We start from the raw sequence: 72,089 nt of genomic DNA, 5'->3' as shown, positions 1-72,089 counted from the left end.
TTCTTAATTGGAATCATTTAGTCAAATAAAATGATTTTCATGAAAATAAAAGGGAGTACAAATAATACTGATAAACACAAATGAAAATGAAACTGAAAGTGAAAACGTGTAAAAGAATACAAGTCAAACTATTAGAGATAGATATATTGTACAGTTAGTCTATTGTAGCTTAGTATGCATACTCTTGTATAGAATATATAAACTCTCATGTAACCTATTTTTGCTTAATCAATGAAACAGTGATTCATTCCTTCTCTCTCTCTCTCTCTCTCTCTATCTTCTTCTTGATTGTAACAAACTTTTTCACCTTTCATGGTGAGTTCTTGCATCTTTGACATGGTATCAGAGCTATCTCAGCTCTGATAGCCATTGTTGTTTCGTTGCTCTCCTTTTTCCTCTTCTCCCCATAGCTTTTTTCTTCTCTGCTCGATCTCTCTGCAACAATGGCTGCTCAGAGCTTCCTCGATTTCGCTACCAACTCCGCTAATCCTTACTACCTAAATCCAAACGAGAATCCAGCTCTCGTTCTGGTTACTCCACCGCTCGATGCCAAAAATTACCACACGTGGTCTCGCTCAATGCAAATCGCACTGATTTCCAAGAACAAAGATAAGTTCATCGACGGTTCTCTTCCCAAACCTGCTGTTTCCGATATCCTCTTTGCGCCTTGGATTCGTTGCAACACAATGGTTCTTGCGTGGATTCAACGCTCAATTTCTGCATCAATTGCACGTTCGGTTCTCTGGATTGACACAGCTGCAGGTGTATGGAAGAATTTGCAGGTTAGGTTTTCACATAGCGACATTTTCCGCATATCTGACATTCAAGAAGATCTCTACAAGTTTCGCCAAGGTACTTTAGATGTGTCCAATTACTTTACTCAATTGAAGGTTCTGTGGGATGAATTGGAAACCTATCGTCCAATTCCATCATGTACTTGTGCTATCCCTTGCTCTTGTGGCGCTTCTGCTTCGATTCGTAGTTATAGGGATCAAGACTATGTGATTCGATTCCTCAAGGGTTTGAATGAGAAGTTCACTCATTCCAAAAGCCAAATCATGATGATGAATCCCTTACCTGACATCGATAAGGCTTTCTCATTGGTGATTCAGCAAGAACGAGAGATGAATTATGCTATATCTGTTGTTGCACCTGTTGCTGGCAATGCTGATGAGAGCATAGCTCTCAATGTCTCTCAGGATGCTCAGTCAAACAAGACTTATCCTCACAAAGGAAAATATCAAGGTGCAGCTGGTGCAAGAGGCTCAAATCGTATCTGTACTCATTGTGGAAGAACTAACCATACCGTTGATACTTGTTTTCTCAAGCATGGGTACCCTCCTGGCTTCAAGAACAAGCCTAAAGGCAATGGTTCTAGCTCTAATTCTCAGCCTCATACAGCAGCCAACAATGCTTCAGAGACACCTACATCAGGTTCTAGCTCTACTAATCCCTCTTATGGTCTGACTCAAGAGCAATACAACAACATTTTGGCACTGCTTCAACATTCAAAACCTGCTGTCACCACTAATTCAGTGTCTACATCTCCTCTTACACTTAACACTCTATCCTCCACCACCAATGGTAAGTATCCCTCCCTGTGGATCCTTGACACAGGGGCCACAGATCATATCTCTTTCAATCTTTCAGCTTTTTCTAACTATCATCGAATTGTTCCAATCTCTGTCACTCTACCTAATGGATCTCACTTATCTGCTTCTATTTCTGGTTCTATCCAACTTACATCTTCCTTAACATTGCACAATGTCCTTTATATACCTTCCTTCAATGTTAATTTGATCTCTGTTGCAAAATTGTCTAAATTCAACAACTGTTTTCTTCAGTTTAATGCTGACTCTTGTTCCATTGTGCAGAATCCTTCCATGGAAACGATTGGTATAGCTGATCTGCAACATGGACTCTATGTTCTCCATTCAAATAGTTTTCCTTCTACTTGTAATAATTCTTGTAACTCTGTAATGCCTAATGATACTACTATATGGCACATGAGGCTAGGTCACCCTTCCCAAAAGGGTTTAGAAAACATAGCTCAAGTTTTTCCATTTGTTTCTTGTAAAGATATTGTTACTCCTTGTGATTCATGCCATATGGCCAAACAAAAGAAATTTCCCTTTCCTGACAGTGTTACATGCTCTTCTGATATTTTTGATCTCATTCATGCTGACCTATGGGGTCCTTTTTCCACTATCTCTTTGTTAGGACACAAATACTTTCTTACTCTAGTTGATGACCACTCTAGGTTCACATGGGTGATCTTTCTGAAAACTAAAGATCAGACTAGAGTTAGTTTCATCAATTTTGTAGCTTATGTTGAGAAACAGTTTAATAAGCACATAAAATGCATAAGATCTGATAATGGTACAGAGTTTCTAACTCTTCACAACTTTCTTTCCTCTAAGGGCATTTTGCATCAAAAGTCTTGTGTTGAAACCCCTCAACAAAATGGAATTGTTGAGAGGAAACATCAACACATACTTAATGTAGCTAGGGCTCTACACTTTCAATCCAATGTCCCTTTGACCATGTGGAATTTCTGCATCCAGCAAGCTATTCATGTCATCAATCGCCTCCCTACCCCTTTACTCAAAATGAAATGTCCTTATGAAATTCTGTACAAAGAGCCTCCCTCCCTCATTCACCTTAAGGTTTTTGGTTGTTTAACCTATGCCACTTCCCTCATGGCTCATAGGACTAAATTCGACCCTAGGGCTCGCAAGGCAGTTTTTATAGGCTATACAGAAGGCACTAAGGGATATGTTCTTTATGACTTGACACATCACAATATCTTTGTGTCAAGAAATGTTATATTTTATGAAAATCTGTTTCCTTTTAAAACCTCACCTTGTCCACGGGATAACAATTCTGTCCCTCCCTGCCCTGTATGTACTAATTCTGGCCCTACTCTATCTGATGAGATAACTCCCATTGTACCCTTGGACAATGTTGTGCCCTCTAATGAACCACTAGATAATAACTTGCCTGCTGCCTCTGACCCTACTAATTCAGATTATAGTCCCCTTCCTACTCATGACTCTAGTCCATCCCCTACTCATGTTTCTTCTTTACCTGATAGTCCTTCACAGCTTAGTCCTTTACCTAACAGTTCTCCCATCACTCCCAATAATCCTTCTAGCAGCAATTCCTCCCCTAATAATCAGCTTCTTCCAAGGCATTCTACTAGAACTACTCATCCTCCTTCATATCTTGCTGATTATCATTGTTACTCCTCCTCTGCCACTCCTACAGCCTCTAAAGTTCTTTATCCCTTGTCCTCAGTCTTGTCCTATAAAAATTGCTCTCCAGATTTTCATCATTTCTGCTCCACCATTACATCTATTTCTGAACCATCTAGTTTCCTACAAGCTAACCAATTTGAATGTTGGAAGCATGCTATGAATGTTGAATTGCAGGCTCTTGCTGCTAATCATACCTGGACATTAGTGGATCTTTCACCTGGTAAAGTGCCTATTGGATGCAGATGGGTCTATAAAGTGAAATACAGAGCAGATGGATCCATAGAGAGATACAAAGCCAGACTTGTGGCTAAAGGCTATACACAGATGGAAGGAGTGGACTACTTTGATACTTTTTCTCCTGTGGCTAAGATTACCACAGTTAGAGTTCTTTTGTCCATAGCCTCAATCAAAGGTTGGCATCTAGAGCAATTAGATGTCAACAATGCCTTTTTGCATGGAGATTTAAATGAGGAAGTTTATATGACTTTACCTCCTGGCTTAGTGACTTCTAATCCTTCACAAGTTTGCAGACTCCAAAAATCCTTGTATGGCTTGAAGCAAGCTAGTAGGCAATGGTATGCTAAGCTTTCTTCTTTTTTGATATCTATTGGTTATGCATAATCTCAGGCTGACTGTTCTTTATATGTAAAATCCTCCCCCACTAGCTTTACAGCCTTACTGGTTTATGTGGATGACATAGTTTTAACTGGTGATTCTATTGATGAGATTCACCATGTTAAACGCCTCCTTGACCAACAGTTCAGCATTAAGGATTTGGGAAAACTGAGATACTTTTTAGGGTTTGAGATTGCCAGGTCCACTAAAGGTATATTCATGAACCAAAGGAAGTACACTCTTCAATTGCTTGAAGACACAGGTTTCTTGGCAGCCAAGCCTTCAACTATACCTTTTGATCCTAATCTAAAGCTCTCCACTTCAGATGGCATTCCTCTTAATGACCCTTCTTCTTATAGGAGACTAATTGGTCGTCTCATTTATCTTACCAACACTAGACTAGATATATCCTATGCTGTCCAACATTTGAGTCAGCATGTCTCCAAGCCCCTTGTTCCTCATTATCAAGCGGCTACTCGAATCCTCATATACCTTAAGTCTGCACCTGCTAAGGGTATTTTATTTTCTGCTACTAGCTCTCTCAAACTGTTTGGTTTTGCAGATTCTGACTGGGCAAGATGCCCGGAAACTCGCAAATCAGTTACAGGATTTTGTGTTATCCTTGGCTCATCTCTTATTTGCTGGAAATCAAAGAAGCAAAACACAGTTTCTCGTTCTTCCACTGAGGCTGAATACCGAGCTTTGGCGTCCTTATCATGTGAGCTACAATGGCTCCAATTTCTCTTTAGAGACTTCCTCATCGTTTTCTCTCAGCCTGCCTCTGTGTTTTGTGATAGCAAGTTAGCTGTTTATCTTGCGCATAATCCCACTTTTCATGAGAGGAGCAAGCATATTGAGCTTGATTGTCATGTTATTAGAGAGAAGATAGTGTCCAAACTTCTTCACTTGTTACCTATCTCTACTAAAGAACAGCTAGCTGATGTATTCACCAAGCCATTGCATTCTCCTATTTTCAATTCTCTTTTGTCCAAGCTTGGCCTTTGTAGCATCCAAAGTCCAGCTTGAGGGGGGATATTAGAGATAGATATATTGTACAGTTAGTCTATTGTAGCTTAGTATGCATACTCTTGTATAGAATATATAAACTCTCATGTAACCTATTTTTGCTTAATCAATGAAACAGTGATTCATTCCTTCTCTCTCTCTCTCTATCTTCTTCTTGATTGTAACAAACTTTTTCCCCTTTCATGGTGAGTTCTTGCATCTTTGACACAAACATAAATAAAACTTAGGGAACACAATTTTAATTTAGTAAAATCCCCAAAATGTCCTTTTTCTTATCTCCTCATTTTGTCATCTACTCATTTATCATGTGAAATTAATAAAAAGCCTTACTTTTTCAAATAAAAACATATTTCATTCAATAAAAAGGGGGAAAAAATAAAAGAAAGAGATAGAAAACTGAGGAATATATGCAAAGGTTATATATTATAAACAACTCTTACACAAGTCACAGCACACAATCCAGAGAGAAAAAGTGTATGTGATGATCATGGAGAATTCTTCAGCATCAGCATTTTCTGATGATGAGATTCAAAACAACATGAACATGGGAAGTTGCATAACTGATTTCCATTTCTCACCTGCTTTACCATCATGCAGCGTCTTTAACATGCCACCACCACCATCACCACTGTCTGATCCTAATCTAAGTGATGCTTCTTTTTCTAGTTACATGGATGATTTCAACGCTTTTTATTGGTTCTCAGACTTCAACTTTGAAACCGGCACGTCAGAATCACTACCTGCTGCAACCCAAACTGACCTGCAGCAGCCTGTCTCGGACTCGTCTTCGATTCCTTCGTCCTACAATGAGGCTGGTGCAGTTGCTGTCAAACCGGTTGGTGCAGTTGCTGTCAAACCGGTTGTTGCCGCAGCTGAAAATGAAGATAGACTGCAACTTGTTGAAGGAAAAGGAGCTGAGGATCACGGTGGAGATCATCGAATCGAAGCGGTGGAGAATCCAAATGATCAAAATCAGGCGAAGAAAACGTGAGTTGATTAAAATATTTTTATTTTATTTTATTTTTTCAAAAATAAATACTATTATTCATATAAAAAATAAAAAATAAAAAGAAAAGGAATCAGGAGTTACAGTCAAAGAGAAGATTGAGGAAGATGATGAAATATGCTTTATTTATTTTATTTTGAATTCTATGTGTGTGGTAGCGTGAAACCAAAGAAGAAGGACAAGCAAAAGCAAAGACCTTATTGAAGTTGCTACAAATTTCTAGAGTATTCTTAAATATAATATGTATGAAAATATAGAACATCCTAGAACTATAAGTTGTATGAATATGGTAGAACAATCTAGATATATAAGTGTATGGCAAATATAGAAGAATCTAGATTTATCATGATAATAACATATCATGAAAACTCTAGAAAGAACTAATGTAATGTAGAAACATTCACCACCATTGAGAGGTTGGTGACTTGTAGCCTATAAATAGGCAATTGCTACATTGTAAACAATCATCCAAGAAATCAATGAAATAGCCTTCTTTCTAAACAACTCTCTAAAACTATCTTTTATCAACTATCAACTAATCAACTACTAACAGACCTACAAAAGTTAATGTCAAAACAGAAACTGAAGTTGATCACTTGGATGATGGTTTCCAATGGCGCAAGTATGGCCAGAAACGTGTCAAGAAAAGCCCTTTTTCTAGGTATCGTGAAATCTATCGATGTAATTTCGTAGATCTGGGTGCAAGTTTTTGCATTCGCTAATTAGTTTTGCAGAAACTTGCACCCAGATCAAAAACTCGTTTAAAATAAAATTATGTATTTGATTTTCTTTAGATTATATGTAATGTAATAACTATAGCAGTGATTACACATATTCTTGATTGAATTGAACTTACATTTTTTTTCTAGAGTATCCTGACCACCACGTGATCACTCTAGTTACCACTGCTTAGACACAAGCTAAGACTTCCTAGAGTATCCTGATCACACTTGATCACTCTAGTTACTTACAAATTAATGTAATCAATTCTAAGAGTATTAAAATGCTTCTGAAAAGCTATAATCACAACAATGATATTTCTCTTAAAGTTTAAGCTTAATCTCACTAATATATTACAACAGCAATGTAGTGAGCTTTGATGAAGATGAAGTTTATGAGCTTTGATTTGAACAGCGTTTCAGCAAGTTAGTATTCACAGAATTCGTCAGAATCGGTAACCTTGCTTCTCATCAGAACTTCATATTTATAGGCACTTGAGAAGATGACCGTTGGGAGCATTTAATGCTTTGCGTATTCCGTACAGCATTGCATTTAATGTTTCACTCTTTTGTCAACTACCTCGAGCCTTGTTTACGATGTGTCTACTGACGTTGCCTTTAATAGCTTTTAACGTTCCTTTTGTCAGTCAGCGTAGCCTGCCATCTTGTACTTGCTTCTGATCTGATGTTTGTGTATACAACGTTTGAATATCATCAGAGTCAAACAGCTTGGTGCAGAGCATCTTCTTGTCTTCTGACCTTGAAGTGCTTCTGAGCGTGATACCATGAGAACTTCAGTGCTTCTGCTTCTGAACTCAAGTTCTTCTGATGCTTCCATAGACCCATGTTCTGATTCTGCTTTGACCATCTTCTGATGTCTTGCCAGACCATGTTCTGATGTTGCATGCTGAACCTTCTGAGTCAAAGCTTCTGAGCGCTGATTTGTGCATATTCTTTATATATTTTTCCTGAAAGGGAAATTGCAATGTATTAGAGTACCACATTATCTCATCCAAAATTCATATCCTTGTTATCATCAAAACTAAGAATATTGATCAGAACAAATCTTGTTCTAACAAATAACTGCTACAATAGCCCTATCTTGTATCATGATTATAGTTCTTTTTCATCTAACAAATATTAATTTCGTATTTAAAATAATTTAAAATATTGAATAGAGAAAGACGCCGAATGAAAAAATATAACACTTGATATCTAAGTCAATTGAAAAGATAAACAAAAAAAATACAATAAATAGGTTTCGAAGTTAGGTTCCTCAGAGATCTATTCTCTCAGTGTTTAATAAAAAATCGATGGAATACATTGAATTTTATAAAAAAAAACAATTAAATATGATGCACCCTAAATATATATCTCGATTATTTGTAGAACGAGATAAAAATTTTATCATAAAAGAAATTATTTATAGTAGTAATGATCATATACATTCAAAATTTGAAACAAGTTTATCAATTAACACAAATTTAATCAAAATAACATCAAATATTAAGCAATGTCGATTTCTAAAAAAAATTGGTAGACAATGGAAAGTGAGATGAATCTCATTAACTAGCTTACAATGATTAATGAATGATTAGCAATTTCATGACATAAATAAAATAATACTTCAACAAAGCAGTCAATTCAGATTTATACTTATAACCACAAGATTAACTTTAGAATAAAGCTTTTGAAAAATAATTAAAACAAGTTGTTTGATTAAAATCGAAATCATCGGATCATGCATAAATAGGTAATCTCAACTAGTTGATATATAGTTCATCTTCAAATTTAATTCAATATAAAACCAGACTTAACATGGCTAAAATCATGGAATAAAACTACAAGGCATTAAACATAAGATGTCCAAACCCAAATAAAATTTAGATAATACAAATTTCACAAACAAAATAATTATACTTTTATATATTTTCTTAATTGGAATCATTTAGTCAAATAAAATGATTTTCATGAAAATAAAAGGGAGTAAAAATAATACTGATAAATACAAATGAAAATGAAACTGAAAGTGAAAACGTGTAAAAGGATCCAAGTCAAACATTTATAAAACTTAGGGAACACAATTTTAATTTAGTAAAATCCCCAAAATGTCCTTTTTCTTATCTCCTCATTTTGTCATCTACTCATTTATCTTGTGAAATTAATTAAAAAGCCTTACTTTTTCAAATAAAAACATATTTCATTAAATTAAAAATAAAAAAAAAGAAACAGATAGAACACTGAGGAATATATGCAAAAGGTTATATATACACCCTTATAAACATAGTTATAAACAACTCTTACACAAGTCACAGCACACAATCCAGAGAGAAAAAGTGTATGTGATGATCATGGAGAATTCTTCAGCATCAGCATTTTCTGATGATGAGATTCAAAACAACATGAATGATGGAAGTTGCATAACTGATTTCCATTTCTCACCTGCTTTACCATCATGCAGCGTCTTTAACATGCCACCACCACCATCACCACTGTCTGATCCTAATCTAAGTGATGCTTCTTTTTCTAGTTACATGGATGATTTCAACGCTTTTTATTGGTTCTCAGACTTCAACTTTGAAACCGGCACGTCAGAATCACTACCTGCTGCAACCCAAACTGACCTGCAGCAGCCTGTCTCGGACTCGTCTTCGATTCCTTCGTCCTACAATGAGGCTGGTGCAGTTGCTGTCAAACCGGTTGGTGCAGTTGCTGTCAAACCGGTTGTTGCCGCAGCTGAACCTGAAGATAGACTGCAACTTGTTGAAGGAAAGGAAGCTGAGGATCACGGTGGAGATCATGGAATCGAAGCGGTGGAGAATCCAAATGATCAAAATCAGGCGAAGAAAACGTGAGTTGATTAAAATATTTTTATTTTATTTTATTTTTTCAAAAATAAATACTATTATTCATATAAAAAATAAAAAATAAAAAGAAAAGGAATCAGGAGTTACAGTCAAAGAGAAGATTGAGGAAGATGATGAAAACGTGAAACCAAAGAAGAAGGACAAGCAAAAGCAAAGACCTACAAAAGTTAATGTCAAAACAGAAACTGAAGTTGATCACTTGGATGATGGTTTCCAATGGCTCAAGTATGGCCAGAAACGTGTCAAGAAAAGCCCTTTTTCTAGGTATCGTGAAATCTAATGATGTAATTTCGTAGATCTGGGTGCAAGTTTTTGCATTCGCTAATTAGTTTTGCAGAAACTTGCACCCAGATCAAAGACTCCTTTAAAATCATATTATGTATTTGATTTTCCTTAGATTATATGTAATGTAATAACTATAGCAGTGATCACACATATTCTTGATTGAGTTGAACTTGCATTTTTTTTCTTGTTTGGTGATATGTAAAACAGGAGCTATTACCGTTGCACCGCTCCCGGTTGTGACGTAAAGAAGCGCATAGAGCGTTATGCGCCTGAGCCTTCCATGCTGCTAACCAGTTATGAAGGCAACCACACCCACCTAGCTCCGAAGGTGACTCGTCCTGCAGATCTCGAAATCATGTATGATGCTAATGATGCTATTGCTGCTGGTGTCCAGAAAATCCACGATAACCTGATCAAAACTAATTGTATTGGTGTTGCTGGAAATCAATTTGAAATGTCTCAGTCCCAACCACAACAAATTCAGAACCAGAATCAGAATGTGATTCTTCAGCAACCTGCATTGCCAACTTTGTCATACAATAATGATTATAATAACTCCTTCAACATTGCTCCAATAATGATTATAATAAGAGTTTTTTTTGTTTCTCTATTAGAATGATAGTGAGACTTTTATTTGATTTGGCATTTAAGGGAGTGTTGGTGGCCAGCCACCCTCCTTTTGTTTTTTTTGAGGTGGTTGAGTTTTCTTTCCTTCAGCTTCAGTCTCTCTGAAGTTTTATTTTGCTTGATTTTTTTAGGATAAATTAGATTATCGATTTTGTGACTTGTTCTATTTCCTTTAGTTTAGTTGTTTAGTTTTTTTTTTAGTTTTAACTTTGGTTATGAATTTTAGCTTTCTTTTTGTTTTTGCACACTACTAATTCTCTTTTTCCTTTTATTTGTTTGTATTTTTTATTTATTATTTATATAGAATTTCTGCTTTACTATTAAAAAAATTTAAATTATTAAATAAAATAATATACTATTTACAAGATAAATATTATATATATATATATATATATATTTTTTAATTTTTAATTTTTAATATTATTTTTAAAATATTTGAGACAATACGTTACTTGTAGATCTTGAAAATTTTGTATTCAACAATTTAAAACTTTAAAAATTGTCTTTTCAAATAAAATTTTATCATATTTTTTTTAACGTGTACTCTTAGAATATATCTTTCTTATATTGATAAATCTTTTATATTAATTTCTTAACATGTACTCGTAATATATATATATATATATATATATATATATATATATATATATATATATATATATATATATATATATATATATATATATATATATATATATATATATATATATATAGGGCATATCATATGAGAATGCCTTTTTTATATGAGAATGTAAGAATGAATCTGAACCGTTGGATTTTAAAATAAATGGTGGAGATTATATATGAATCTTTTTTTCTCTCTCCTACATTATTAAAATAAATGATGTAGGAGAGAGAAAAAAAGATACACACATAATCTCCACCATTTATTTTAAAATCCAATTGTTCAGATTCATTCTCACATTCTCATATAAAGATGGCATTCTCATATGATATGCCCTCATATATATATATATATATATATATATATATATATATATATATGTATATATATATATATATATGTATATATATATATATATATGTATATATATATATATATATATGTATATATATATATATATATATATATATATATATATATATATATATATATATATATATATATATATATATATATATAGGGGACGACTCAAGTGAGAACAGTTGGTTGTTATGAGAAATGAGAACAATGAATCACGACCATTAAATTTTGATTTTGGTGATTTTAATGAACTGGATTGATTTCTCTTTCTATGTTGATTTAAAATAAATATTAAGCATCCTAGAAAGAGAAACCAATCCAGTCCATTAAAATCAACAAAATCAAAATTTAATGGTCGTGATTCATTGTTCTCATTTTTCATAATAACCAAGTGTTCTCACTTGAGTCGTCCCCATATATATATATATATATATATATATATATATATATATATATATATATATAAACATTTTTTATTTTTAATATTACTTAAAAATATTTGAGAAAATACTTTACTTGTAGATCTTGAAATTTTTGTATTCAAAACTTTAAAACCTTAAAAATTGTTTTTTCACATAAAACTTATCATTTTTTTGAATTTTTTATTCTATATTTAATAACACGGTAGGCCACTACAATCGTATTATAAGTTTTTTTTTCTATAATTTTGAGAATTCGTATTTGTAATTTTGTCTCACCGTAATATTTATGTTTCTAAAAGATACACTTAACAAATGCCTTAATATAAACTTGTTACTGTTAATTTCTTTTTTATCTTTCTTTTTGTTTATATACCCATTTTCAATAAATTATTGTGCAAGATTTAAGTAGAAAATATTAGTTTTTTCATAAAAATGTTATGTGCATTTTTTTTAATATGCAACTATTATAATAAACGAGAGCATAAGGGATACTCTACTCATTACAACCGAACTATAAACCCTTAAACAGGACATCATTTTGCAGTAACCAAATGCTCCAGGATAAAATATGCATGATGTGTTAATTATAAGGAGTATGTTAAGAGTAGGATAGGGTAGGTTTAAGAGTAAAAATTTGAGTGTTCGCGGGTTGGTTTGGCTGGTTTTTGAAAGGGTCTGATGTCCAAATCAATCAAAAATATAGGGAAATTCTTATTCCATCTCATGCTCAAAAGAAATACCATTTGCAATTCCTAAAGTTCCCCTCTAAAATCGGAAGTATATTTCCAATGCGCACCATTTATTTTTAAAATTGATTGAAAGCCAGAGGTATATTTGCGGTTTCAACCGGTAATATATTTCTGATTTCTGCTGTTACCAGTATCAGAACTATTTTAATATATTTACGGTTGATTCGCACATAATACAAATACATGTAGAATTGGAAAAAAAACCATAAATTACTGAATAACAAAAAGCTATTGAACTCAAACTACTGAATATATGTATAGTGCTATAGTAGTACGATATACAAAAATGTTATCCAAACTGAATAACAAAGAAGTACTGCTAAATAACAAAAAATATCAATTAAAAATATTGGGTATTGCGGGTATAGCGGATGATTAGTAGGCTTGTCACCCTCGAGGCCTCCCTCCGCTGCCTCCTGTAAAGCATGACCGCCTGAGCCTCCTCCATGATGGCATTCGGAACACGTCTTGCATCAGATCCATCAAGAAACGAACATATGTCAAGACCATCTCGTGCAAGCTCAATGACACGACGACACTTGGGCAACACGTAAGTGGCATGATCGGCCCTAGCCTAATGAACTAGCCTCGGTGGGTCCCCTTGAGTATCATGTATCATGTATGGATGAGACACCTAGAGAAATCATAACATGTAACCGTACTCATAGCTCCAGTCGGATGTAGATACGACTCACCCATATCCCTTCGTCACACGGTGGTCAACGTATAAACAGAAGTGTACGTCCTCATGTGTCAGTCGGTTAATGTACAACCTGAATGGCTCTACCGTTTGGTTCCCTCGGAGGGGGTCGTATGCACATGCACGCGGCTTATCTTCAGTATAACCCTCCGTAAGTGACCAACCTGAGATACGGGGGAAGTGCTATAGTATCCTTCCCTGAAATTAAAAAATTAAATAGTTAGTTTCGCAAACAATATAATTAACAAAGGCAACAAAGAAAAAGAAGTTATACCGTCATGAGTGACATGTTGTCGGGTGTCCACAAAGATCTATGTGCCAACAAGATACGAAAGGGGTGCTCTCATAGCATACCTCATGTGCATGGTAACTTGCTCGGAATTACCATCGGCCTCTCGCACATGTTGTACCTCCTCCTCGAACACCTGAGCCAAATAATTGTACCTGACGTGATTACCTCGGGTTTTATCAATCTCTTCCAGGAAACTCTCAGGGGTAACTCCCAACATTTCAACCAACAAATCCAACGCATCCTCCTTACTAATTCTCTAATTATCCAAGAATCTCCCTCTGATCGGAAGATGCAGCAGACACGCGAAGTCGTGGAGTGTGATCCTCATCTCACCATGTGGTATGGTGCCACCTCTCGATGAAAACGTTAATCATACCCCTGGAGAAATCTTTCCGCATCTTCTACTTTTGGAATTTCTACCTTTTACTCATTTTTCTCTTCCACTATCCGAATGAGTGTAGAATTTCCTGGGTGTGTTTCTTCTTGTTGAAATTTTAATGTGTGGGGCGTCAAAGATTATGATTCCAATAAAGGTTCCTTTTCTTCAAAAGATATAGGAAGAAGGTCTTTATAATCTGGCTTAAAATGCCAAAGCAACGCAACCGAAAAACATTTTTTATTTTTCTTGTAAATGGTGTCGACTCCACAACTGCCATCATTTTAGAGCATGATTTCTGAAGGCTATCACTGCCTCAGGAAACTTCCTAGTTTTTGGTGTTCCCACAACATCAAAATGCTTCTCAATACAAATCAACCACCAATAGGCATCTTCAATGTCGTCAAATTGTGGCATGTCCATTTTCCTCTATTAGGATTTTCTTGCTTCGGATCGGAACTGCTCTGATCTAGTTGATAGAAATTGATATTCAGTTTGATTATTTAGGATAATGTAATACCCCGACTCTCCGAACCCGATAATTATCATTAATTGGTTAATTGATAATTAGAATGCATTGACCTTATTCCATATCAATCTAATGATGATTGTATTGTATTAGAAGTCTTAAGAGAAAGTAAGGGAATTAGTTGGGAATGAACCAAATGGCAAAATTGTAGATTTGGCTTAGTTGAAGGACAACATAAACATTAACCTCTATTACATGGGCTAAGACCTATTAGGTAAGAGCACTATATTCCAACTCAGATTTTTATGAAAGTGAAAGAGTTAGAAGCATAAAGAGAAAGAACAATCAAGCCCAACAAGTGCATTTTCGCAACTCTTGGTACAGCTCCTCTAAAACGGTAATATCTCTCTGCTCATAACTCCGATTGTAACGATTCTGGTCTCGTTGGAAAGCTGACAAAATTCTCTTCGATTTGGATATATGGTTCGCATTTGTAGGTGTTGTATTGATAGAGATAAATAGGTTTGAAGTTAAGGAATCCATGCTGAATGTGTGTTAAGGTATGGCTGCGGATTTGATGATGAAGAAGATGAATTTTTTGGCAAGAGGAGAGTACCATGGCAGCATGAATATTGTGTTAACCTCCATTTGATCCAAGGTGAGTCCTTTAGATAGAAACTTGGGAAATTGCATGCAAGGGTTGTATTTGGGGTTTTGGGATTTTGAGAGATAATTAATGAACCTTGATGCTAGTATGCTTTTGATGAGTGATTCTAATTGCATGTTGATAATTGATGTTTCTTTACTTGCTAAATTCTGATATGTGTAGGTAGAAATATGATTTAGAATGTTATAGCATGTTGGATTGGTTTAAATTAAAGTTGGAAAGGATTTAGAAGCTTTAAAATGCAGAAAAACATATTCTGATGCAGAGTAACCGGTTACGGGTATGTGGGTAACAGATTACGCTGTTAAAAATACAATTCTGGGTTGTTTTTAGTGCCAGTAATCGGTTACTGACTTTGAGTATTCGGATACCCTGGGCGAAATGGAAAAAAAAGGAAACTTCGGAAGTTCGTAACTTTTGCGTCGTAAGTCCGCTTCGCGCAAACTTTATATCGTTGGAAAGCTAGTGACGTGTACTTTCTAATAAAACTGGTCTCCAAACCAGAATGTTTGATTTAATTATATTTGAACCCCACTTAGTGTGTCTTGTCGAGTGAAATTGTATGTTACTATTTCCCCCGAGAACAGTTTCGTTCCGTATAGGGAACCGAGTGTCTCCTTAGTCATGTTAGACTTGTTTATTTAGTTTTCAAATATGCTAATGTTGTATATGATCATGGATATGTTAATTTTAATATGTGAAATATGCATGATTAGAATGAATTAATCTCATTGCACTTAATTGCTATATTATGTTTAAATATGAATGTTATATTGTGATGAGATGTGAATATCTTGTTAATGCCTGTTGTTTCGGTTAAACAATTGGGATTGTGTGCTTGTGTGATTTGGCGCTTGATATGTGTGTATGCTTGAATCGAAACGGCCGGGGGCTAGGTTGCGTTATGTCCCGGGCTTTGTGATCAATGGGACAGCCTCGATCGTGTGATCTTGGGCTCACACCTGAGCTATCGTTGTAGTGTTCTCGTGAGTGCCGTACAGGGCTTTTTACTCACTTGGCGTTAACACACTTGCGTGCTCGGTATGGTGGCGTTATGCGGCTAAGTAGGCTTACGCATAACAGGTAAACCATCCCTAGTGGTGTCATGTAGGCTACATCACTAGGCTTTCGCCCGATGGACCCAGTGTGTCAAGATGGCGTATTGTACTCAGCGTTAACACATGTGCGTGAAGATGGTTAATGGGACAATGAAGCCAGTTAGGCTAAGGTCATCTCGCGGTCATTTAGGCTTGTCGAACCCATCTAATCATCTTGTGGTGTGCTTGTACATGTCTCTTGACAATAGGCATGGGCGTGATTCATCGAGGGCGTGTTTTATAACCTAGTCGAGGCATTAACGCGTTTCTGGATTCCCCGTACATGGGTATGGGTCTTCATACGTGTTTGTTGTACTATTTGTGTACTTGTGATGCAATGACTCCTATGGTGGACGATTCATGTGTTTGCTCCATACTTGTAACGGATGTGAGGATAAACCCCGGATCAATGGTGGATTCAGTTTTGTTGATACATGTACCCTGTAGAACCGAGTGGACCCATAGGATAGGAGGACTCACTGAGATTTATTAATCTCACCCCAATCAACTTATATTTTTTTCAGGTGCAGTTTAGTAGTGTTTGGTCAGTAGCAGGTTTGGACTGAAGACTTGAAAGTGGTGTTGGCTCGAAGACCTCGTTGATTTTGACATTCCGCTGTGCAAGATCTATTGAAGACTCATGTATTATTCTTCTTAGTAATTTTTCCATGTTGTATTCAATGTAGATCTTCTTATACATTTAGCATTTGTATGTACTCAATATCAGTTTTAACGTTTCATGCATAATATACTAGTCAATTATGTGTGAGGTGTTACAGGTAATATATTAGAGAACCGGTACAGAGGTAGGTCTGATGAATACTCTCTAACACGTTCATCGATGCCCCCGATTAGACAACAAGAAATTCCAAATGATGCATTTTTTCGTTAATTTTAACCAAATAAGACCTCTGTCGTACTCAATCTTATGGATGTTTGAGACGTTTCAAGGTCTAGGTCAAGGTAAACGTCTTTCTTCAGGCTTGATTTCGATCTAACATTCGGTGGTTTTGGACTATTTAAAATATTTAATATAGTAATTTTTGTCAAGAAAGTTGATTGGTTAATCACTAGATATTTACGATTATTAATTTGGTGTAGAAGTGGGTTCATGCCCATGCTCAAGAGTTTTTTCGTTTCTCTATTAGAATGAGAGTGAGACTTTTATTTGATTAGGCATTTAAGGGAGTGTTGGTGGACAGCCACCCTCCTTTTGTTTTTTTTCAGGTGGTTGAGTTTTCTTTCCTTCAGCTTGTGTCTCTCTGAAGTTTTATTTTGCTTGATTTTTTAAGGATAGATTAGATTATTGATTTTTAGCTTTGTTTTTGTTTTTGCACACTATTAATTCTCTTTTTTCCTTTTATTTGTTTGTATTTTGGGGACAACTTCTCTACCCATCACAAGAAGTTGGGTAATGTACCTCCAACCAATCACATGATTCCATCTCATTTAATACATTTAATTATTTATTAAAATACTACAAATGTTTGTTGTTTTCAAAGCATTTTACAAAGGAGATAACTTTACCCAACTTTTTAAGTTGGGAAGATAAGAAATCACCTTGTATTTTTTATTTATATTTATTATTAATATATAATTTCTACTTTACTATTAAAAATAATTAAACTATTAAAAAATAATGTACTATTTATAAGATAAATCTTTTATATTAATTTCTTAACGTGTACTCTTAGTGTGTGTGTGTTTATATATATATATATATATATATATATATATATATATATATATATATATATATATATATATATATATATATTACCATTTTAGTTTTTAATATTACTTTTAAAATATTTGAGACAATGCGTTACTTGTAGATTTGAAAATTTTGTATTCAACATTTTAAAACTTTAAAATTGTCTTTTCACATAAAATTTATTATGTTTTTTTGACGTGTACTCTTAAAATATATCTTTCTTATATTGATAAATCTTTTATATTGATTGCTTAACATCTACTCGTAAATGAGAAAATACTTACTTGTAGATCTTGAAATTTTTGTATTCAAAACTTTAAAACCATTAAAATTGCTTTTTCACATAAAACTTATCCTTTTTTTTAATTTTTTATTTTATATTTAATAACTCAATAGGCCACTGCAATTGTATTATAAGTTTTTTTTCTATAATTTTGAGAAGTTTGTATTTGTAACTTTGTCCCGCCGTAATATTTATGTTTCTAAAAGATACACTTAACAAATGTTTTGAAATATACTTGTTACTGTCAATTTCTTTTTTATCTTTCTTATTTAAATAAATTATTGCGCAAGATTTAAGTAGAAAATATTAGTTTTTTTTTATAAAAATGTTATGTGCATTTTTTTTATACGCAACTATTATAGTAAACGAGAGGATAAGGGATATTCCGCTCATTACAACCGAAATATAAACTTTTAAACAGGACATTATTTTGCAGTAACCAAATGCTCCAGGGTAAAATATATATGATGTGTTAATTATAAGGAGTATGTTAATAGTAGGTTAGGGTAGGTTCAAGAGTAAAAATTAGGGTGTTCCCGGGTCGGTTTGGTTGGATTTTGAGATGGTACGATGCCCAAATCAATCAAAAATATAGGGAAATTCTTATTCTTCCACATGCCAAAAAAAGACCCTTTGCAATTCCTAAAATGACCCTTTAAAATCAAAATTATATTTTCCATGCGCACCATTTATTTTAAAAATTGATTGAAAACCGGAGGTTTTTTTGCGCTTTCAAACCGGTAATATATTTCCGGTTTCTGCTGTTACCAGTATCATAACCAATTTAATATATTTATGTTTGATTCGCACATAATACAAATACATGTACAATTGGAAAAAAGATATAAATTACTGAATAACAAAAAGCTATTGAACCCGAACCACTGAATATACATATAGTGTTATAGTAGTACGAGATACAAAAATGTTTTCCAAACTGAATAACAAAAAAGTACAACCAAATAACAGAAAAATCATAAAAAAAAACTACTGGGTATTGAGGGTATGGCGGATGATGAGTAGGCCTGTCACCCTCGAGGCGTCCCTGCCCTCCCTCCTGTAAAGCATGGCCGCCTGAGCCTCTGCCATGATGGCATTCGGAACACGTCTTGCATCGGATCCATCAAGAAACAAACCTATGTCAAGACCATCCCTTGCAAGCTCCATGATACAAAGACACTTCGGCAACACGTAAGTGGCATGATCGGCCCTAGCCTGCTTTTCATCTAGGATATCCTAATGAACTAGCCTCGGTGGGTCCCCTAGAGTATCATGTATCATGTATGGATGGGACACCCAGAGAAACCATAACATGTAACTGTACTCGTAGCTCCAGTCGGATGTAGATTCGACTCATCCATATCCCTTCGTCTCACCGTCAGAGGAGCAGACACAGCAGGATCCTAGGGAATAGTAAGGGTAAACCCAAACTGACGCATCACTCGCTCTAGCATATAAGCAGTCGTCTTGTGAATCCCGCAAGCCAACCAACCTGTAAACAACGACACATTGTAAAATGGTATCGTCTCACGTGGTCAATGTATAAACAGAAGTGTACGTCCTCATGTGTCAGCCGGTCAATGTGCAACCAGAATGGCACTATCGTCTGGTTCCCTCGGAGGGGTCGTATGCGCATACACGCGGCTTATCTTCAGTATAACCCTTCGTAAGTGATCAACCTGAGATACAGGGGAAGTGTTATAGGATCCATCCCTAAAATAAAAAAAAAATTAAATAGTTAGTTTCGCAAATCAAAATAATTAACAAAGGCCATAAAGAAAAAGAAGTTATACCGTCATGAGTGACATGTTGTCAGTTAACTGCTTCGTATTCCACTTAATCCCTTCATCCAGCTTCGTGTACAAGTATACTAGGCAAGCAACCCCCAAGTTCCACTGGAGGACCGTCTCAATATCAACAAAAAACAGAGGTACATGATATTAGTGTAAGTGGCACTGGTGTCCACAAAAGTCTATTTGCCAACAAGATATGAAAGGTATGCGATCATAGCATACCTCATGTGCATGGTAACTTGCTCAGAATCACCATCGGCCTTTTGTGCACGTTGTACGTCCTCCTCGAACACCCGAGTCAAATAATTGTACCTGACGTGATTACCTCGGTTTAATCAATCTCTTCCAGACCACTCTCAGGGGTAACTCCCAACATTTCAACCAACAGATCCAACGCCTCCTCCTTACTAATTCTCTAATTATCCAAGAATCTCCCTCTGATCGGAAGATGCAGCAGACACGCGACGTCGTTGAGTGTGATCGTCATCTCACCATGTGGTATGGTGCCACCTCTCGATGAAAGCGTTAATCATACCTCAGGAGCAATCTTTCCGCATCTTCTACTTTTGGAATTTCTACCTTTTACTAATTTTTCTCTTCCACTATCTGAATGAGTGTAGAATTTCCTATGTCTTTTTCTTCTTCTTGAAATTTTAATGTGTGGGGCGTCGAAGATTATGATTCCAATACAGGTTCCTCTTCTTCATGAGATATAGGAAGAAGGTCATTATAATCTGGCTTAAAATGCCAAAGCAACACAACCGAAAAACATTTTTTATTTTGCTTGTAGATGGTGTCGACTCCGCCACTGCCATCATTTTAGATCATGGTTTCTGAAGGCTATCACTGCATCACGAAACTTCCTAGTTTTTGGTGTTCCCACAACATTAAAATGATTCTCAATACAAATCAACCACCAATAGGCATCTCCAATGTCGTCAAATTGTGGCATGTCCATTTTCCTCTATTCAGATTTTCTTGCTTGAGATCGGAACTGCTCTGATACTAGTTGATAGAAATTGATATTCATTTTGATTATTTAGGGTAATATATTAGAGAACCGGTACAGAGGTAGGTCTGATGAATACTCTCTAACACGTTCATCTATGCCCCCAATTAGACAACAAGAAATTCTAAATGATGCATTTTTCGTTAATCTTAACCATATTAGACCTCTGTCGTATTAAATCTTATGGGTGTTTGAGACGTTTCAAGGTCTAGGTCAAGGTAAACGTCTTTCTTTAGGCTTGATTTCGATCTGATTTTCGATGGTTTTGGACTATTTGAAATATTTAATATAGTAATTTTTGTCAAGAAAGTTGATTGGTTAATCATTAGATATTTACGATTATTAATTTGGTGTAGAAGTGGGCTCATGCCCATGCTCAAGAGTTTTTTCGTTTCTATATTAGAATGAGAGTGAGACTTTTATTTGATTAGGCATTTAAGGGAGTGTTGGTGGACAACCACCCTCCTTTTGTTTTTTTTCAGGTGGTTGAGTTTTCTTTCCTTCAGCTAGTGTCTCTCTGAAGTTTTATTTTGCTTGATTTTTTTAGGATAATTTAGATTATTGATTTTGTGGATTGTTCTATTTCCTTTAGTTTGGCTGTTTAGATTTTTTTTTTTTTAAGTTTTAGCTTTGGTTATGATTTTTAGCTTTGTTTTTGTCTTTGCACACTATTAATTCTCTTTTTCCTTTTATTTGTTGGTATTTTTTTATTTATATTTATTATTAATATATAATTTCTGCTTTACTATTAACAAAATTATATTATTAAAAAAAAATATACTATTTATAAGATAAATGTTTTATATTAATTTCTTAACGTATACTCTTAGTGTGTGTGTGTGTGTGTGTGTGTGTATATATATATATATATATATATATATATATATATATATATATATATATATATATATATATATATATATATATATATATATATATATATATATATATATATATATATATATATATATATATATATATATATATATTACCATTTTAATTTTTAATATTATTTTTAAAATATTTGAAACAATACGTTACTTATAGATCTTGAAAATTTTGTAATCAACATTTTGAAATTTTAAAATTGTCTTTTCACATAAAATTTATCATGTTTTTTTGACGTGTACTTTTAAAATATATCTTTCTTATATTGATAAATCTTTTACATTGATTTCTTAACATGTACTCGTAATATATATATATATATATATATATATATATATATATATATATATATATATATATATATATATATATATATATATATATTAATATTTTTTATATTTTAAAAATAATTGAGAAAATACTTGTAGATCTTGAAATTTTTGTATTCAAAACTTTAAAACCATAAAAATTGTTTTTTCACATAAAACTTATCTTTTTTTTTTTGAATTTTTTATTTTATATTTAATAACTCAATAGGCCACTGCAATTGTATTATAAGTTTTTTTTCTATAATTTTGAGAAGTTTGTATTTGTAACTTTGTCCCGCCGTAATATTTATGTTTCTAAAAGATACACTTAACAAATGTTTTGAAATATACTTGTTACTGTCAATTTCTTTTTTATCTTTCTTATTTGTCTATATACCCATTTTAAACAAATTATTGCGCAAGATTTAAGTAGAAAATATTAGTTTTTTTATAAAAATGTTATGTGCATTTTTTTTACACGCAACTATTATAATAAACGAGAGGATAAGGGATATTCTGCTCATTACAACCGAAATATAAACTTTTAAACAGGACATTATTTTGCAGTAACCAAATGCTCCAGGGTAAAATATGCATATGTGTTAATTGTAAGGAGTATGTTAATAGTAGGTTAGGGTAGGTTCAAGAGTAAAAATTAGGGTGTTTCCAGGTCGGTTTGGTTGGATTTTGAGATGGTACGATGCCCAAATCAATAAAAAATATAGGGAAATTCTTATTCTTCCCCATGCTTAAAAAAAGACCCTTTGCAATTCCTAACATGCCCCTCTAAAATCGAAAGTATATTTGCGATGCGCGCCATTTATTTTAAAAATTGATTGAAAACCGGAGGTATTTTTGAGGTTTCAAACCAGTAATATATTTCTGATTTCTGTTGTTACTAGTATCAGAACCATTTTAATATATTTACGGTATATTCGCACATAATACAAAGACATGTACAATTGGAAAAAAGATATAAATTACTGAATAACAAAAAGCTATTGAACCCGAACCACTGAATATACATATAGTGCTATAGTAGTACGATACAAAAATATTTTCCAAACTGAATAACAAAAAAATACAACCAAATAACAGAAAAATCAACAAAAACTACTGGGTATGGAGGGTATGGAGGATGATGAGTAGGCCTGTCACCCTCGAGGCGTCCCTCCCCTGCCTCCAGTAAAGCATGGCCGCCTGAGCCTCCACCATGATGGCATTCGGGACACGTCTTGCATCGGATCCATCAAGATACGAACCTATGTTAAGACCATCCCGTGCAAGCTCAATGATACGAAGACACTTGGGCAACACGTAAGTGGCATGATCGGCCCTAGCCTGCTTCTCATCTAGGATCTCCTAATGAACTAGCCTCGGTGGGTCCTCTGGAGTATTATGTATGGATGGAACACCCGGAGAAACCATAACATGTAATCATACTCATAGCTCCAGTCGGATGTAAACACTACTCATCCATATCCCTTCGTCTCGCCGTTGGAGGAGCAGCGACAGCAGGATCTCAGGGAATAGTCTGGGTAAACCCGAACTGACGCATCACCCGCTCAAGCATATAAGCATCCGTCTTACGAATCCCGCAAGCCAACCAACCCGTAAATAACGACACATCGTCAAATGGTATCATCTCACGGTGGTCAACGTATAGACAGAAGTGTAGATCCTCATGTGTCAGTCGGTCAATGTACAACCCGAATGGCTCTACCGTCTGGTTCCCTCGGAGGGGGTCGTATGCGCATGCACGCGGCTTATCTTCAGTATAACCATCTGTAAGTGACCAACCTGAGATACGGGGGAAGTGCTGTAGTATCCTTCCCTGAAAATGAAAAATTAAATAGTTAGTTTCGCAAATCAAAATTTTTAACAAAGGCCACAAAGAAAAAGAAGTTATACCATCATGAGTGACATGTTGCCGATTATCTTCATCCAGCTTTATATACAACTATACCAGTCAAGCAACCCCCAGTTTCACTGGTGGACCGTCTCAATATCAACAAAAAACAGAGGTACATGATATTCATGTAAGTGGCATCAGGTGTCCACAAAAATCTATGTGCCAACAAGATACGAAAGGTATGCTCTCATAGCATACCTCCTGTGCATGGTAACTTGCTCGGAATCACCATCGGCCTCTCGCGCACGTTGTACCTCCTCCTCCAACACCCGAGCCAAATAATTGTATCTGACGTGATTACCTCGGGTTTTATCAATTTCTTCCAGACCACTCTCAAGGGTAACTCCCAACATTTCAACCAACATATCCAACGCCTCCTCCTTACTAATTCTCTAATTATCCAAGAATCTCCCTCTGATCGGAAGATGCAGCAGACACGCGACGTCGTTGAGTGTGATCGTCATCTCACCATGTGGTATGGTGCCACCTCTCGGTGAAAGCGTTAATCATACCCCATGAGCAATCTTTCCACATCTTTACTTTTGGAATTTCTACCTTTTGCTCATTTCTCTCTTCTATTATCCGAATGGGTGTAGAATTTCCTAGGTCTGTTTCTTCTTGTTGAAATTTTAATGTGTGAGGCGCCGAAGACTATGATTCAATACAGGATCCTCTTCTTCATAAGATATAGGAAGAAGGTATCTTTACTCTGGTTTAAAATGCCAAAGCAACGCAACCGAAAACATTTTCTATTATGCTTGTAAATGAGTTTGATGTACACTTCAAACACTTTGAAAATGTTTGTGTTGATATTCCTTTATTTGTTAAGTATGTAAATGAAACATGGTTGACACCTTATAAAGAGAGATTTGTATCTGCATGGACTAACAGAGTCACTCATTTAGGAAACACAACAACAAACAAGTACACGGATCATGACAATTTGATGTTATTATTATTTATGTTTATGTTTCGAAAACATATTGAAATATGTTTTTCAATTTATGGATCTTAGTGTGGAGTATGCTCATTGAAGACTAAAAAAACATGTTGACTACAAGTCGGGGTGATTTATGTGAAGTTGGGATGTTGTGAATACCATGTTTAAATGGCAGCTTGGTTCCATCATAGTGTCGTTTCAAAAAAGCATTGTCAATATTGAGCATCGGTAGAACACTTCATTCTATGCTAGGTTGCACGATTTTGTCTCAAGATAATGTATTACAGCTCATTGGAAAGGAACTAGAAAAGGGTCAAATTTGTTGGTTCAAGCAAAGAGAGATTGGTTTACTTCATTAGAACAACACATGGATTATCGTGTGCGTGTCAGCTAGCAGGTTTCCAAATTCTAGGCAACCATGTTCCTTTAGACTCAATTCATGTATTCTTGACGAAATTGCACATTGCAGATCATGAGTTCGGTCATGTAAGAGTAGTAGAAAGTGGAATTTGGAAGAAGCGTGTGAAGAGTTAAATAGATAATTTAGTGCTTTAGGTATTGTAGGTCAAAGGGTTTTGAAGAAAAAAAGATTGTGATCTAACATATTCATCCACAACTTCAATGTGTCCACCACTAGTGAAGTACAAGTCAAAGAGGGGAGTTAAGGAGAGTAGAAAGGGTCAAGAGAGTAATGTTGTTCAGGCTTCCCACGGGAGTCAGACTACGAAGAGATCATGCATAAAACCAACAGCAAGTCAACAGCCTATTGGTAGCCAAACATCCACCAACTCTTTGAGACATCTTTACTTGTCATAGTTCCCTGTTTTCTTACATCCATACATCGATGACATTATTAATGTTGGTAAACATGCAAATTGTGGTTTTCGTGCTATTGCAGCTTTACTTGGATGGAACGAAGAGTCCTGATCTTTAGTACGAACACATCTAGATACTCAAGTTCATCAACACTCTGAATTGTTTTTCAAATTGTTCTATGACAATGTCTCTACAGTTAGAAATGTGCTACGAGTAGAACACTTGAGTATGCAGGATAGGAAAAAATGGATGACGATTCCTGATATGGGTTACCTTATTGCTTCTAAATACAATGTCGTATTTGTTTCCCTTTCCATGAGACTTAACATCACATTTTTCCCATTATCTTAGCTCCACCTATGTACGCACACGGTCATTGATGTTGGTTTTGTCAACGAAAATCATTGGATTCAGGTATTAAAACCTGATTGTCCATTGACTCCCATCATTAACCGTTGGAAACAGAATTGTACTGATGATGCAAAAGCATGGGAATCAACATATGCGTAAAATCACCCAAAAAAAAGGGTGTCAGGTATAAGTGTAAGGGTAGCAGGTTAATTTCTCAAAACGATGGATAGCCCAAATTATCGATATATGGAACTTAATTTTTCCAACACACCCCTTACGATAACCAACAACATTGAATTTGGTGCACATATATAAATGGTGAGTGTCTAAATCAATAGATGATATGTGAAACTTAATTTTCCCAATACTCCCTTTTACGACCAGCAACATTAATTTTGGTGCACATATATAAATGGTGAGTGTCCAAACCAATAAACGTGCACTTATATAAATGGTGAGTGTCCAAACCAATAAACTCGTAATATCACATTAACTATTCATCCTTACAAAATTAGGCTTAAGTTTGTAAAGTAAGGGTGTCACTATATAAACTCTGTAAATTCTATTTTTTTAAACAATGTGAGGCTTGAGTTGTTTTTCTCAATACAAGATATGCAATACTATGAGAATTGATGTTTGGCTTTAAAAAAGCCAACAAAAATAAACACTGATGCAAGGATAAAAATATTAATACAGATGAGTGGTCACACAATAATATTGGAACAACTCCTATTGTAGAAGCTACTAAATCATATCGATGTAAAATAAAATTAAAACTAAATTTTGAAATGGGCAAAACCTCTTGCAATTTAATTTGAACAGTAGAGAATATGGATCTTCCAATCACCATGCCATAACATTGGCATTAAAGAGTAGGACGGTTAGATGTCTTTAAGATAATCACTTTAATCAAGTAGTAAAAGGCAATCCCAACATCTCATTGTTCCTAAATAGGAAAAATATAGATAGATATCCAAGAATGAAAATATGGAAATCAAATAAATATCTAATCAATGATAATAACAAGTTGGCACATGGCAAAGTGCATCAAAAATAGGCAGTTAATTACTCAATGTAAATTCTGCAAATATGAACCATGAAAAACTGCCAAATCTGCTGGTAAGATTATATAAGGGCTAAGATAATGTTTTCTGTTTCCTTTTAGTCTTTCGCTTTCTCTCTGAACTCCAATCCTTGATGTTTGTCTACCTTATTGATCCACGGCTTATTGATGAAACCTTGCAAACCCCAGCTGAGGTGGTAAGTGGGATATTTTTGTAGCATGCCACTAGCTCCTCATTACTGTGGAGATCGACTTGCAACGTCTCCCAAACTTTCTTCTTCGGGTTTAAGAGTTCATCGGGGTTACCTTCATGTCCGGGGAATGTAATTCTTTCTCCAACACGAGCAGAACTGGGTGGTTCAACCAATTCAACCTAGAGGGTTCACAGCAATAAGAATTTTAGTATATCTATTACTCTCGCATTACAAACGACAGAAGCACAACAACAAAAAAACCAGAAAAAAGATATTTCCAAACAAAATCAAACTACATCTTTAAAATCGTAAACACCCAACACGTGTGATCGAAATACATTTTTATAATCAATAACATTAGCTGCACTACTACCAGAGTCATTGTGTAATTTAAAGTGCTCACTAGAATGGATCAACCGCCCCCTATTGTACAGGAAAAAGCATTGTGTGTTTTTCCTTACCTTGGTGTGATCATCATTGGAAGCAGCAAGAACCATTGCTTGAGATTTAATGCCCCTCATAGCTGCTGGCTTTAGGTTACAAAGTACACAGACCTTTCGGTTCTGAAGAAAGTTGTTAGAATTAGTTATTAATTAATCAGTAGATAAAACAGTACCTTCACAACTTGCATTTAAAGGGAATATAGATAACAGATCCAGACAGTAACCTGCATTTCTTCAACTGGTATATACTTGACAAGTCCGCTGACAACAGTTCTTGTCTGTTCTTCGCCAACATCAATCTCTTCCACGTACAAGGAATCTGCATCAGGATGCTTTTCAGCCTTTTTAATGAGACCAACCCGAATATCAAGCCTGGTGATGGTAATATCCTGTTCAGCAGCAGCCTTGTTTTTGGTTTCATTTGATGATTTTCCTGATGCTTTTTTCTTTCCTTTGCCATCTGTTGCAATAATCAAGTCTGAAGCTGTTAAGCTTACAACAAACATACAAAGATAACAAGGTGTGCAATAACTACAACATATTACATTAACCAAAAATAACCTTAAGTGTAGTTTAGGAAATAACAAAATAAAAGGGACATAACATCAATGCTTTCCAGGTTTTTGAGCTTTGAAAGAATGATAAATTCTGAAAGTACTAATCAATCAGCATGTAACCTAGAGCAAACATAATATATCTGTAATGATTACTATATTAATTACAATTATAGAATTCTTGAAAAAATAAAATACAAATCTGTTATTTCTACATCATTTGAGACACCTAAATTCCCCAACTTTTTACTCTAACCTACAACTGAACTTTATTTCAGTTCCAAAAATGAACCAAACTTTATTAACCACAATTTCAGGTGTCCCAACTACATGTGAGTTTGAACACCTGAAAATCCGTGATGAATGAGTTGTGGTACATATTCAACCCATGGGTGTGAACTGCATTAACTAAATTAAAAAGTTGTCAAACTTAGGTATCCAAATTAATTTTCATATAACATTATTAAATAAAATATTAAATATCTTAATATGTAAGCAATGAGGTTAAAATGTATTGAAGTTGGAATTATAAAAGGTCCAACTGTTCAAGCCATTTACTTATTGTGGAATCAGGCAGGTTGTCGCATTTTATTTGGGATTGGGAGGTTTAGAGATTTCTTTAAGGGTGTGTTTGGTTCGAGGTAGATGGAGGGGAGGGGAGGGGAGGGAATATTTATAATTAAACGTGTTTGGTTCAAATTTTATGAGGGAAGGGGAGGGGAGGGGAGGGGAGCAAAATCCCTCCAAAACACACTTTTTGCGTCCCCCCAAATCGGGGGGATTTGGAGGGGAGGGGAGGTAATCTGAACATTGATATTTTAAAATTTATTATAATTACTATAATATCCTCAGTTTTATTTTAATATTTCAAAATTATTTATTTTCTTTTATATTACTGCTCTCTTCTGTGATTTTTTCCGATTGCTTCTATCAACTTATTATAATTATTCTCCACCTTCAAATTATTTAAAAAAATTTGTTCTTAATATAAATCATAATCATTGTACTTTTTTTTATTTTTTTTATAACTCTTTTATGTTTATTTTTTTTCTAATTTTTTTATGTATCATATCATATTTTCTTTTATATCAAATTTTAAATGTTTTATTTTAATTTTTTAATTTATTTTACTAAAACATTTAAACCATTTACATTTAATAATAAATTATTTTATGTATATAATGTGTTGAATAATTCATTAAGATTTAAAAGTTGTTATAAACATATAATTTAATTTGTTTTTGAATATTTTATTCGAATTAAGTGAAATTAATTTTTTAACATTATGTAGTAAATTATAACTTTTTAGTCACTCAATATTAGAATTTTTACTAACAAAAAAATATGTATACATTTTTCACATTTAAATATCATATTGTATCACTTATATAAGATAATAAGGATAAAAATGTAAATTATTAATAAAACCCCTCCCCTCCCCTCCTGAACCAAACATATTTTTAATTAAAATCCCTCCCTTCCCCTCCCCTCCCCTCGTTTGAACCAAACACCTATCTAATTAAAAAAATCTCCTCCCCTCCCCTCCCCTTCCCTCCCCTCCATTAAAATCCCTCCCCTCCCCTCCCCTCCCCCTCATTTGAACCAAACAGACCCTAAGTATTACAGTTATAATATATCTTTTCCGCTTTTTCTTCTTCAAGTTCATGTTTTTAAGAAAATAATATGATAATACATCATCATCTGTTTATACTGTCCATCCAATATTCAACATTCTAATTAGAAATGGATGGAGTAAAACACCTGAAACTTTTGTTTTCTTCAATTGCTCAGCAACATTTTCAGCCTCTGCGCGTACAACCCTATCAGCTTGACTTCCTGCAAACTTATTCTTGTAGAATTCCAGTTCTTCATCTTTCTGATCAAGGATTTTGAATACATCAGTGACTCAAAAACGAAAGCAAATTTAAATCCATAGTAATTTCAGAGAGCAGTCCACATACCAGCTCCTTGAATAATGGCTTGGGTGTTCCAATTTTATGACCAGCACTTAGGATATCCCAAGGTCTTCTTACTCTATCAACATCTTTATCATCGGAAAGTGAAAGATGAGTCTCCACAGACAAATTGAGCTGCTTGAATACCTTCAGAGAGAGAAAACAGAGAAGTACCAACAATAACTTGGAATGAGTAACCAAAATATCAACAAATGAGGAGCACAAATGTACAGGGAAGTTATTTTCTATGAAGCACAAACTCCAACACAGACACCTGACACGACACGTGTCATATGAGTATCATATGGATGTCGGACACCGATTAAAAGAATGTCGACAAAGAAAAAAAAATCATTTTTGCAACAACTGTGTGAGTTTTTCAACATGTGCCGTACAAATGTCGGACAAGGACGTGCGTCAGACACCGCAACACGCCTAACCCAAGAGTTGTCCATGCTTCATAGGTTATTTTACCTCAAGGGTGAAAGATGGCATAAAAGGTTCCAGTAAACAAGCAAGAAGATATGCAATCCCAGCAGCAGTTTTCATGACAAGGGAGCAGAGAGGTTGGTTTTCCTTGTAAAGACGCCAAAATGCAGTTTCCTACAAAGTAAATTGCAAAAGAGCTTAAGAAGCAGTTTACCAAGCCAGTTAACATCAACATCAAAATTGTTTGAATGAATATTTGGGTTGGGATGGAAACAGAAATAGAGAATGTAGCAATTCCAAAGTTACCTGCAAATATGCATTCCCCTCACCGGATATGCTCATTGCAATTTTTAATCCTTGCTTTAGTTTAACCTTCATAGAAGAAATATCATCAGATTGTGGTAATAAGCCGATTAGAAGTAAAAAAGACTTTTAATTTGTTTTATTTTTTACATATATGATATATATAAAAAAAAGCTTATTTCAAGTGGTTTATTTTCACAAAACTTATTCTTGTTTTCTATCTATAAATAAGATCCTAGAGTTGTTTTTGTTTTTTATTTTCTTTCTTTTCCTTGGTTATTGCCACCTCCACCTGACACCATTTACCACCACCGCCATCATTGCCACCTGGTACACTCCATGGTCACTGCTGACATTTTCCACCATTGCCATCCAGCACCTACCACAGCTGCTGCCGACACCAGGCACCTTTAGTCGTCGTTAGTGCAACAGAACACCCTCTAATATTCGTATAGCCTTATATCCTACGCTACTGCAAACCACCACTCCAGCACCTACCACAGCTGCTGTCGACACCAGTCACCTTTAGTCGTTGTTAGTGCAACAGAACACTCTTTAATATTCTTATAGCCTTATATCCTACGCTACTGCAAACCACCACTGCTATACATGTTGCAGTTTGACACCCTCCATTGCCATCGTCGCCTGGAACCCTCCGTGGCCTCAGCCATCTGGCACCCTTCGCCGCCACTATCACTGCATGGTGCTCTCTCCAATTTCATAAAGTTCTCAAAATAAATTTACCAAGCAAGCAAGTTTTTTTGTTTTATCACCTTTAAAAATTAAAATTGTTTTTAAATTAACATCACCAAATAGATTTCTCTGCTTTGTTATGAAAAACATTTCAAAAATATCATGCTAATTGAAAGGGGGAATTATCAACCTTCTCCATTGCTTCTATGTATTGATCCAAATATGCAGAAACTTTATCGGCCAATTTTTTAGTTAGATCATGGGAGTCACCGCTTACATCATCAGGAACAGTGGGAATAATGGAATTATATCCTTGACCTTTACAAGACAAAATATGTAACTTAAATGAGAAGTAGCAAAAAATCAACTTCAATAAATAGTGGCAACAATGAAGAAAGGAATAGATATTAGATCTTCTGGCTTCCCAAATACTATGATAAGTACAATCATTTTCCAATAGGTCCATGAAACATACTCATAATCATAGTCTTTCACGTATGAAATTCTTAAATATCTGTAGCAACTAATCAGCAGAGATATCAAGAAAAAAATTACAAAAGAGCTTAACCAACCTTCAGGTTTGGCAATGAAACTCAAAACTCGGTTGATGAAGTTTCCTAAATTGTTCAGCAACTCACTATTTAATTTTGCTTGCAAGTCAGGCCATGTAAAGTCCGTATCTGATACCTACAAATGCATAAACACATTCAATATACTAAATGACAGGAGAGAAAAAGAATATTGTTTATCTTCAAGATCTGTATAAAATAAGATATGCTTGAAATGGATTAACCTCAGGCCTATTTGTGAGCAAGTAATATCTCCATACTTCAACTGGAATATTAGTATCTTTCGCATCGTTACCGAATACTCCGATGCCATTGCTCTTAGAAAACTTCCCTAGAAACCATAAGTAAATTGTTACTTAAAATGATCAAATCACAAACATCTAACTTATTCAATGTTGGGCATGTTTGGTTGCAGAAAATGTTTTGCTTTCATTTTTTATTAAAAAACTGCCCCTTTTACTTTCACCTTGCTTCTTTTATCCAATATTTGTATAGAAATTGGTGGGAAAAAATAACTGTTTCCACTATTTTTTGTACAAGTCTTACGAAACAGGAAACAAAGTGAAAACAAGATGATAGTTTTAATACTAAAAACAAAAATAAGTTGGTCATTTTGAAATTAATAGCGAAAATAAGAAATTAAAACATCAAATATTTTCTTAAACAAAATGAACCTTCAGCTATCTGTCAATATACATTGTTCACCGATTGCCAAACAGATTACTAACCTGATTCATACTTCAAGTATTCAGTAACACTAATAGTCTTCATTAAAGTCCAATTTTCACCGGTTCCGAGTAGGGTAGATGGAAAAATTACCTGAAGAATAAATTCCATTAACCAAATGACTATTTCCCCATTATCCATATAAGACAACCCAGTCTATCAAGCAAAGAAAAACTTGTTCAAGTCACTTTTGTTAAAAAACTTCATTGAGCAAATAGCTGCTACAGCCAAGATTCCAAACACTGAAGAGGTAAGAGCTAGTTCTAGTTGCATCTGTTTTAAAACATCATTGAGCAAATAGATGCTACACCAAGATTCCAAACAATGAAGAGATCCATTGGCAATATAAAAGGGCAAAGCAACAGGTGCCAAATTCAGTACTAAGAGGCAAGAGTTAGAGCATAGGATGGACACGCGTTGATCAGGATTTATAGCATACTTAACATATTTGGAAAAGCTTTTTTAGGGGGGAATATATTTTTCTAAGCTATCTAATGAAGCTGCACAAAAAAGCTACTTTACCACAAAAACTAATCCAAAAAGCACTCAACAATGTGGCAAGCAGAAAGAGCTTCCCAATTAAATAAACTCCAGACGTGCAAGAAAAATTATTCCAATTCTAATTTGACTCAGATGAAACATTGAATTTAATGGTGGGATGTTGAACGTTTATGAAAAGAGTCAAATAGTTGTTGGTTATCAAAATATTTGGCTGTTTTGAGCAGAAATAATGTCCACTTTGTTACCACAAACACACAACCCACAATGGTACTGACATAACAAAAACTACAGCAAAACAAGCAGAATGATATTTTCATAAGTGGCAAGAGCAATTTTCATCAAAATCCACCAAGCTATAATGCCACTATTTGACAACACTGCACATGATAACTATGAAGTTCTCAAATTGCATAAAGATGATAACTTACAGTGTGGAATGGCACATTGTCCTTTCCCATAAACTGAAACAACTCCACATTCTCTGGGTTTTTCCACCATTTCTCCCACTCAGGTGTGTAGCATGCCGTGATTGATATATATCCAATAGGTGCATCAAACCAAACATAGAAAACCTTCCCATTTAAAGAAAATAATTTATAAAATTATTGAATGAGAAAACAATTTACATTTTGAAAGACCCAATGGAAAAGCTAACCTTGTTACTGTATTTTTCATGTGGAACAGGAACCCCCCACTTCAGATCTCGGGTAATACAACGTCGCTCTAATCCATTTCTGAGCCATGCATTTGTTATTTGAATAGCATTCTGACTCCATGATCCGTCCACGGACATCTTGTTGATGTATTGTTCCAACTTATCTTTCAGCAGAGGGAGCTCAAGAAATAGGTGGTCTGTATCACGAAGGCGGGGACTACTTTTACAAACCTGTAACAGATGCCAAATGATCTCATATTAAAATCCTTGTTTAAACTCCCAAACAACTAAATAAACATGAGTACTTCAAAAACTGTGATTTAAACACAGTATCAAAAAGAAGAGCAAGAGAATGATACCCAATGAAAAGGTAAAACAAAACTGCAAGGAACATAGAGTGCAATGAAAATTAAAGCTAAAAAAAATTGCAATACCCTGAGATCATCCACGAAAAATCAAACATACAGCACAGAAATGATTCCACGAATGGAAAAGATATAATTAGTTAATTAACTAGCAAAACATTGAGTCAAAATTTAGGGAGGGGTTTACTACCTTGCACCTGGGATTCTTCAACTCTGTAGGGTTCAGAAGCTTTCCACATTTGTCACATTGGTCTCCTCGAGCAGAATCATACTCGCAGCCTGGAGTTGGGCAGGTACCTTCCACTAGCCTGTCAGCTAAGAACCTTTCGCATGTATCGCAGTAAAGCTGAAATTTGATAGGTGTTTGAGTAACGCATAATAAAGACCCTTACAAAAAACTGGACTCGGGGAACAACTTTTCAATTTTCATCTAAAAGGGAGAGAGAAATGATGCTAACAATAAATAAAACAAATAGACTTCAATCAAAGAAACAAAAAGACAACTGAACACCTGCTCCACTGTTCTTTCGGACAGCCATTTGTTATCAAATATCTTTTTGAAAATCGACTGGCAAGCTTCAGTTTGCTCAGGAGATGAGGTTCGCCCAAATTTATCAAAACTTATATTGAACCAGTCGTAGACCTCCTTATGAATAGCATGATATCTAAGCACAGAAGAGTTACCAAAGGACACATAAGTGTAAAATCCTTGGATCAAAAACACAATTAAAAGTACAGAAATATCTAATATTAATAAATCTAATCCACATCAATGTTAAAGCCACATAATGAAATATAGACTCGCAATCCCTTGAGACAATATTGCCAATGATTAGGGGCTAGTGATGTGAAGCAACAATGACTATACTCTGAGCCATTAAACACCGGAAGATAAATAAAGGTACGGTTGGATTGGATTGGATTGGTTTATTTGAGTTTAGTTACCAACATAAACATTCATTAAACTGTTTGGAAAAACATATATACAAATAACTTATGATGATATGTGATCATAACTAATTTTCAGCTTATTTCCATGAAAACTGTTTGAGATTATTTTGGCCCTGTTTGGTAAAAAAATTGATAGCAGTAGCGGATAAGCTAGTTGATTGAATTTGTATTGTTTGATGAAATCAGAGGTTGAACTGAATGATAATGTAATATAAAATGGCATAAAAAATATTTTTAATTAATGTTTAATTTTCTCCCAATTAAGATAACAAGCGTAAAATTGAGATAAAAATGATACGTTACTTGAAGAAGTAGCATATCAGAAAACGCTATAAGTTTGTTACAAAAAAATGATATCTCTCATAATTTGGGTTGGGCCTAAGTCATCCCTACAAAACCGACTTATAAGGTAAGGATTGTCCCCCACTTATAAACCCAACACATAAAGGTGTTGGAGGCTGCAATTAAGGCAAGTCAAATGCCGCAATTAGGTGACTTAGGGGCGGACCGCAATTATCAAACAAGACTATTTTGGTTATATAAGCTAGTTATCTGATATACAATAACCAAGCCTTATTCCACTATGTGGAGTCAGCTACATGGATAACTTCTGCCATAATGTTCTATTCAGAGTCATGCTTATATCCATATCATTAATTTCGAGATTTTTCTTGATAATTTCTCTTATAGTTTTTCTAGGTCTTCCTCTACTTCTAGTTGTTTGACTCATCTCCATACCACAGAATCTACCATCCTTTTCTCTACATGACCAAACCACCTAAGTCTATTTTCCACCATCTTTATTTACTAATGGTATTACCCCCAACACTCTCTATTATTGTCATTTCTAGCTATATGATATAATATAAGCTCAAACACTGGTCTTGCTAAACAAGGTCAACGGCTTATACATAAGCACTTACACACTTCCACTATAATTTCTTATTAAGTTGTTTATCCAAAGAGACCCAAATGGTGAACAAGATATAACTTGAAATTTACAATAAGCAAGGAAACATATGCAAGATAGATAAAATTATAATCGAAACAAGAAAACTCAAGAGTAAAAAAATGAAATTATACTTGTCACAAATTTCTTTGGGAGAACAATTCTCTTCCAAGGCTTTAGTTTCAGTGGCAGTCCCATACTCATCAGTACCACACATGTAAATAACATTGTAACCCCTAAGCCGGCAGTAACGAGCAAACACATCGGCACTCAACACGCCTGGTCAAAATCAAACGAGAAATGAACAAATTGTTTCAATCGGAGAAATGAACGAACGAATTTGAATCGAATTGTGATATGCAAATGAATCAATGGGAAGTTACTGACATCCAATGATGTTGCCGAGATGAGGGACGTTGTTGACGTAGGGCAAAGCGCTGGTGATGAGGATGTTGCGTTTTCCTTCTACCGGAAGTTTCGGCGATTTCCGATCTTCTGTCATTTTGGACTGTGACTGAATCTTTGTTAGCCGGCGGCGAAGATGAAGTGACAAAGGCTTCTACTTTACCTGGCACTGACTTTTGATTGGGTAAACAAGAATTACAGACTAAGTTTTAACTTATGATTTTATGTCAAGACAAGAGGAAGAAAAAAAAAATGATGCAATTAATATGAGATTATTGGTGTATAACGTTTTTATATACACCAACTAATTATAAGACTTTTGTAATTTTTTCTTTGCCTCTTAATACAATTATTCAGACCAATTATAAACTTTATGCAATAGGGAGGGGATAGAATTTTTTTTAATGAGTTTTATATATGATACAGTATTCCAGGTTCTAGAATTCTATTCTCCTTCTAAAATGATTTGAGGGAATTTAAAATGTAATATTTTAATGAGGTAATGTAATATTTTGAGGGAATTTAAAATGGATAAAACATGAAAAATTGTAATGAGGTAATGTAATATTTTGAGGGAATTTAAAACATTTTAAATTGATTTGCACAAAATTTGTGTAATGTAATATTTTGAGGGAATTTAAAATGAGGTAATTTAAAACATTTAAAACATTTTAATGAGGTAATGTAATATTTTGAGGGAATTTAAAATGATTTGCACAAAATTTGTTTGGATACAAAAATGAAAAATTGTTAAAATGATGAAAATTTATGGAGTATTTTATCTAAGTTAAATTTAATTATTTTGAAATGACACCAAAAACTAAAGAATTTGAAATTCCTCTCATACGACATATAATGTATTTGTTATTATTATTTCTTCAAATTTTGCAAATTGGTCCTCATATTTTCCAAAATTACAAATTTGACCTCAAAAATTTTCAAAAAATTGTAAATTGGTCCTTAATAATTTTAAAATTTTACTGGTCCTTCAAATTTTTAAAAATTGCACATTGGTCCCTACTTTTCAATTTTTTTATTTGGTCCAAAATATTTGAATTTTATAAAAAAATGACCCCAAAATTCTAACAATGAATTTTCTTAATACTTCATCCAAACAAAATAATTTTAAAATGAATGGTTTTCAATTGAATCATTTAAATTGCTTTGAATTTTAAATTCCTTTAAAATTTTCAATTACCTCATCCAAACACGCTCTAAGGGTGTAATTGAATTGATGAAGTGATTGGAATGGAATTGAATGAAATAGTATAAATTTATGTTTTACTTTTTGGATTGATTAAAAAATAATAGAATGAGCAGAACCGGATGGAATATATTTCTATCTCTTTTCTTCACTTTCCATCATTTTATTATACCCTTTGATTTGGGCGAAATGACAAAATATTTCTATTTCGTCATGAAATACCCAAACAATAGAATGACATATATATTCCATTTTGTTTCGCTATGTTCCGCTCTACTCCATTCTGCTCTGTTCATTTTAATATATCCAAACATAGACTAAGTTGTATGCTTTGGGATAGTTTTTGTCATACTCGGAAAGGTCTCTCCTAGTTAGGGAGCACCTTTCCCTTCATGATCGGCACCCCTACCTATTTTAATATCAGGTCACCTTCTTCCATTATTCAAGGTTTCACCTTGGAATTATATCTTCTTCACGCTCTTTGCATTGCCACAATTCCCTGAATCTGAGCCATTTCTCTGACATATTCTATCAGGTTGATGAAAACTTCTTAACTTGGCCAATTTCTTTTGTCATTAAACTTAGAGTGATCTCGTCGCCATGTGGACGTGTTAATTTCAACTGGGAGCATTGTATTTGAACCATACACCATTATGAAAAAGGTCTCGTTGGTTGATGAATGTAGGATTATGTGATATGACCATAATATTTTGTGAAGAAGCTCGACCCAGAGTTCCTTTGCATCCCCGTGCTTATTTCTCATCTCGGAGGGTATGATTTTGTTGGATGATTCCTCCTGACCATTCGTCTAAGGGTGCTAGACCAAAATAAACTTTGTCTATATTCCTAGTTGTTGACAAAAATCGACCGTAAATGAGTTGGTGAGTTGTGTCACATTGTTAGAGAGAATAGTCCTTGGTAAGTCGAACATGCAAATAGTGTTCCTCCAATAAAAACGTCGTACTCGTTCTAATGTTATTTTTTCTATTGTCTCTACCTCTACCCATTTAGGTAAGTAGTCCACCCTACTATAGAAACTTGACCTAGCTCGGGGCCAGCAAGAACGGTTCAATCTCCATTGGTAGAAGGGTCAAGATGAAGTTATTAAATGCAACATCTCGGAGGGGATATGGATGAAGTTATTGAATGCAATATCATTTGGTAGAAGACCTCATCTTCCACTAGTGGGATGAATTCTACCATGAAATCAAGTAGGGCATGGGACTTGGTGTTGCTTTGGTACAAAAGTTATGTAATATTCAAAGAGTTGGGCGGGTCATGATACCATCCTACCTGTCAGCTTCTGTTTCTTCAATATTTGACGAATGGAATGGATGGGTTATATTATGATGTGACGCCTCTAGAAGTAAGGTTATAATTTCTTATTCTTTATAATGACCGCCTAGGCGAGTCGCTCTATCTTCTGATAATGTAGCCCAACCCCCCTTAAGGACCTTGTTAATGAGGTAAATTAGCTTCTCTCATATGTTTTCCTCTTGAGCCAGGGTTGATCTTATTGTGGTATCAATGGCTAACATGTACAAATAGAAGGGAATTTCCTTCTTGGGGAAAGTCTACACATGTGAGGCCGCTAGGAAATACTTTAGCTCCTAAAACGCCTTTTCGCATTCCAGTCCATTGGAATCTCTTCAATTTTCTTACTGTTGTAAAATAAATGAATAGACTTGTCAACCGAACACGAGAAGAACCGCAATAATGTGAAGATTCACCTAGTTACTTGTTGAAACTCTTTTATGGAAGTTAGACTCCTCATATTGATGATCGCTTGGAATTTATTTGGGTTCGCCTCGATTCCCCTCCTAGTAAGCATGTTCCCTAATAACGTACCAATTTGTACTCCAAAAAGGCACTTGTTTGGGTTTAAGAGCATATTGTATCTTCTTACAAATGTGAGAATTTCTCTTAGGTCATCAGCACAATTTCCTTCAACTAGGGGTCTTTAACATCAGCGTCATCTCCATGTTGGCCAACCATGTTGAGTACCTGATCTTTTGTACAAATCATGCCTCCTTGAAGTAGTCAATCTATAGTTTTCTCCTTCTTTACACTTGTAACACCCCGTAATTTCATAAATTAATTTAATTAAGTTAAATTAATTATTTGGAAATTATTTAGTTATTTAGTAATTAAAAATTGAATTTTTGGAAGAATTATGGGAATTATTGTTATTGGGCCGTGACGTAGTTAGTAAAAGGGGAGGTGCCAATGGAGAGGCCTTACTAACTAATTATCCTATTTTTTTATAAAATAGAGAAATTGTGAAAATAAGGAAAAAAGGAGAAGCAAAAGAGGAAAAGAGAAGGAACGTGAAAGGGGAGAAGAGGAGGAAGAGAAGAATTCAAGGTTCTTGGCTAAGGTAAGGGGTGACTAATCCATTTAGCCTATATTATCAGTTTAATGATGATAGGATTGATTATGTAGGTTTTGTATCTCAATTGGATGTGTGTTAGATTTTGGGGTTTTGGAATCTATAGGGCAAATTGGATGTGTTTGTGATGACGTGAATGATGTATGATTTATGTACAATGGATAGGATTGATGTGTGTATTTAAGTAATTATATAATGCTGGTATTGAACTTGAAGAATTAGGACTTATAATGATTTTCTTGTGTGTAAAAGATGGGTTTTTGGGGGTTTGAAGGATGAATCCCGTAACAGAAGAAAAATATAGATTTTAACACTTCTTCAGTGATGTAACCGGTTACATGGTTGAGGTAACCGGTTACCTATGTGAAAAATGATGAAAAACGCAACGTTTTGGGAATTTTGGGGTGATGTAACCGGTTACATGGTTGAGGTAACCGATTACATCGAAGAAAAATGGGGTATTTTCACTACTGGAACTGATGTAACCGGTTACATGAATGATGTAACCCGTTACATCGCTGTGTTGGCATTTTTCTCAAAACTTTAAAAATTCATAACTGTTGATCCGTAAGTCCGTTTTAGGTGCCGTTCGAAGCGTTACGAAGCTAACAAAATGCTCTTTTTGATGAAAGTAAATTGATTAGCACTAGATGATTTAATTATTATGTGGTTGTGAAAATGACATGTAATTGTATATGTGTATGTCATGGAATAATGTTATTTAAGAACAATATGTATTGGTGTTGTGGACTATGTGCTAATTGTGATACATGGAATTGATGAATGGTAAATTCTATGCATTGTTGTGATTATTATGTGATAAATGCATATTGTACAAATGGTGGATAATTCAATATGTTAAATTATGGTGATGTGCGTAAATATCAGAATCGCATAGATAATTCTTAATTGCATATGTTTTTGGTAATTGTATGTATACATGAGGCTTAAGTTATAAAATGTAGATGTTGTTTTTGGTGGTTGTTGAGGATGACATTGATTGTCTTGTATGCAATATGTCATCTGTGATTGATAGAGGCTATGTGATTGCTGTGGTGATAATATGTTTCTGTGTTAAATGTATTATGTTGTGGTGAATATCCAATGATTGGGATATGAGTATGCTTTGTGTGTTATGGATGAATGATTATGAATCGTTGGTGGATGTTGATGATGTGCATGTTATGGTTGATGCATGTATTTCATAATCATGTTGTGGGCTGTATCCCTTATGGTGGTGGGACAGCGGTAGCTAATTCCCATTGTGTGGAATTAGTGAGAGAAGTAGCCGAATCTTTATGGTGGTGGATCGGTGAGATGGGTTATCCCATGTTTGGTACCACATGCATTTAGTTGCATTGCATTAGGTTGTTGTGTATAATTATAACATGAATGGAAGTTGTCCAATGTTATAATTTATATGTGTTTGATATGAATGGTTGTGTGTTTGATTAACTGTTGTGTATCTGAAATACATATGATGATCGGGTGAATAATAATTGTATGCATAAAGTCGTTGCATGTGTATTTGTGTTGTTATAACATGATTGGAAGATTTCCAGTGTTATGTTATGGTGATGTAATCGGTTGTATTTTTCGTAACTATTGATGGATAATCTAATAATAATCTAAATATGTTGCAGTTGGGCGAATAATCTGCTTATGATGTTTTGTCGTTATGAACTTATAATATAGTTTAATTGTGATATGTCTCACCCTTACTGTTGACATTTTTCAGATTAAGGAGTAGCGGCTTGTGCTTGGTGAGGATAACTCGTAGAGTTACTTCTTTTAGTCGGTTGTGTCGGGTCATGCTCTGGTCTTGTAACACTGGGGGACGTTTATTTTAGTATTGTTTGAGGGATTATTTCTTATGTTAGAATGATGTTTTGTTTGTTTTAAATCGGTAAATTCTTGATGTTGAATACCGATGTTTTATGTTATTCAGTTTTGAAGTATTTTCCGCTGTGTTAACATGATTACTGAATAATGTGTTTTGAAGTTCCTCATAAGGCATGACATGGCTTAATGTTTTAAATATTTTGAAGTTGTAATACCCTTTTCATGTTATACTCTGAATTTTATTTATTATTCTGTGGGGTTTTAGAAGGGTGTTACAATAGTGGTATCAGAGCAGGTCGGTCCGTCCGACCAATTGTCGAGTCAGTTGAGTTGCACGACAGTTGAATACTGTCGGTGTATTATCCCTTGGTACGCGACATGTGAGTGAATCACTGTCGGTACTTGGTTGTTTGTTGCGGAAGTTGGTTTGAAACAAGTGGGGGAGAAGCTTCGCTTCTCGGTTATGTTTCAGTTGTAAGACGATTGATTCAGTAGGCTGTTGTTGGCAACAGTGCGAGCGTTGTTGGAGTTGTTGTTTCCCGAATTGAAGGTGACTTGGAATTAAGACTTGGCTGGTAATTAAGTTGGAGCATCTTGAAGGAGAATGATTATATGCAATTGATGATTATTTGTAGGAGAGGAAAATTAGAAAGTTGCAATGTATCAGCTCTGCTGGTGTGCTGCGAAGTTGTCAGTTGAGTAGCCTTACGTCTCCGAAGGGGTTCAGCTGCAAGTTTGCAAAGAGGATTGATGTCGTAATGTTTCAGAAATCGCACTTCGGCGATGGGATGTGTTGCTCAAGTTATAAGAATGTTTGGAAGTGAAGAGATATGATAAGGAGCTGTTTGGAATGTGATCGAGTTGAAGAGAATGAGTTTTGGGGTGAAATTTTCGTAAGCAAAACGCAGGAAAATTGCTGAATAGCTGCAGAACTTCGAAAATTCATAACTGGAGTTTTGAACATCCGATTTGAGTTCCGTTTGAAGCGTCGGAAAGCTAACAAGATGAACTTTGTTATAAAAATAGTTGCAGCAGTTGTAACATAATTAATTGTGACAGGATGACGTTGGAAAGAGGTGAAGTTACGGTTACTCTTGTTCTTAGAACTAGACTTGTTTATTGGTGTTGCACGAGATGTCAGTGTTGAACGGATTGAAGGAATAATTAGAGGGTTTGTTGAGAAGTAATTTTAAGAATTGAATATACCATTTGAGGAGTTTTGGAGACATCGTTTAGAGTGTCGCTACATGGCGTCGGTGTTGCCTTTTCGGGTAATGATTGGAAAATTCATATCTTGAGTTCCGAGTGTCGGATTAATGTACCGTTTGAGCCTACGAAGAGGTAAAATTATGTTCTACCTTATAAGAGAGTTATAAATACAATAGAGATGATCCTTTGAGTAGATGTTCCTGTTGTGAAAAACGATACCAATAACAAAGTATAATAGGGAATTAGGGAAGAGAATAAGAACACAAGAATTGGTTATAACTGCTATTCTTTTACTTTCTCTTAAAACAAGATTACAAGTTTACAAGAATAACAAATAACCTCTCTCACCCTAAATTAGGATTTGCAGCTTAGCAATGATGAGAGACTAGTATGCTATTTATAATAAAACCTAACATACTAACTAATGGGCTTTTTCCACAAGGCCCATTACACAAGTCAACTTAATAAACAAGCTAACTTAACAAATTAGGGTTTAAACACTAAAACCTAATTTAACATGATAACAACCCTAGCATCTTCGACACAAGCATGTGAACAACCTTCGACTTCATGCTTAACCCTGTCGAACCAAGAAGCTACCCTTCGGCCATACTAGAGTTCGATCCAAAATCTCACAAATCTCCACCTTGGACCTAACTCTACAACGTCAAGGAACAGACTAGCTTTCTTCATGCAGCTTTATCAACTGCATACAGTGGAAAAACTTGCAACTCGGCAATGTCTTGGTGATCATATCAGCAGCATTGTCTTCAGTCGAAACCTTCAGCACTTGGACTTCTCCACGCTCGATTACTCCTCTGACGAAATGCAGCCTCACATCAATGTGCTTAGTTCGCTCATGATAGGCTGAATTCTTCGACATGTGTATTGCACTTTGACTATCACATTTAACAGTGATACCTCGACCTTGAAGTTTCAGCTCCTTCGCAAAACCTTCAAGCCACAATGCTTCTTTCACAGCTTCAGTTAATGCAATGTACTCCGCTTCAGTGGTTGATAGAGCAACAACCTTCTGAAGTGTTGCTTTCCAACTAATTGTTGTGCCAAACATAGTGAAAACATATCCAGAAATAGATTTCCTGGAATCCATACAACCTGCATAATCAGAGTCGACATATCCTTCGATTACTGCTTTACCATCTTCACCCAAGGCTCCACCATAAATTAGGACTCTATTCAGAGACCCATTTATGTACCTTAAAATCCACTTCAATGCTTGCCAGTGAGCCTTTCCAGGATTCGCCATGTACCTGCTTACAAGACTTACTGCGTATGCTATGTCGGGTCTAGTACAAACCATAGCATACATCAAAGAACCAACTATATTAGCATATGGGATGCTATTCATATAGGCTCTTTCCACATCAGTACTGGGACACTGATCAATACTCAGCTTGAATTGAGGGTTTGTTGGAGTCACAACTGGCTTCGAATTCGACATACCAAACTTTTCAAGAATCTTCCGTAGATATGCCTCTTGAGATAGGCATAACTTCGACTTCTTTCTATCTCTTCGAATGTCAATTCCAAGAATTCTGGAAGCAGCTCCCAAATCCTTCATATCGAACTCCTTATTGAGTTCAGCCTTCACCCTCATCACATCTTCGACACTGTTGCTTGCTATGAGAATATCATCCACATAAAGCAACAAAATAACAAATGAATTACCAGGTCGAAATCTGAAGTAAACACAGTGGTCGAACTGACTTCTAATGAAACTTATGCGTGCCATGAACTTGTCGAATCTCCTATTCCACTGTCGAGGAGATTGTTTCAGCCCATACAAAGATCTCTTTAACTTGCACACATAATCTTCCTTCCCCTTTTCGACATACCCTTCAGGTTGCCTCATCAGGATCGTTTCATCTAAATCACCATACAAGAACGCAGTCTTCACATCCATTTGTTCCAGTTCAAGATCGAACTGTGCCACCATGGCAAGCAACATTCGAATGGACCTATGCTTCACAACAGGAGAAAACACATCATTGAAGTCGACACCTTCTTTCTGAGTGAAACCCCTTGCGACTAACCTTGCCTTATATCTTTTCGACGTCACTCCTTCAATTTCTTCCTTAACTTTAAAAATCCATTTACAGCTGACTAACCTTGCCCCAGCAGGTTTCTTGATCAGTTCCCAAGTGTGATTATCATGAAGAGATTTCATCTCATCATCCATGGCCTTCAGCCATTCAGTCTTATTTTGACTCCTCATAACTTCCTTATAATCTCTAGGTTCATCATCAAGAACCTCACTGGCAGAGATTAATGCATAAGCTATAAGATCTGCATACCCAAGTCTCTGAGGTGGTTTGATGACTCTTCTCGACCTATCTCTCGACAATAGGTAGTCATCGTCAGTTTCCTCAGCTTCCTCAGCATCTTCTGCTTCTTCTTCGACTTCATCAGGGACATGCAATTCAGCATCAACATGCTCCACCTCAACAGGAATCTCTACCTGTTCCAGCTCTTCGTCAGATGTTTCTGTACTTCGACCAACATCATCAGTTTTCTTAAAAGCCATTTCAGCTTCATTGAAAACTACATCTCGACTGGTGATACACCTCCTGTGACCTGGCTCTAGGCACCATAGCCTATAAGCTTTGACTCCTTCAGGGTATCCCATGAACATGCATTTCAGAGCTCTAGGTTCGACCTTGTCTTGCCTAATGTGAGCATAGGCTACGCAGCCAAATACTCTCAGTTTGTCGAGATCTGGTGGATGTCCCGACCAAACTTCTTCAGGTGTCTTCATATCTAACGCTGTCGAAGGACATCTGTTTATCAGATATGTTGCTGTCGAAACAGCCTCAGCCCAGAACACCTTTGTTAACCCCGCACTAGTCAACATGCATCTGACTCTCTCCAAAATAGTTCGATTAAACCTTTCAGCCAAACCATTTTGCTGTGGAGTACCTGCAGTAGTTCTATGCCTTGCAATACCAGAGGCAGCACAAAAACTGTCGAATGCCTCATTGCAAAATTCAAGGCCATTGTCGGTTCTCAACCTCTTGACCTTTCTGCCAGTCTGATTTTCAACCAGAGTCTTCCAACTTTTGAAATTCTCAAAAGTTTCATCCTTAGTCTTCTGGATGAATACCCATAATTTTCTGGAATAATCATCTACTATGGATAGAAAATACCTTGCTCCTGAATGTGATGGACACCTTGCAGGCCCCCAAAGATCAGCATGGATGTAATCAAGGGATCCATGTGTTCTTTGTTTGCCTTTGTTGAACTTCACTCTGCAAGATTTTCCAAGTACACAGGGTTCACAAAACTTCAGCTTTTCGACTTTGTCTCCACCAAGCAGATTTTGTTTCCCTAATTCGACCAGACCCCTTTCACTGACATGGCCCAATCTCATGTGCCAGATTTCTGTCTTCGACAAAGGTTTCGTGGATACAACATTTGTCGAACCACTTACAACTTCAGCCTCAAGGGTATACAAGCCTTGTTTTTTCACGCCTCTCAAGACTTCCTTCGAACCCTTCATGACTCTTAGGATACTTTTCTCTCCTTGGAAAACATATCCTTTCTTGTCGAATTCACCAAGAGAAAGCAGATTTCTCTTCAAATCAGGAACAAACCTGACTTCAGTCAACAACCTTATTGACTCATCATGGAGCTTGAATCTAATAGATCCAATACCTGCAATCTTGCAAGTCTTGTTGTTTCCCAGCAATACGGATCCACCATCTTGATCACATAATTCCTCGAACAAGTCTTTGTTTGGAGTCATGTGCCAAGTGCAACCTGAATCCATAATCCACTCCTTCTTAGAGTCACTGCTTGAAACCACAAGAACATCAGATGATTCGAAATCATCTTGAACAATGGCAGCGTTGCCATTATCCTTACCTCCATGATATTTCAAGCGTTCAGGGCACACCTTTCTTGTGTGACCCTCCTTTTTACAATGATAGCATCGAATGCCAGATGCTTCGCCACTGTAAGACTTCGACTGGATTTTGCCTTTCTTCTTGTCGAACTTACCATCCTTTCGTAAGAGTTTTCCTTTAACGGCCAAACCTTCGCCAACAGTCGAGGGTTTATGCTCCTTTCGTTCATTCAAGTCCTTAGAGTACAAGGCTGATTGAACTTCTTCAAACGTCAGGGACTCCCTTCCATACAAGAGAGTTTCTTTGAAGTGAGCATGTGATCGAGGCAAAGAACACAATAGTAACAGCGCTTGATCTTCATCATCGATCTTCACATCAATATTTTCAAGATCAAGAATCAGCTTGTTGAACATATCCAACTGCTCAGCCAATACTTTGTCTTCAATCATCTTGAATGAATACAAAGCTTGCTTCAGGTAGAGTCGATTTACCAGCGATTTGGTCATATACAAACTTTCAAGTTTCACCCATAACCCTGATGCCGTCGTCTCCTTTGATACCTGCCTGAGAACCTTATCACCAAGGCTCAACAAAATTGCGCTGTGTGCCTTCTCAATCATAGTCGTCTTCTCCGCTGCCGTTAATGCAGCATTCATGGCTGCCTCTCCCTTCAACGCTTCCAAACAACCCTGCTGAACCAGTAGGGCTTTCATCTTCAAGCGCCACAGACCGAAATCATTCACTCCGGTGAACTTTTCAATCTCATACTTTGTTGACGGCATCTTCTCCACGCTCACCGCACCAATTTGTTGTGAAAAACGATACCAATAACAAAGTATAATAGGGAATTAGGGAAGAGAATAAGAACACAAGAATTGGTTATAACTGCTATTCTTTTACTTTCTCTTAAAACAAGATTACAAGTTTACAAGAATAACAAATAACCTCTCTCACCCTAAATTAGGATTTGCAGCTTAGCAATGATGAGAGACTAGTATGCTATTTATAATAAAACCTAACATACTAACTAATGGGCTTTTTCCACAAGGCCCATTACACAAGTCAACTTAATAAACAAGCTAACTTAACAAATTAGGGTTTAAACACTAAAACCTAATTTAACATGCTAACAACCCTAGCATCTTTGACACAAGCATGTGAACAACCTTCGACTTCATGCTTAACCCTGTCGAACCAAGAAGCTACCCTTCGGCCATACTAGAGTTCGATCCAAAATCTCACAATTCCAAAGTTGGTTAAGGAAGCGTGAAGATTGTTGAATAGGAATGCCTACTACCGCGATTGTTTGAAACAGAGCCGAGTAGAACATGTTGTTGATGAATAAGTTGATGAGATGTTCGGTCATAAAGATGATTTGAGTGTCGATGGATTCTAGTGAGGAGTGAAGGAGTAGTAAAGGTGAAATAAACTTTAGAACGGTTGAAGTCGTATTTATGATGCCAAAGCAACGACATGTATAAAAGAAGAATTGTAGAGAATTTCTGACACCTATTGATGTGAGGAAGACTTTGTGGAGATTTCGAGTGGAATGATACTTGGACGCTAAAGATTTCATGGAATTTAGAGTAAAACCACGAGTTATGAATGTTGTCGCGGTCTTTTGCTAAGATGAGGATTTTGATTTGGAACGAGATGAATAGTAATGTACGAGTATATTAGTGATTATGAAGTTTGGAAGTACTTAACAAGTATGTGATGCTAAGTGACTATGAAGCGGATTGTGTGAAATGTTTGGACGTTGGTGTCTCATCGACAAGATCCAATAAGAGGGAAGTGTGCGAGTTGTAAAGACTCAAAGTGAATTATTGAACTATGACGATGTTAATGAGTTTGAGTGCAAACTCGAAAAGGACACTATTATGTAGTAACGACGGTTTATGCTTACATATGGTTGTCGGCTGTCTATTGACAAATTGAGGACTTGATCACCCTTAATATCTTGTTGATAGTAGGCGGAATCATATAGATGGGATGGACTTGTTTTGTTACCTTAATGGTTTAGAAAGCGATGAATACTAAGCCGTGAGAATAATCACTCACCATGTTGTGTGAACTTATGAAGAAGTGAATATGAAAGAGTGCAATATGATGGGCAAATGACTTAAGACGAGTAATCAGAGTCGCACAACAAAAGTGTGATGTGGAGTAGTGTTATGAGTACTACTCGTGGGAAGTGAGGAATTAATATGTCGGAAGCCTACATAGAGAATATGTATTGATTTATATGTTGGATTTAGAATCTCGTGGAGGTAATGATGTCGTATCGAAGAATTAGAACTCTTTTGAATAATTTCCGAGATGACGAACGTGTTATTGTGGTTGTACGTAGTTAACGAGTATGTATTTAGCAAAGTTAAGACAATGAGTTGATACTATACGATGCTATAATAATTTTGTGTCGTTGTTAAGGTGATATTGTAGATTCTAGATATAATGAGGAATTATACTCCATGAAGGACGAAGTTGATTAATTCTTAAAGAGTGGGATTCAGTTTGAGCTATTATGTAAGCAATGGTATATTGAGGCTGATGAGTGTGATTATAACTACTCATGTGCACTCATTCCGATGGTTGAAATGTTTAATAGATGAAGTAAATTAGGAATTTGTTTTTGAGTGCGAGTAAGTATTGACGAGTGGTGGATTAGTACCATGGATGGTAAAGAATGATTTTTGAACGAATGAGTAAAGAGGGCCAGAGTTGGGTATAACTCAAAAATCTAATTGGTAATGATGGTTGTAATGAAGAATCAGAATAGTGCAGCAAAAGTGGAGTGTAACGTGTTAGATAATTACTGGTGTGACTTGAGAGGAGTCAGATAATTGAAATCCAATAGTATGAAGAATACGATTATTGAGTTTTCTTGAAAGAAGCAGTTGGTGAAAAGTGTAAGTATTATTTCATCGTTCAAATGAAAAAGTATGTCTAAGGTTGGTATGTTGGTAGATGGAATGCATTACTGCAGTGTTGATCAATGTGATCATACCATGGTTGAGTAATTATATTATTCAGTTATTGGGCGTATTGTATGGGTTGTACCTCAATGTTCTATTGTTGTTAACCTTTTGGAGGTATAACGAGTAGTACACCTTTGGGTAGTCAAATGCGACGTAAGAGCTGAGATTGAATGCATGAGATGTGCTTCCTGTTGGTTATGTCAGATGGATTTTAGAGGATCAACTGATGGAAATGTTACATGGGAACTGGAGAGTCAGATGAAGGACTCTATCCGGAACTTTTCACTTTAAGTGTGTTTTCGAGGACGAAAACTCTTTTAGTGGGGGAGAGTTGTAACACCCCGTAATTTCATAAATTAATTTTATTAAGTTAAATTAATTATTTGGAAATTATTTAATTATTTAGTAATTAAAAATTGAATTTTTGGAAGAATTATGGGAATTATTGTTATTGGGCCGTGACGTAGTTAGTAAAAGGGGAGGTGCCAATGGAGAGGCCTTACTAACTAATTATCCTATTTTTTTATAAAATAGAGAAATTGTGAAAATAAGGAAAAAAGGAGAAGCAAAAGAGGAAAAGAGAAGGAACGTGAAAGGGGAGAAGAGGAGGAAGAGAAGAATTCAAGGTTCTTGGCTAAGGTAAGGGGTGACTAATCCATTTAGCCTATATTATCAGTTTAATGATGATAGGATTGATTATGTAGGTTTTGTATCTCAATTGGATGTGTGTTAGATTTTGGGGTTTTGGAATCTATAGGGCAAATTGGATGTATTTGTGATGACGTGAATGATGTATGATTTATGTACAATGGATAGTATTGATGTGTGTATTTAAGTAATTATATAATGCTGGTATTGAACTTGAAGAATTAGGACTTATAATGATTTTCTTGTGTGTAAAAGATGGGTTTTTGGGGGTTTGAAGGATGAATCCCATAACAGAAGAAAAATATAGATTTTAACACTTCTTCAGTGATGTAACCGGTTACATGGTTGAGGTAACCGGTTACCTATGTGAAAAATGATGAAAAACGCAACGTTTTGGGAATTTTGGGGTGATGTAACCGGTTACATGGTTGAGGTAACCGATTACATCGAAGAAAAATGGGGTATTTTCACTACTGGAACTGATGTAATCGGTTACATGAATGATGTAACCCGTTACATCGCTGTGTTGGCATTTTTTTCAAAACTTTAAAAATTCATAACTGTTGATCCGTAAGTCCGTTTTGGGTGCCGTTCGAAGCGTTACGAAGCTAACAAAATGCTCTTTTTGATGAAAGTAAATTGATTAGCACTAGATGATTTAATTATTATGTGGTTGTGAAAATGACATGTTATTGTATATGTGTATGTCATGGAATAATGTTATTTAAGAACAATATGTATTGGTGTTGTGGACTATGTGCTAATTGTGATACATGGAATTGATGAATGGTAAATTCTATGCATTGTTGTGATTATTATGTGATAAATGCATATTGTACAAATGGTGGATAATTCAATATGTTAAATTATGGTGATGTGCGTAAATATCAGAATCGCATAGATAATTCTTAATTGCATATGTTTTTGGTAATTGTATGTATACATGAGGCTTAAGTTATAAAATGTAGATGTTGTTTTTGGTGGTTGTTGAGGATGACATTGATTGTCTTGTATGCAATATGTCATTTGTGATTGATAGAGGCTATGTGATTGCTGTGGTGATAATATGTTTCTGTGTTAAATGTATTATGTTGTGGTGAATATCCAATGATTGGGATATGAGTATGCTTTGTGTGTTATGGATGAATGATTATGAATCGTTGGTGGATGTTGATGATGTGCATGTTATGGTTGATGCATGTATTTCATAATCATGTTGTGGGCTGTATCCCTTATGGTGGTGGGACAGCGGTAGCTAATTCCCATTGTGTGGAATTAGTGAGAGAAGTAGCCGAATCTTTATGGTGGTGGATCGGTGAGATGGGTTATCCCATGTTTGGTACCACGTGCATTTAGTTGCATTGCATTAGGTTGTTGTGTATAATTATAACATGAATGGAAGTTGTCCAATGTTATAATTTATATGTGTTTGATATGAATGGTTGTGTGTTTGATTAACTGTTGTGTATCTGAAATACATATGATGATCGGGTGAATAATAATTGTATGCATAAAGTCGTTGCATGTGTATTTGTGTTGTTATAACATGATTGGAAGATTTCCAGTGTTATGTTATGGTGATGTAATCGGTTGTATTTTTCGTAACTATTGATGGATAATCTAATAATAATCTAAATATGTTGCAGTTGGGCGAATAATCTGCTTATGATGTTTTGTCGTTATGAACTTATAATATAGTTTAATTGTGATATGTCTCACCCTTACTGTTGACATTTTTCAGATTAAGGAGTAGCGGCTTGTGCTTGGTGAGGATAACTCGTAGAGTTACTTCGTTTAGTCGGTTGTGTCGGGTCATGCTCTGGTCTTGTAACACTGGGGGACGTTTATTTTAGTATTGTTTGAGGGATTATTTCTTATGTTAGAATGATGTTTTGTTTGTTTTAAATCGGTAAATTCTTGATGTTGAATACCGATGTTTTATGTTATTCAGTTTTGAAGTATTTTCCGCTGTGTTAACATGATTACTGAATAATGTGTTTTGAAGTTCCTCATAAGGCATGACATGGCTTAATGTTTTAAATATTTTGAAGTTGTAATACCCTTTTCATGTTATACTCTGAATTTTATTTATTATTCCGTGGGGTTTTAGAAGGGTGTTACAACACTTCCTCTGGGTGACGTGCTTAAACTCGTGCTTGATTTTGAGAAGATAACATACTATATCAGGATCTATTTAGGACATATTGGACGGGTGCACATGCGAATTGGTCTATATTCTTATAAAGTAGTTGGATAATGTCATTATCTTCCTCTTTAGTCAATGACGGCCTTATATGGGCAGTTTTATGATTTTGAGTACCTATATTTATCGCTTTTTAATTCTTTCATTGATGTAAACCTGTCTTTCAAATAATCAATTCAAATGTCTAAATCAACATAGTTAGTCATGTGGGTATTGTGCGACGGAGTCGTCTCCCCTCTTATTTTAGCCTTAATATATCCCGATAATACTTTCTTGCTACTTCATAATCACCTACTTGTCATTTGTCCAAGGGTGTTACAATCTTAGGTTGAAGGTTGAGATAACGACTCCCTAGTCATTGAAGGTCGTTTAATCGATAAATATTATATGAGGAAGGGTTATTCACCACCAAGTATCTTACTTTTACGACCTTGGCATTCATTCCCATTCCAAACATCATCAACATTGAGACATATACTCGATTCAGTACCTACTCCCTTGAAAAAACTACCAGCGAACTTATTATTGCTTGACCAACTAATTTTTTCTAGGGAGAAGTTGAGAGTATTATAGCTTACTTAATCATTACCAATAAGAAAAGACTTCAAGACATCTATGAATATTTAGAGGGAGAAACTGAAAGAATAAACAACTTTGAAGGTTTGTAGAGTATCTATTTTTGTGCATATCAAGTTTTGGTACCTTGAATGTGTCTTCGTTGGATACCTTGATTGTATGAATAATACAAGTTATGGTAGATGGAACCATGAAGATTAAGATTTATAATAAGTTGTTTTTGCTTCATAACACTTTGAAAGTACATCTCCAAAAGATTTACGAATAGACATCTTTGAAACAAAACACTCATCAATATACATTTGGTGCGTCCAGAGATGCATCTCTAAAACCTGTGGCCATTAATGTATTATCACGCAAGACGCTAGAGAAGTCTAGGGTGCATTAAGAAATTCCCTTACAATGCATTTTAAGGGTGAAGAAATAGCCTAAAATGTCAGGTCCGAATGTTTAACATGTTTTAGCGAGTAGAGCCAAGGTTTCAAACGTCTGTCATCTCCACTCTATTTTTTTTTAAGTAGACTTAAACAGTTCATACTCGTTTATCTCCTTTCTCAATTGTATAAATGCAAGTATGTGATGACATTGCAAGTTGATGCATGTTTTATGTTTACTTAGTGACAAACCAATGGCTCAATTAGGTGAGGGGCGTTTAGCAACTCAAGTTGGGTCTTTTGTAGTGACAATTATATGGTCAAATATAATTTTAAAAGTAAACTATCTTGTTAAGACATTTATCTGAAGCTAAATACTAGGCATCGACATCCATAACTTGTGAAGTACATTTTGTTTGTGATATCTTGTATTGAAGATCAATGTTGCCATAACTTGAATAAAAAGAAGATGAAAGAGAATATGATAATAGTTGCCCAAATAAAATGCACGTAAATTTTATGTCTGGTTCGCCTATCAATTTATCTAAAGTTGGATGCAATATGGATAACCGTGAATTTCCTTCATTGATATTTTTAATAGAAATTGATTCTAAAGGTGATATTCATGATCTATTTTAATTTAACACTCCGGAAGTTCAAGGAACCCGTCCAAGAAAAAGTTTCAATTCAACTAACGTAATCTTGCCAACAATTTAGAGGCAGTAGTAGATATTTGCTTTTCAAAATTTTGGACATAGTCTTCATGTACTTGTAGCTAAACACTGATACTTTGATACCAAGATATAGCTGATGAAAAAGGAACGCAAAGGCACATGGCATTTGGTGGTCATCACAAACTACTTCCTACAACCACTTCTTAACCTTGACTATGTCTTTTTACCATTTCACTTCATCAATTTTTCTTCCATGAGTCAGTTAGCCTCTTTTTATCACTAAACAATGTACCACTAACTTCCTATGCTATATATAGAACAGTGCATAGCATGCCAATTCAACAAACATCCCTTAACATTAATGTCCCAAAACATGGCCATGCAGTTGGTAACATTATTGTGTGTAATGATACTCAACCTCACTTCAGTGTTTGCAACCACAGTGAATGAAGCTTATGGTGGTGATATTAATACTGGATGTCCATTAGAGACTAACATATACCAATATTCTTGCCCTCAAGCAGAGGCCATAATCTTTTCTTGGGTTGAACAAGCTGTCTCTAGTGACCCAAGAATGGCAGCTTCGTTGCTAAGGCTTCATTTCCATGATTGCTTTGTCAATGCAAGTCTTTCTTTCTTTACCGCCACATACTGTTTTTTTTTAATTTTCATGAATTGTGTCAATATAATTTTAGTTTTTTCAGGGTTGTGATGCTTCAGTGTTGCTGGATGACACACAAGACTTTGTTGGTGAGAAAACTGCAGCTCCAAACTTGAATTCACTTAGAGGATTTGAAGTGATCAATGAAATCAAATCTGAACTAGAACTAGTTTGTCCACAAACTGTTTCTTGTGCTGACATACTAGCAACTGCTGCTAGAGATTCGGTTCTTCTGGTTTGTCATTGCTCCTTTGGATTACAATCCTTTTTCATTCTATTTGATTATTCTGACTAAAATCATGCATGATGAACTACTGTGCTATTATAGTCGGGAGGACCAACTTGGGAGGTGCAAATGGGAAGAAAGGATAGTATAACCGCTAGCAAGGTAGGTGCAAATAATAACATTCCAGGCCCAAACTCAACCGTTGATGTACTTGTGTCCAAGTTTGAAAACGTTGGCCTTACACTTCAAGACATGGTTGCACTCTCAGGTTAAGCAGCTAATAGATTGCTATTTGTTTCCATGTTAACATATGCACATATAATCCAAGTTATTGAAAATCAAGATTTGCATTGATTCTTATTTTCAGGTGCGCACACAATAGGAAAAGCCCGGTGCTCGACATTTAGTTCTCGCTTACAAAGCAACAGCATCTCAGATGGTCCATATGTTGATATGGAATTTGTCGCATCGTTGCAACAGTTGTGCTCAGGACAAGGTAATAGCAACCAAATTGCACATCTGGACCTGACCACACCAGCTACATTTGATAACCAATATTATGTTAATCTTCTCTCTGGGGAAGGACTTCTTCCATCAGACCAGACTCTAGTGAGTGGGAATGATCAGACACGGGAGATTGTTGAAACCTACGTAGAGAACCCGTATGCTTTCTTTGAAGACTTCAAGATTTCTATGATAAGAATGGGAAGCTTGGGATCGGATGCGCAGAGTAACGGACAGATTCGCCGGGACTGCCGGACTATTAACTAATTTAATAAAGTGATAATTCCCTATGTAAACGACCGTGTGCTATTTAATCATTAGAAAAAATTATGCCAAGTGTGCAAGATGAAAAGGTAGTAGTAATTAATTAATGATTACTTGAATCAAGGTTTGAGTAGATCGTTATAATCAAAGGCAAGAGCCATTATGAACATATGGACCATATGAACTTTATAGATTGTCTCTAAATTAATGGCTTAAGTTAATATTTATTAATAACGCAAAGCCTATGTTACACGAGGATCTGGGTAGAGCATTTCCTTCACAGCCCTCACTGCAGAACCCAGGCGGTGATAGTGAAATCTCAACTACTAGGACCGTAGAAATTTATGAATAATATACAGTTTACATGTCACTTTGGGTCAAAATGAAGGTAAGGTGGGTGGTCCTCTACCTTCTTTAAGCAACAGATTTGAGATTCTCTTACACAGCCATTTAAAAGCTGCATCATCCATATATGCCGCCTCATGCCTTGCCTCATGCCTTAACTCGTAGAAATTCAAACTCCTGGGGTTAAAAAGATACAAGATACGTCAACATTGATATTATAAATAAAAAGGGAAAGTGATAATATGCGCCCTAAAGGCACATGATAGCATACTATTGTTGTCCCTACCAAACTCTTGGAAATGATAAAAATGCAAACACTCATAACCCCACATTCCCACTTAATGAACAATATTCGCCCCCCTTTCAAATGACAACAAAATGATTTAGTAAGATGACGTTAAAAAACTAACGCCCATTTAGTATGTGTTTTTATGTGTGCATGTGTTCAAACTGTGGGTAGATGAGTTTGTGCAAGGACTGGAACCTGCAGGTCTGTTTTTCCACATCACCTCTTGCGTAGTATTAATACCCTGAAATGGATTAAGGAATTATGATTTGACAAAAAGGCATCATAAAATAAAAGGAAGGTGAAAAGGGTAAACATTATACCTGTGAATATCGTCCAGGAGCACCAGCAGAAACAAATGATGTCTGTAACTGTTTATAACCAGGTTCCTAAAAAGCCAAACAACTTTCAATTATACACCAAATAGAAGCCATTTAAAATTAACAGGTCAGAGAAGAACAGTGGCTACATGTATAGACTGTGAGGTATATCAGACATCCCTTCTATTGTTATTAAACAAATGTTGACAAAGATATAGCATTACCTGAACATTTTGATGACCTGTAACTCCAAATGCCTGGAACTAGAATTGGAAAAGCAAAATCAGTGCCGTAATCACCTTTCAATGCCAAATGAAGGAATATCAGAGATGCTTACAGAGGAAGGTTGCTGTATTTGTTGATGGTGGAGAGCTTGTTCTCGGAAATGACTTTGTGGCTGAACCTGTTGGTTTTGTACAATTTGTTGGGTGGGTGGTATTGAAGACTGTGACCGAATTTGAGACTGCTGAACAGACTGGCTGTGCTGTTGCTTTTGCTGTTCAAACAATGTCAACTCTTCGGGTTTCTCCCACTATAGGTTCAATTCAGCAAAAATTAGTTCCACAAATATAATATAAAATAACTTACATAACTTAACGGCAACTCAAGTAAATTCTTACCCGACTTTCCCCAGTCACACTATTGTAGTAGTATTTGAAGCCCTCGGGAGAAAGATGCTCTGTCCAATTACATTTTGCAACAGTTGTATTCTGGCTTAATGCTTGTACAGAAGAAGTAGCAGCTGTTGATGAAGGAGCAGCTGCAGCAGGTGCAGCCACATGAGTGCCTGTAGCTGCATGTGATACAGGCCCGCCCCATTGAGACTGCAAGAATTTAAAAAAAAAAAAAAAAACCTTAACACGTGAATAACTGGCTAAACACACTCTAGAGCTATAAGTTTGTAACAGTTTTTTGCATCGAATTGGTCTTTTAAATCAATAAACACTTGCACTGTTACCCCTAACAAATTAACAAATCCAGAATTTCCTTTTTGTTCAAACTCAATTTTTGGGTTGTAATTTTTGTTCTTTAAAGAACTCTAAAGAATTTTAATTTGAGATTTTAGAGGTTTCTTTTTTGATGATATAAATGAAGATGATGACTGATGATTAAGGAATTAGGGATTTTTATTCTTAATTTGATGAAGATCTTGAAGGTTGACAAAGATGATGAAGAACCCTAATGTTTTTTATTTGGGATTTTTATTACTAAGAATAACTAAATTAAAAAAAGGAATTGCTAATCACATAAGCACCTTCTATTTGGGATTTTATGATTTAAATGACCAATTTGTAACAAAAAAAACTTAAAACACTGGTTTGTGACAAATGGAAAAACTTAAAGGACCCCGAGGATGTTTCTGGCCTAAATTATAATATAACTTAACAACACTAGAAATTAATCAATTACTTCAAACAGATCAGATATCTACATACAATAAGGTAAGACACCGATCAATCAAAGTCCTCCAAGAGAAAAATCATTTCAAAGAGTACAACACATGTGAAGAATGCAACTATTAAGAAACTTTTTGCAGTATAACTGATTCAAAATAAACTACAGATCAGTCTAACCAAAAAACATTTGGCAATAAAACCGATGTACAACCTGTGAAATCTAATACCTGGTGAGATGTTGACCAAATGAGAATCCAGGTTAAAGAAATTTAAGGCAGAGATTTTAACCAAAAATACCTGTGTTTTAGTAGCTTCTGAATGATGCTGCAATGTCAATGCTTGACTGGATGGCTGGATCATCTGTAATTGTTGTTGAAGCTGGGAGAAGGCCTGCTGAGATGAATGAAAGCTTGCTTGTAAAGTCTGTGTTTGCTGTGACGCCAACTGGGCTAACTGAGAAGGGGATTGCTGAAGTGATTGAAGAGGTTGAAGGGGCTGCTGCTGCTGCTGCATAGAGGGAGGAATTTGCTGTCTACTTGGGGTAGTCAATGCTGAGTTAGATTGGACGCTAGTATCAAGGGAGGTCTGAGGAAACGTAGCAGACAAAACACTCTGCTGAGCTTGAGGTTGAGGAACTGAAAACTGTGCATTAATGCCCAGTCCCTGCGGACCAGCAGACAGAGGTTGTGGCTGACCATGTTGCCTGAGGGATGGAAGTGTCGATGTTTGTGGATAGGGCCTCGGAGCTTGAGGATATAACTGGTGTGAAGGCGGAAACTCCTGAGATGATTGAATAGGTTTCTGTGGTGGAGGCATTGGTTGATTGACCGGTGGAATTTGCGGTCGAGGCTGATTGAAATTCTGAAAACAATATAAATTTACTACTGAGTCGAGCTAGCAAAAAGGTTGTGAAGCCTAGTTATCCATTAATCTCTCAGATCACATGTATACTGATAATCTCAAAATACCTGTTGTGGCATTGCTGACGGAGATGGAGCTTGAAAACGGACATCTATGGAGGCTCCTATGCCAGTCATAGGACCACTCTATATTGATTTAAGCATAGTGTAAGCAACCGATTTGTGAAGATCAAAATAATGGAAGAATAAATAAATTTAAAATGGGGAGCAACAGAATAAACAAAATTGCATCTAACGAGCATAATTAGGGGTCAACATTTTGTTCCTTGTCCACTTTAATTCAAATTGTAAAATTTAAATATTCACAGATAATTACAAAATCAACATGGGGCACACGTGTGTGCACACAAGTGGGGCATATCTATGCATATTAACCAATAACTGTTAGCGGCAAGGAAGGGTCCCAAGAAACCTATTCCTTTCAAATACTAATACAGAACCTTGCAGAAACAGCTACTAAATGAGTTTGTTCCATTCATTTGACTAAAAAGAGTGATGAGACGATGCAGCTTCCGTTTTGCGATAGTGCAGTTTAATAGTTGATAAAGACAGTCAATCACTTGGCAACAAAATCCAGAAGGCATCATAAATGTAATTAATAATAGACCCAAAACTTTTTTATCATGATAAGAATTGACAACAAAAAGTAATATTGCTAATGATATACTAAGCCAAACTTCAAGATAAGTCTGCTGGGAGTACTAGCAACAAACCCATTGTGAATGTACAACCAAGGCCGCAATTAAAATTGAAAAGTGCAACATTTCGGAATAAAATAAATAGGGAAAAGCATTTCAGTTGGTTTGCAGCTTTTAAAGAAAAATATTATCATTAGGCTTGGGGAAATATCTTCCAATATCCTTGAATATATACTTACTGCACTTAGAGGCAATGTCATGTCGCCAGATCTTGGCATCAATGGAGGCCCCATGCCGTGAAAACCAGCATTGAAGGATGTACCAGTATTTGGTGGACGGGTTGGACGCCAAGCATTAGGGGGAGGCATACGATCACCCATAGGATCAGAATTATTTGATGGAAATCTGCAAACAGTAATTACGAAAATAAAGCTTTGCACTGAGTAACAAGACAAGAATATAAAAGATTAACTATTCAAAACACAGATAAAGATGGTCCTTTGCACACACAAAAATAGTAGTAAAGCTGGTAGGAGAATACCTAGTGCCAGGTGCATCCAATCTAGGACCAAATCCTGCAGCTCCAAGAGCAGGACCCCTGGAAACCAAACAATTAGTTCAAAAACTACTCATTGATGCATTTGAGTCAAATACTGGACGCCAAAAACATATTGCTAAAGTTAATATGGTAGAGTATATTGCTAAAGTTGCCAAGTATTGAAGAACACTCTGGCTTAGGCATGATCCCTATATTCATAAGACTAAACACAAATCAATTTCTGGATCAAGTGAAAAAAGTCCATGGATCTGATCTTTGGGCCATTACTTGATTATATGACGGGATTTTATGCTTAAGAATCATCAACTGATGCTAGAAAACAAACCTGGAATCTCCTTGGCGTGGTCTCTTAGGATCAGCAAACCGAACAATTAGCGGTTGATCACAACCCTAGGCAAAGACATACATGATAAACATAAAGTTTTATATGGAGAGCTGATAAAAGAAGAAGAAGAAAAATCTTACTCTCATTGTATATATCCCATTAAGTCCATTGATAGCTGCCAGTGCCATATCTCTGTGAGAATATTTGACAAAACCACATCCTTCAGACAAAAATAAGGAAAATATTATCTATTTGGTACTGCCGTCAAATACAACCACACATACAGGGAGCAGGAATAAAGATTAAATGACTCCAAACATCGTAGGCAAAGGTTTAGGAAAAGTATTGAATGCAACAGTTTTTTTTAAAATAAAAATGCATCAGTTGTTTCATACATTACAGAGAACAACCTCTAACCTGAGAATAACAAAGTATCTATTCTAACTCCCACAGTCCCACCCCAGAACCAAGTTTTATCACGTATATGAAGAAAACATACCACGACTCTGCTTCTTGTCATCACGCATAAGATAAACATCTTCAACCCGCCCATATTTTGAGAAAACCTGATGCAAGAGAACAATCAATCACTTCCATGTTCACAAGAACACTAAGCATGCATGACACGTTCTTAAAGTAAAACTAAACATTTTGGAGGAAGGGAAGGTAACAGTTCAATAGGTCACAAGGACAAAATTTGCCATGTTACCATTCCCATTTGCAAGAAAACACAAACAGTCTCTAATGTGTAAAGTTTGACGGGTGCAAGCAACATACTTCCTCAACTTCCTCTACGAGAGCCTGTTTATTCAGAGAGCCCACAAATAGTTTGTACTCAACTGCACCTATAATATATAAAAAAAATTGCAGCAACACGGAACAGTCAGTCTGGACAGTTGAACGATTTGGAATAATGATGCATTTAGAAAAACAAAACAACGCCCAAGTGCAAATTATTCCACTATTTAGACTATAACTAACCAATTTCTACAATAATAAGCCTCAAAGCATGTTCAGATGAAGGTACTATTGTTAACCCTTTTTTCCCCTATAGACCAAAAGTTGTTCTAACAGAAATATCAATTTCACACAGTTTTAAATATATTTGGATGAAATAATAAGTTGACTACTACAATAGACAAAAGGCTTAGACCATATACAAATAAATATTAAAAAAGAGACAATATACCCAATGTTCTATTGATAAAAATAATAGACAAGATGAGATGTCTTATTTCAAAAAGATGTCTCAAACATTGCATTAGGTTCCAAAACCCCTCATAATACACAAGATTGCCAGTAATGCAATGCCAGATAAGTCTAGTTGCACCTTAATTTATAGATGTAAATATTATTCTGATTTGGGAACATTTTTTATCATTTAGTCCATGTACACTATACTAAACATGTGGCAGTTAGAATTTCACAGACTAATAATGTCAGGAGAAAAAGAATAGTTACCAAGGCGTTCCCGTTCGCCATCAGCATACCGCACTTGGATGGGACCAAGACCCTATATGATAATATTATGTGTCAGAAAATTACTAATCATAAGTTGCCTTCCCTACTTACTATTCACTTAGGATTCAGAAGCACTACACTTACTCCGGGCAGAGTATATTGATTGTGCAATGCTCTAATTGCCTGATCAGCTTCCTCTGAAGTAGCATATTTTATAAAACAACAACCTGCACAATAAAGGGTGTTTTATGCCAGTTCTACTAAATAATATCCTCTCCCCAACCACGGCCAAGAGATAGTCATTGGGCAGAAAAACAATAAAGCAAGAAGTCTAACTTTAAAAACTTCTTTTGCTTAAAAATATTTAGCTGCTAACAAACACATACAATAGGTCAATTTTGTAGATTTATGCATCGTCAAACAAATTAGATGATATTTTCCGCGTAAAATAGAAGGCAGAGAATAGTAGAATACGTGAAGGGTTAAAATTGCAACCAAATCATTGTGTATTAAAACACCAAAATGTACCCAAAGTATCAAATTTGGATGGACCGGAAGATCCCGCAGGAACAGAATATAGAAAAAACAAAGTAATCTCATCATAAGGGAGGAGGCAAAATTCCAAACATTCAGAGCAGCACATAAAAGAACAAATTAAAAGGATACATTAAGATCTTTTCATATAATGAATTATGTAGTATACTAGTACAACTCAGTAACAAAAACGAAACAGCAATGACATGTAGAAAATCACTATCAATAACCAAGATCACACTGATTAATCTGCATTAATGGTGAAGCTTACAAGCCACAACACAGCCACAGTTGCAATACAAATAACTCACTAGTTCATAATCTTTGTTAAGAAAATAAACTCCTTCTGTTTTGCATCAACTATCAGAAATTCAGAATTGATGTTGTATCCTCCGTGGGTTACACTTACCAAAACAGATTATACAAAAACTTGCCTTAGGTAAAGGCTTAACTAAAACCAATAAATTGCCTAGGTCCACAAAACAGCACCAGAAACACTCACCAGTGTGCTAAGATATTAACAATCAATATAATCTGAAGATGAATTAAAGCATCAAAAAAATAAAGGCTTAACTAATACCACCAAATTGCAAATGCCCACATAACTGGACCAGAATTATCTACCGGTGTGCTAAGATATTTACAATCAACAGAATCTGTAGATGAATTCTAGCATTGAATATGCATTCATATGAATAAACACCAACAGAATATAAATGCCAGATGGCCTTTCTGACTCAACTGGATACATACAAGCTCTTAACAAATTATTGTGATAAAGTACAACTAAGTCTAACTTTACAATAAACAAACAAAGGCAAAAGAACAACACTTGGCAAAATTTCAGTGCCATGGAGTATCCAACTTTCAACTATGGTCTTTTTGACAACTAATGTCTAAATGTAGCAGTGGATAGCATATCCAGTCAAATATGTGAACACCTCTGCTCTGGTATCTGTCCTGACAACGCATTGACATTTGATATACACACAACTTGGTTTCCCAAACCGGTGCAATTAGAATTTTTAAATCACGTAACTTCTAAAATAATTTCTATATGGGCTGCATCATTATATTTAATCACAGACCTATAACCACGAAGAAGTAAAATCATCGTTCCAAACACACTATTCTGAAACCCCTTAATAGAGGAAACTATATCCACCACTTACACATAACGTTAAAACTAGAACTAGTTGCCTAAATTTAACATAAAGAATCACAAACACACAACCATCAACCACATCGCCAACAAAGCATCCATTCATACGGTAGCTAACGAAGTATGAATTCCAACAAACACATAAATCATTGATTTCCCAACTTTTAGTCCCCAACCACTGATATATGACATCTCAAGCCAATCAATAAATGCTAACATTCACCAAGCCATTCAATAAATGCTAACATTCACCAAAATATGAGAAATACTGAACCTTCTGAAATAAATTGAGATTAACACCATTCAAAAGTAACAACCCAGGATTTTGTTTGTTTCCTTTGTACAATTACTGACTTCTAAATTTTTTGGCAAAACAATCTACAACTAAGGCAACCAGCATTCCTACTACAACCAAATTTTGGACATTGCCCCCACTTGTGCAGCTACAATTGCAAGAGCAGGATCTTTAGGTCCTCCAAGATCCCATCTGCTATACAAAGAGCAGCTTACAGGTGCACATGTCTTGGCTCCTTCATGTATAACAAGACGAGGAAAAAATGTGGAACCATAACCAACATGTCCGAACTTGTTTTAAAATCAAACTGAGATGAAAACGAGCTTATAGTCTTCCCTATCAGCCTCTCAAAAGACCTGAAATAAAGCGTACATGAATCACAATAGTCTTAGAATATAAGAATCAAAAATACCTTGATGCTGTCCTGTCTTTCTATCTTTGATCAGGGCGACCTCAATCACATTCCCATGTTCCTCAAATAAAGGACGAATCTAGCTCAAATCAAATAATTGTTACAAGAAAACAATTACTCGTCAAATATTAGACTAAGGCTAATATCCTTTGATGTTATAGAAAACATGGGATCATTGGGCAATCAAGAAAAGAACATAAAAAAAGTGAGACGACTTACATCTTCCTCAGTTGCTGTTCGAGGAACAGACCCAACAAAAAGTTTGGCAAAATTTCCACCATCAAAATGATCTGAAAGGAACAAATGTATCATTCATTTCAGATATATCAAGTCGTATCCCACTAGTTTCCACTTCATAGCTCAGATTAACGCACAGATAAATACCATATATTTAGGGGAGTAAATTATAACAAAAATCATAAACATTTGCGAGAGAATACTAATTCACATATATAGTTTAGCTTCTGTTACTAAGTTTACTGACAGACGTAAATTAATATGTTTCCCAACAGTTAGTACTGTCTCGCTACTATTGCTAGACTCTGCGTCTAAATATGTACAATGCAACACAAATAAAATAAAACAAGTCATACTATAAAAGGATTTAATTCATATGCACCAACAGTGTAAACATTATTTATATTGTCGATCAATCATAGTTGTTGGATCACTACAAGTATTTGACTTTCATCATATATACCCTGCCATATAAAGGATGATTTGTGATTGATTGAGTAAAATCCTTTACATCGAAAGTGTAACAAAATTATTCTCATTGAAGAACACACACAAAAAATTATTTCTCTAATTTGCTTTACACACCTTATACATTTTTTTTAGACAAATCACATAAACTTCTTAAAAGGATTAAACATGTATTGAACCAATGTTATCAATGAAAAATTGAAGACGTTAATTTTGATTAGAATATTTTAATTAATAGATGGATAAATGAAGGTAATAAATATACTATGATATATGTAGTAGTGTCGGTGTCCTAACTTTTTTATATTATCGGTGTCGGAGTTTCTGTGTCGTCTCCCGGTGTCCGAGTCGGAGTTTATGCTTCTTACATAGCACACAACCCATGGAAAAAGATAATTCCCCCCTCCCAAAACACACACATGGCAACACCAGCAATGCAATCCATAAACCTAAGATAGAACAAGCTCATGCCAATTCCCCCTCCCCAAAACACTCGCATGGCAACAGCAGCAACGCAATCCCTAAACCTAGATAGAACGAGCTCATGCCACTTCCCCTCCCCAAAAGACTCGCATGGCAACAGCAGCAATGCAATCCCTAAACCTAGATAGAATGAGCTCATTCCAATTCCCCTCTCCAAAACACACACATGGCAACATCAGCAATGCAATCCCTAAACCTAGATAAAACGAGCTCATGCCCATGCAACCCTTATAGCAAAAGCCAATTCAAACACCCTATCCAAAATTCTCTATAGCAGTAACAGCAATTGAAGTTGAACTACATTTAAAACAAAAAGCCCTTAAATTCAAAATTCGCATCAAAAAACAGATTCAATAACAAACTCACCCGGCAAAGCTCCACGTCCAGAGAAAGGAAACCCTCGTTTCTGCCCAGACATCGGCAACTGCTGGTGATTATTAAATCCAAAATCCCCAGCACCTTCACCTCCCACCGGCCTGAACCCCTCTCCAGCACCCGGTGGACGGAATGCCCCAACCCTACCCGGAGACCAACGCTGGGGAGGGGCGGGGACGGAACGAAAACCGCCGGGACTTCGACGGTTGTAGTTCATCGGAGAATCGGAGAAACGGGAAGCCCTTGAAGGACGATTATTGTTGTAAGAGTAATCATCGTTGTTGTTGTTGTTATCGCCGTAGCGGTTTCCTCTGTGCCTATCCAGTTTGGCTAACAGAGTGAAACCCTAACGTAAAACCCTAGAAACTGAACGGAGAATAATAAATGTAGAAAAAGAGTGTGCAGTGTTGCTTTGCACCGGTGAAGATGAACTTTAACACTTTTCTTGGCTTAACGACGATGTTACACATTCAATTCTTTAAATTATATTAAATATATTATTTTGTCTATTTTATCAATCAAATGAGTTTTTTTTAATGAGATCATAAATTACTAGATGTATAAAAGAAAAATAAAATAAATAGTTGAGGATTTTAAAATAAATAAAAATTATAAAATGTATTATATTTTTTTGTTTAAATATGTATTTTGTTTTTTATTTTAATTCTAATATTTTTTATTTGTTTTTGTCTTTTTAAAATATATATATATATATATATATATATATATATATATATATATATATATATATATATATATATATATATATATATATATATATATATATATATATATATATATATATATATATATATAATTGAATACCTTTGCTTCATGATCAATTTCTTTTAATTCAACATCTAATGACTTTTGTAATCTAGAAATTTGATTGAGTTAGACTTTAACATTTTTCTTTTTTTGATAAGCTTTTGACTTTATCAAAATTAAACCAAGATAGATGATGAATATCTTCATGACAAAATCTTTATGTATCTAATACACAACAAGCTCTTTCGAGAACACGCCAAAGCCAGAGTTAAAAAGAATCCAGATTTTAGAATATATATTAGTGAATTAAGGAGATTGTGTTGAGAATCAAGTGTGAGGAAGAAGTCTCATATTGGTTAGAAAAAAGGAATAATAAACACTTTATAAGTGAGAGAACCCACACACCTGTCACCTTAAGGTTTTAGGTGGACAAGTGAAGCGTCACCCACAAATGTGTGTTGCTCAAAAAGGAATGTCCCGAAAATAACAATGCTCCTCGCTCGACCCCCCGAGTTGCCTCCAACAGTGGTATCATGTGCCTTTGGTTTCGAGATAGGGATCGACTCACTTGTATCAAAACACTTCCCGCAGGTGGTGGTAGAAGGTTTTATGTTGAAGAGTGTCAACGGTGGTACAAGTGTATATGGAAGCTCTCTCTTCCATATAAGGGGACCATTGCATAGACTCACATGAGAATAAAATGTGAGGAAGAAGTCCCACATTGGTTAGAAAATGGAAGAATGAACACTTTATAAGTGAGAGAATCCGAACACCTATCACCTTAAGCTTTTAGGTGGACAAGTGGTGTGTCTCTCACAAAGTGTGTCCCAAGTGTAATATGCTCCCTGTAACACCCCTTTTATACCCCAAAATAAATAAACATATAATCAGAGAATAAGCATGCATATAATTCAAAAGGGCGTCACATCGACGTTTTCAAAAACTAAAAGCTTTTAAAAACCGACAGCATTTATCTACAATATACAATACACCTGGTCATTTCAAATAACACCTAAACATTTAATTACAATTCACACAGAATATGCATTCACAGCGGAAAATACTAAAATACTCATGTATTTCATAAAATGATTCATGTCCCATACCATGATCATATCTCAAAAATCATCTCAACATAAAATAAAACATAATCAGAATATTTGGCTTAAAAGCCTCTCAACAACAAGTAGCCAAATAAACAGGTTCTCAAGTCATAACATAATACATAACCACATAGAAACATGAGTTCAACACGACTAGTCTACCCAGTGTTACATGACCAGAGCATCGACTCACTACCTAATCTCCAACAAACACGGAAGAATCTCCAGCTAGATCACGTACGAGCTACTAAACTCTAGAACCTGCATGTCGCCAAATGAGGGCAGCATTAAAACAGAAGGGTGAGAATACGAATCATTATGAAGAAAGTATAATAAGATACAATGGTTAAATCAACAATTCAAGTAATTAATCACACTATGTATAACCATGTAGATTATAATAGTAATAATAATAATAATCGATCTATATTTCACATGTTATCAAGTATACAACAAGTATAAAGAGTATAATATTTCAATTGCAATATTATATTCTCAATTATGCACACAACCATAAGTATCACCTATTCACACATTTAATCAAATATTTATTCAAACATCACTCATTTTCGATTATCAAGCTCATACACATATCACAACTACATCAACTTCACATATTCAATTATCGCATAATTCTAATGTGACTCAATGCAAGATATGAGACGCTATGCATGTGGTACCGCAATGTGAACCCAACGTTTCACCGCTTTCCGATTCAATATCTAGAATCCAAGCCACGCTTCCGATCCGGACAAGATCAAAGCCACCACACATGTTTCCAATTAAGGATCAACGTATTCTACGTCTATTTCCATTCAAGGATCACCGTCTATTACCATGTGAACCCACAGTTTCACCGCTTCCACAATAAAGCCGACTACGCCGTGAATGAATGTACAATTACCAACCAATTGTGAAATTAAGATCATCTCTACCATCTTAACATTCCGCATATCACAATAATTCAACTCGATGAATTATCCACCAATTGTACACAACATTCACAACACATACATATCATTCACATATAAAAGGCCAATTAATCAATTGCGATTCACAAAATCCAATTAACACTAGTATCCATACTATCTCATGTCAATTCACATTTACCACATATATATGAATATACACATTATCAAAACAACATCATTGTCATAGAAATATATTATTCTCAACATAAATATTCGAGCCAAAAACACAATTACGGACAAATTCTCAAAATACCGTAATTTACCGATAAACCAAATAAGTTATCCAAGTCCAAACATAATCTGATTAAATAGACTCATCGCAATTAATTCAATTATTAGTTTAACCAATTAATATCAAACTATATTAATTTAATTCACTTCTATTTCTATTCCATTTCCACTTTCTAGTATTCTATTGCTCAAACAAATTTTATTTGAAAAGAATATCGCGCTAGCTTTCTAGCGCTTCGAACGGAGACTCAAACGGAGTTACGGTTCAAAAGATATGAATTGTTAAAGTTTTAGCGAGAATGTAAACACTGACATCATAAACTGACAACTCTAAACATGTCAGAGTTACACAAAATAATTAAAAGTATGACTCTTAATAACTCAAAACAACTCTGACAACTTATTTTCAACTCTAACAACTCTATTGACAACTCTAACAACTCTATTGAATTTCTATTAACTTGTTATAATTTATTTATAAAGAATATTTAAATAAAACACAATTTTGGTCGATTCGTAAAAATCACAATTTCAACAAAATAACACCACCACGTTAATCTACTAATTAAACTTAGCTACCACGTAAATTTTCATCAAATTCCAGACAACAAATTATACTGCTTAATTCGGCTATTTTGATCAAACGGGACTGTTTTGCCTTTCATTTTGTTTTTATTCTTGTTTCTATTATATATATTCATCTCATAATTATTTTCATTTCCATTTTATACCACTTCAATTATATAACAACTTATATATGTCCCCTTTCCCATATATGCATTATTATATATATATATATATATATATATATATATATATATATATATATATATATATATATATATATATATATATATATATAATACTTCAAGTAACAGTATGAACAGAGAGCAAAATCTGGCACTGTGTGAAACCAAAAAAAGACTAAAGCGCAGCACAGTATAGAACAAAATAGGATAGTTTAAGTGGGTTATTACATTTCCATTATGTCATCTCATGTTTATGATTTTCAATTGCATCAGACCATTATATATATTATTAAACTACAATATAAAGCATGGATAGAAAAACTACACGACACAAAATGAACAAAACAGAAACAGAACCGCATCACACCATAGTAGCCTAAAACAAAATAGTAAGTGGTTTAATGGTGTATTCATATCCCATTATATATATATATATATATATATATATATATATATATACTAGTCAGATACCCGTGCTGTCGCAAGGGTGCATTATTTGTGGTGTAGTATTTTTTTGAATGATACGAAATAATGTGAAGTATAAATATTTGACCAAATTGTATATATAAAATGGAAATAAAATATTAGAAAAAAGTTTTATTAATAAGATTTTCATAGGCAATTTCATAATGCTTTGCAACTCCAACAGCGAGGATTTTGACGACGGGTAATTTAATTATAATATATATATATATATATATATATATATATATATATATATATATATATATATATATATATATATATATATATATATATATATATATATATATATATATATATATATATATATATATATATTACTTAAGGGTAGGCACACAGTTAAATAAAACAAACCACATTTTGGAATAGCAATGCGAATAACAAAAAAACACACACCAAATAGAAACGAAGCGAAATAAAATCGCTATGTGGTGCATCACAATGTCGTCCGTCAATGCATATGTAGCATTTGTTTCCTCAATCCTATCCCGCACAACATTTCAACATTTATTTTCAATTTCAATTCTAATTTTTACACAACTAGTAACAAACCCGTGCGTCCGCACGGGTTCTGGTACGGGATGCGCATTTGTTTCAGATGTATACTTTTAATAGAAAAATATCTGTGAAAAAATTATAATTGAATGTATAATTAATAAAAAAATATTTTGATCAGTAACTTCATGTCTCGTTAATAATCAATATTTTGATCAATAACTTCATGTTTCCTTGTACAAATATTAGTTTGATCAATAACTTCATGTCCCCGTGTACCTTAAAAAATATTTTGATCAGTAACTTCATGTCCCGTTAATAATCAATATTTTGATCAGTAACTTCATGTCCCGTTAATAATCAATATTTTGATCAATAACTTCATGTTTCCGTGTACAAAAAATTTAGTAAAACATGATCTTATTTTTGCATCACATTTTATACACTAAAACTAACTTAAAAAATATTATTAATTTTATTTTAGAAGCATACATTTTCTTACATATTATTTTCTTTTTTAAAAGAATGA

General features: G+C 35.1%; 4 protein-coding genes and 1 pseudogene across 5 annotated transcripts; 3 read left to right on the top strand and 2 right to left on the bottom strand.

Moving 5' to 3' along the window:
- The first annotated feature begins 5,385 nt into the window (after positions 1-5,385).
- On the top strand, positions 5,386-5,889 carry LOC131659837 (uncharacterized). Its single transcript, XM_058928982.1, has one exon. It carries the CDS (start codon positions 5,386-5,388, stop codon positions 5,887-5,889), a length of 504 nt encoding a protein of 167 aa, XP_058784965.1.
- Positions 5,890-9,019: 3,130 nt separating this feature from the next.
- LOC131602299 (WRKY transcription factor 71-like) lies at positions 9,020-10,481 on the top strand (annotated as a pseudogene).
- Positions 10,482-27,059: 16,578 nt separating this feature from the next.
- LOC131630760 (methionine--tRNA ligase, cytoplasmic-like) lies at positions 27,060-37,199 on the bottom strand. Its single transcript, XM_058901508.1, has 17 exons — positions 36,911-37,199; positions 36,658-36,802; positions 35,135-35,288; positions 34,814-34,969; positions 34,259-34,489; positions 34,032-34,175; positions 33,105-33,195; positions 32,601-32,707; positions 32,380-32,494; positions 31,998-32,125; positions 31,118-31,183; positions 30,857-30,985; positions 30,389-30,529; positions 30,189-30,303; positions 28,098-28,333; positions 27,892-27,993; positions 27,060-27,609 (listed from the first exon to the last, which is right to left on the bottom strand). Exons 1-17 carry the CDS (start codon positions 37,023-37,025, stop codon positions 27,379-27,381), a joined length of 2,406 nt encoding a protein of 801 aa, XP_058757491.1. The 5' UTR covers positions 37,026-37,199; the 3' UTR covers positions 27,060-27,378.
- A 17,878-nt stretch (positions 37,200-55,077) lies between these two features.
- On the top strand, positions 55,078-56,548 carry LOC131630752 (peroxidase 40). The gene is made up of 4 exons (XM_058901504.1): positions 55,078-55,510; positions 55,593-55,784; positions 55,878-56,043; positions 56,143-56,548. The coding sequence occupies exons 1-4, from the start codon at positions 55,193-55,195 to the stop codon at positions 56,544-56,546; spliced, it is 1,080 nt and encodes a 359-aa protein (XP_058757487.1). The 5' UTR covers positions 55,078-55,192; the 3' UTR covers positions 56,547-56,548.
- A 168-nt stretch (positions 56,549-56,716) lies between these two features.
- Positions 56,717-67,233, bottom strand: LOC131630740 (flowering time control protein FCA). Of its 2 annotated transcripts, none has more exons than XM_058901494.1 (19): positions 66,752-67,233; positions 65,417-65,487; positions 65,198-65,276; positions 62,939-63,021; positions 62,795-62,846; positions 62,111-62,178; positions 61,833-61,899; positions 61,474-61,553; positions 61,334-61,398; positions 60,991-61,047; positions 60,689-60,854; positions 59,860-59,937; positions 59,189-59,752; positions 58,115-58,318; positions 57,832-58,026; positions 57,719-57,751; positions 57,498-57,563; positions 57,373-57,418; positions 56,717-57,065 (listed from the first exon to the last, which is right to left on the bottom strand). In XM_058901494.1, exons 1-19 carry the CDS (start codon positions 66,975-66,977, stop codon positions 57,058-57,060), a joined length of 2,208 nt encoding a protein of 735 aa, XP_058757477.1. In that variant the 5' UTR covers positions 66,978-67,233; the 3' UTR covers positions 56,717-57,057. The 2 variants fall into 2 exon arrangements, with proteins under 2 accessions (XP_058757477.1, XP_058757474.1); XM_058901491.1 differs by having other exon boundaries at positions 57,719-57,757; positions 66,752-67,231.
- Between the last annotated feature and the right edge of the window lie 4,856 nt (positions 67,234-72,089).

Source organism: Vicia villosa, linkage group LG1 (assembly GCF_029867415.1).
Source record: "Vicia villosa cultivar HV-30 ecotype Madison, WI linkage group LG1, Vvil1.0, whole genome shotgun sequence".
Classification (NCBI taxonomy): domain Eukaryota; kingdom Viridiplantae; phylum Streptophyta; class Magnoliopsida; order Fabales; family Fabaceae; genus Vicia; species Vicia villosa.
The sequence above is the reverse complement of the archived record's forward strand: the minus strand, read 5'-3'. Positions and strand labels throughout refer to the sequence as shown.

Bases quoted from the DNA above. Each gene is read 5' to 3' on its own strand.
- LOC131659837 (XM_058928982.1), top strand. From the start codon at position 5,386: ATGGAGAATTCTTCAGCATCAGCATTTTCTGATGATGAGATTCAAAAC.
- LOC131630760 (XM_058901508.1), bottom strand. From the start codon at position 37,025: ATGACAGAAGATCGGAAATCGCCGAAACTTCCGGTAGAAGGAAAACGC. The intron at 34,490-34,813 runs GTAGTAAACCCC...CATCTGTTACAG, and splicing joins TGAAGAATCCCAGGTGCAAG to GTTTGTAAAAGTAGTCCCCG. The intron at 34,176-34,258 runs GTTAGCTTTTCC...TTAAATGGGAAG, and splicing joins ATGAAAAATACAGTAACAAG to GTTTTCTATGTTTGGTTTGA.
- LOC131630752 (XM_058901504.1), top strand. From the start codon at position 55,193: ATGCTATATATAGAACAGTGCATAGCATGCCAATTCAACAAACATCCC. The intron at 55,511-55,592 runs GCAAGTCTTTCT...TAGTTTTTTCAG, and splicing joins TCCATGATTGCTTTGTCAAT to GGTTGTGATGCTTCAGTGTT. The intron at 56,044-56,142 runs GTTAAGCAGCTA...TCTTATTTTCAG, and splicing joins AGACATGGTTGCACTCTCAG to GTGCGCACACAATAGGAAAA.
- LOC131630740 (XM_058901491.1), bottom strand. From the start codon at position 66,977: ATGAACTACAACCGTCGAAGTCCCGGCGGTTTTCGTTCCGTCCCCGCC. The intron at 63,022-65,197 runs GTATTTTTGATT...TTTATTGTGCAG, and splicing joins AAAGACAGGACAGCATCAAG to GTTGTTGTTTTATAAAATAT. The intron at 59,753-59,859 runs GTATTTTGAGAT...TATTGTTTTCAG, and splicing joins CGTCAGCAATGCCACAACAG to AATTTCAATCAGCCTCGACC.